General features: G+C 43.6%; 1 protein-coding gene, 1 long non-coding RNA gene and 1 pseudogene across 3 annotated transcripts; 2 read left to right on the forward strand and 1 right to left on the reverse strand.

The window, feature by feature from the left end:
* Window positions 1-5,086: 5,086 nt before the first annotated feature.
* LOC115144100 (guanine nucleotide-binding protein subunit alpha-13-like) lies at window positions 5,087-17,327 on the reverse strand. The gene is made up of 6 exons (XM_029684817.2): window positions 16,900-17,327; window positions 16,087-16,313; window positions 8,036-8,086; window positions 7,731-7,931; window positions 7,474-7,608; window positions 5,087-7,251 (listed from the first exon to the last, which is right to left on the reverse strand). Exons 1-6 carry the CDS (start codon window positions 17,180-17,182, stop codon window positions 7,015-7,017), a joined length of 1,134 nt encoding a protein of 377 aa, XP_029540677.1. The 5' UTR covers window positions 17,183-17,327; the 3' UTR covers window positions 5,087-7,014.
* Window positions 17,328-17,960: 633 nt separating this feature from the next.
* LOC115144101 (regulator of G-protein signaling 9-like) lies at window positions 17,961-50,889 on the forward strand (annotated as a pseudogene).
* Window positions 44,190-46,231, forward strand: LOC135561218 (uncharacterized). 2 transcript variants are annotated; one of them, XR_010459316.1, is made up of 6 exons: window positions 44,190-44,312; window positions 44,381-44,550; window positions 44,630-44,665; window positions 44,764-45,318; window positions 45,598-45,709; window positions 45,804-46,231. It is a non-coding gene; the product is annotated as an uncharacterized LOC135561218 (long non-coding RNA). The 2 variants fall into 2 exon arrangements; XR_010459315.1 differs by having other exon boundaries at window positions 44,190-44,550.
* Window positions 50,890-72,089: the final 21,200 nt, after the last annotated feature.

Below are 72,089 nucleotides of genomic sequence, written 5' to 3' on the forward strand. Positions count from 1 at the left end.
TAGCTTTTAGCCGTACCCTTATCCTACTCCTCCTCTTTTCCTCTGGTGATGTAGAGGTGAATCCAGGCCCTGCAGTGCCTAGCTCCACTCCTATTCCCCAGGCGCTCTTTTGATGACTTCTGTAACCGTAATAGCCTTGGTTTCATGCATGTTAACATTAGAAGCCTCCTCCCTAAGTTTGTTTTATTCACTGCTTTAGCACACTCTGCCAACCCGGATGTTCTAGCCGTGGCAATCTGGTTTCAGAGCTGCTGATGGGTGCACCTCAGCCACGCTCAAGGTCCTAAACGATATCTTAACCTCCATCGATAAGAAACAATACTGTGCAGCCATATTCATTGACCTGGTCAAGGCTTTCGACTCTGTCAATCACCACATCCTCATCGGCAGACTCGATAGCCTTGGTTTCTCAAATGATTGCCTCGCCTGGTTCACCAACTACTTCTCTGATAGAGTTCAGTGTGTCAAATCGGAGGGCCTGTTGTCCGGGCCTCTGGCCGTCTCTATGGGGGTGTCTCATGGTTCAAGTCTTGGACAGACTCTCTTCTCTGTATACATCAATGATGTCGCTCTTGCTGCTAGTGAGTCTCTGATCCACCTCTACGCAGACGACTCCATTCGGTATACTTCTGGCCCTTCTTTGGACACTGTGTTAACAACCCTCCAGACGAGCTTCAATGCCATACAGCTCTCTTTTCGTGGCCTCCAATTGCTCTTAAATACAAGTAAAACTAAATGCATGCATTCAACCGATCGCTGCCTGCACCTACCCGCCCGTCCAACATCACTACTCTGGATGGTTCTGACTTAGAATATGTGGACAACTACAAATACCTAGGTGTGTGGTTAGACTGTAAACTCTCCTTCCAGACTCACGTCAAACATCTCCAATCCAAAGTTAAATCTAGAATTGGCTTCCTATTTCACAACAAAGCATCCTTCACTCATGCTGCCAAACATACGGGTGCACCTCAGCCACACTCAAGGTACTAAACGATATCATAACCGCCATCGATAAAAGACAGTACTGTGCAGCCGTCTTCATCGACCTCGCCAAGGCTTTCGACTCTGTCAATCACCATATTCTTATCGGCAGACTCAATAGCCTCGGTTTCTCGGATGACTGCCTTGCCTGGTTCACCAATTACTTTGCAGACAGAGTTCAGTGTGTCAAATCGGAGGGCATGCTGTCCGGTCCTCTGGCAGTCTCTATGGGGGTGCCACAGGGTTCAATTCTCGGGCCGACTCTTTTCTCTGTATATATCAATGATGTTGCTCTTGCTGCGGGCGATTCCCTGATCCACCTCTACGCAGACGACACCATTCTATATACTTTCGGCCCGTCATTGGACACTGTGCTATCTAACCTCCAAACGAGCTTCAATGCCATACAGCACTCCTTCCGTGGCCTCCAACTGCTCTTAAACGCGAGTAAAACCAAATGCATGCTTTTCAACCGATCGCTGCCTGCACCCGCATGCCCGACTAGCATCACCACCCTGGATGGTTCCGACCTTGAATATGTGGACATCTATAAGTACCTAGGTGTCTGGCTAGACTGCAAACTCTCCTTCCAGACTCACATCAAACATCTCCAATCGAAAATCAAATCAAGAGTCGGCTTTCTATTCCGCAACAAAGCCTCCTTCACCCACGCCGCCAAGCTTACCCTAGTAAAACTGACTATCCTACCGATCCTCGACTTCGGCGATGTCATCTACAAAATGGCTTCCAACACTCTACTCAGCAAACTGGATGCAGACTATCACAGTGCCATCCGTTTTGTCACCAAAGCACCTTATACCACCCACCACTGCGACTTGTATGCTCTAGTCGGCTGGCCCTCGCTACATATTCGTCGCCAGACCCACTGGCTCCAGGTCATCTACAAGTCCATGCTAGGTAAAGCTCCGCCTTATCTCAGTTCACTGGTCACGATGGCAACACCCATCTGTAGCACGCGCTCCAGCAGGTGTATCTCACTGATCATCCCTAAAGCCAACACCTCATTTGGCCGCCTTTCGTTCCAGTACTCTGCTGCCTGTGACTGGAACGAACTGCAAAAATCGCTGAAGTTGGAGACTTTTATCTCCCTCACCAACTTCAAACATCAGCTATCCGAGCAGCTAACCGATCGCTGCAGCTGTACATAGTCTATTGGTAAATAGCCCACCCATTTTCACCTACCTCATTCCCATACTGTTTTTATACTGTTTTTTTCTTATTTTTTTATTTACTTTTCTGCTCTTTTGCACACCAATATCTCTACCTGATCATTTATCACTCCAGTGTTAATCTGCAAAATTGTATTATTTGCCTACCTCCTCATGCCTTTTGCACACATTGTATATAGACTGCCCATTTTTTTTCTACTGTGTTATTGACTTGTTAATTGTTTACTCCATGTGTAACTCTGTGTTGTCTGTTCACACTGCTATGCTTTATCTTGGCCAGGTCGCAGTTGCAAATGAGAACTTGTTCTAAACTAGCCTACCTGGTTAAATAAAGGTGAAATAAAAAAAATAAAAAAAATAAAAATACCCTTGTAAAACTGACCATCCTACCGATCCTCGACTTCGGCGATGTCATTTACAATATAGCCTTCAATACCCTACTCAATAAATTTGATGCAGTCTATCACAGTGCCATCCGTTTTGTCACCAAGGCCCCATATACTACCCACCACTGCGACCTGTACGCTCGGGTTGGCTGGCCCTTGCTTCGTACTTGTCGCCAAATCCACTGGCTCCAGGTCATCTACAAGACCCTGCTAGGTAAAGTCCCCCCTTATCTCAGCTCGCTGGTCACCATAGCAGCACCCACCTGTAGCATGCGCTACAGCAGGTAAATCTCTCTGGTCACCCCCAAAACCAATTGTTCCTTTGGCCGCCTCTCCTTCCAGTTCTCTGCTGCCAATGACTGGAACGAACTACAAAAATCTCTGAAACTGGAAACACTTATCTCCCTCACTAGCTTTAAGCACAAGCTGTCAGAGCAGCTCGCAGATCACTGCACCTGTACTTAGCCCATCTATAATTTAGCCCAAACAACTACCTCTACACCCTACTGTATTTATCTCCTTTGCACCCCATTATTTCTATCTCTACCTTGCACATTCTTCCGCTGCAAATCTACCATTCCAGGGTTTTACTTGCTATATTGTATTTATTTCGACACCATGGCCTTTTTTTCCTTTACCTCCCTTATCTCACCTCATTTGCTCACATTGTATATAGACTTGCTTTTTTACTGTATTATTGACTGTATGTTTGTTTTACTCCATGTGTAACTCTTTGTTGTGTCGAACTGCTTTGCTTTATATCGCAATTGTAAATGAGAACTTGTTCTCAACTTGCCTACCTGGTTAAATAAAGGTGAAATAAAAATAAATAAATAAAAGATTGAACTCTTTGGCCTGAATGCCAAGCGTTACGTCTGGAGGAAACCTGGCACCTTCCCTACGGTGAAGCATGGTGGTGGCAGCATCATGCGGTGTGCATGTTTTTCAGCAATCTTGTTTCTCATGGTGTGCGAGTCTTTAGGTGCCTTGTACTGAGGAGTAGCTTCCATCTGGCCACTACGATAAAGGCCTGTTTGGTGGAGTGCTGCAGAGATGGTTGTCCTTCTGGAAGTTTCTCCCATCTCCACAGAGGAACTCTAAAGCTCCGTCAGTGACCATCAGGTTTTTGGTCACCTCCCTGACCAAGGCCCTTCTCCCCCGATTGCTAAGTTTGGCCGAGCAGTCAGCTCTAGTTAGTCTTGGTGGTTCCAAAGTTCTTCCATTTAAGAATGATGGAGGCCACTGTGTGTTTGGGGACCATCAATGGCTCATGGCTTGGCTTTTGCTCTGACATACACTGCCAACAATGGGACCTTATATAGACAGGTGTGTGCCTTTCCAAATCATGTCCAATCATTTGAATTTACCACTGGTGGACTCCCAAGTTGTAGAAACATCTCAAGGATGATCAATGGAAACAGGATGCACCTGACCTCAATTTCATGTCTCATAGCAAAGGGCCTGAATACTTATGTAATTAAGTATTCAAAAATTGCTTTGTCATTATGGGGTATTGTGTGTAGATTGCTGAGGATTTGTATTTATTTAATCTATTTTTGAATAAGGCTGTAATGTAACACAAGGTGGAAAAAGTAAAGGGATCTGAATACTTGCCGAAGGCACAGTACATTCAACCTCTTGTGAAGGAAATTTATGAAAGACAGAAAAACAAAAAATATATTTGTTCCTTTTTGGGGAAGCCTGGCTTCCCATGGCATCCATGAATACACGCCAATGCCTCTGTATTTAAGTATAGTGGGGGCAGCATCATGTCATGGGTATGCTTGTCACTGGCAGATACTCAAGCTTGTCAGGATCAAAAGAAATATGACAGGAACTAAGCCAAGGTAAAAAGTTAGAGGAAAACATGCCTCAGTCTTCTGAATAACTAATCCTGGGATAGTTTTATTTTTCAGCTGGACAATTACACAAATCGTAATGCCAAAGACACACCAGAATGGCTTTCTAAGAGGTGTTGAGTGTTCCTGAGGGGTCTAGTCTCAGTCCTGACATAAATCTGCTTAAAAAAATTTGAAAAGATTTGAATATTGCTGTCCTTCAGTGACTTCCAGCCAAATTTACTGAGCTTTAGCAATTTTGACAAAAACAATGGATATGTTGCTCTAAGAGTTGTGCAGAGTAGGTAGAATCTTATTTAAAATTATTTACAGCTGTAATTCCTATCAAAGGTGCTTCCACCAAGCATTTACTCTGGGGTGTGAAGACAAAAATGAAGATCTCATCATATATTCATTTAGAAACACTTCTATACTTCATTCAGATTGGAAATGTGGAGCAGGTTGTGTAGAGCAGTAGGAAAACAATCAAACGTAATGCCTTTTTAGATGTAATTTTAAGGCAGCCTGGTCAGAGGATGAAACTCTTCAGTTCAACTGAACTTGAGAAACCTTAGTCTAATCAGGCCTTGGGGAGTTGAAGCATGCACACGGCAGAGGCTTCTGGTCCAGAACAAGACAACCCCTACTTTATAGTCCATGGTGTGAACGAATGACAAGTCACACTTCGTTAAAGAAATATGGTTTTATTTTAACGGTTTAAGTGGCATTAAACAAGGAAGAACGCTGATTGTTAGAAAAAGGAAACATGTCCATACTCTGTTCAATGACAAGGCAAAGTGTGAAACAGCAATCAGCGAATAATCATCTGCCCATTTTTTAAACAACAATTTACACATGAAAGTAAACCAAGTGTTTTATATTACAACTAAGGCATCAGATGTCAGTATGTACAAGGCCAGAGCCAGAGAGGGACAGTGGAAAGACAGACACGTCATCTCTGTAGCTAGAGGAAAACTATCACAGTTGATCCTTGTACACATACGGTGAAGGCACAGTGTGATTTAGCAGGAGAGAAACGTTACAACGCTGATCTGGAGTTAGCCTCAAGCTGTCATTCAGCACTATAAAGGTGGCAGATTTTACAGTGTCAGCATACCTATACACATTAGGACAGTATACACACACACACACTATGGTCATCAACAACACAGGTTACAGTATAGACAGGAAAGAAACAAAAACATTTCAACTAGAATATAAATTGGAGTCAGTCTGTACAACTATAAACATCAAACAGATTGCCAGAGAGGCTGTCTAACGCAACACACATCCCTTTACAAGGGAACCAATGGGAGGGGAGGAGAGGGAGGCGTTACAGAACGTTCATATAGGAATTAACACTATAGGAATTAACACGCATGTATGACTCTACCTGAAGGTTATATAACATTTGCTCCCCAAATGAATGCAGCCCAGGGTCTGAGACACAGCCCTCTGCTCTTCTGGGTTGTATTCATTAGGGCACACTGTGGCAAAACATTTCAAAACATTGTGCCATGAAAAAAAAGAAAACAGCCGTTTCTTATTGGACAAGTTCAGATAGTACCTCCCCGTTGCAGCCCGTTTCTTCCAATTCGTGCCTAAAGAATACGTCCAAGAACAGGTTCGCACAGAAGACATTTAACTAAGAATCTAAAGCTTTAACCTGGAGTATCCAATATAGACATGGGTTATTCAAATATTACCCTACGAGGTATGGAGTACTGCTGGTTCTGTTCTACCTGATAATTAATTGCACCCACCTGATGTCCCAGGTCTAAACCAGTCCCTGATTAGAAGGGGAAAATTGAAAAAAGCGATGAAGGGCCAGATTTGAATTTGAGGGGTCTCGACAATAGACTACAGACACAATAATGACATTTATACAATGGTCTCCATACAACCCTGAGATAACAATATTAGCTACCCGTTACGCCTGCCTGCTGCAAGTGTGTGTGTCCTTACAGCAGAATTACAAGTTAACCATCAGGGAATAGGAAGGCAGACATTTAACTGTATACACACACACACACACACATTGGAATGTAGGTGATCAAGGACATGATTGATTAAATGATAGTTTACGCAAATACCTAAGGCTAGACAGGTATACACAAATAGCTCAGTACAGATTAACACATGCACGCACACACTGTGATTAAGGGTTATTAAGATGTTGTATGAAGGTGTTATGGTTTCTCCATCAGTTAGTCACACAGATCAGTGGACAGGAGAGGGGCTATGACAGCACGGTAGGCATCAGGGTAGACATCAAACTGACCCAGGGACAGAGCTTAGTATCCAGCATTCAATCATGTCCCTAGCCAAACTGACTTCAGAGCAGTCTATAGACCATCCACTCACCACAGGGCAGTAAAAACCAAATAAAAACATCTAAACAGAAGTGGAACGTCAAGGTCCTCCCCAAGGCATGGGTGTCCTCAACCAAGTCCTCTTAAAGTCTGGTTTATTGCAGGTCCTCTTTTAAAAGGCGAGAGGTCCTCTTTTAAAAGGCGAGAGGTCCTCAATCAGGTCCTCTTTTAGGCAGGAGAATAAGTCCTCTCTGGGGTCCTCTCGGAGGCTGGTTTTGCTCAGGTTCTCTCTGGAGGTCATAGTTCACTGGAGCATCAGCTGTTTGAGGTTGTCATGAAGGATAGTATCCTTGACATCTCGGAACACCAGGCGGATGTTCTCTGTGTTAATGGCCGTGGTGAAGTGGTGGTAGAGGGGCTTCTGTGTCAAGTCTCTTCTCTTCTCCCGGAAACAGTCCACTAGGAACTTCTGGACGTCCGGCAGGCTGTGGTCCGGCCCCGTGTACTCTGGGAAGTATTTACTTAGCGAAACATTCAAGACCTGCCGAGAACAAGGATCAGCCGAACATAACATGGAACGTCAGTACAATCAGAAGGTTGGTTTGGACTCAATCACAATACTTGACATCAATATATTTCTCTCTGAAAAGCTAAGAGCCCATTTTCTTCAGTGAGGACTCATGCGAGCAGGGTCCAATCTACTCAAGGCATCACTATCTTAGGTAAACGAGTTTGTGATTACGGGGAATGTGACTGTACAGACCTTCTCCTCCAGCAGGTCAGTCTTGTTGAGGAAGAGGATGATGGAGACTGAGAGGAAGACTCGGTTGTTGACAATCGTCTCAAAGATGTTCAACGACTCTCTCAGTCGGTTGGTCTGCCTGTCCTCCATCAAGACCTAGAACACACAGGGGATAGAAAAATGAAATAAATAAATTAGGTAGTGTGTCAGTGCGAGAGAAACAGAGGGCGTGTGTGGTGAGCGTGTTCAGTGTGCGTGCATGTCCACTGTGTGTGTACCTGGTCATACTCTGAAGAAGACACTAGGAACAGTATGGAGGTGACAGAGTCAAAACACTCAAACCACCGACGTCTTTCCGAGCGCTGTCCTCCCACGTCCACCATCTTGAAGGGAATACTCTTGATCTCAAAGTCATACTCATGAATGCCCTTAGTGGGCTTACGGGCTAGCAGGACGTCATGCTGGGAAGGGATGTAGCTCTGGAGGAGAGAGAGGGATGAGTAGAAGACAGGAGACGAGGATGGGGATGTTAAGGAGGCAGAGTGATTTATGGAGGGAAAGAGGGCGAGGGAGAGAAACTTACCGGCTCCCCGAGCTTCTCCACATTGTCCAAGAAATACTTAACCGACTCACCCTGAGAGAGGAGAGAAGAGAAATGTGTTTTAGCGTCATTGTCAATCCTTCTAATACTCAGATTATGTACACACATCAGCCTAAAACTGCTGCATGTGAGTGAGTGAGTGTAGGGCAACTAGATTCAGCCGCGGGCCGATTTGTGTCGGAGCGAATGGTCGGAACTCAATTATAATAATAATTGGAAAAACCACATTGACCACAACAAAGTCTAAATATTGATTATGTTTGAAAATAACAATAATGTCATACTTTGATTTCATTGAGCACGTTTACATGCATACTAATAATTAGATATTAAGCTGATTATGGAAGTAGGCAGATTATGCAATAGTCACATAAAACACCTTACTCTGCTTAATCTTGAATTGGCAAAAGGTTAAAAAAAAATCGAAGTAAACCTACGCCAATTAAAACATGGTTTTCTGAGCAATCTTTCAAATTATTAGGGCATGTAAACACCCTAAAACGGCGTTCCAGAAGTATATTTGATCTGCGCGTGCGCTAGCACCAGCAGAGTGAGCCTCCCTCTTCAGCTCAAGTGTGTTCGGAACAACTGAATGTATGAGTCTTAGAAGTAGTTTTCACATACAAACTTTATACAGTGCATTGGGAAAGTATTCAGACCCTTTCACTTTTTCCACATTGTCACGTTACAGCCGTATTCTAAAATGGATTAAATCCCCCCGCCCCCAATGTACACACTATACCCCATAACTACAAAGCAAAAACAGGTCAAGAAATTTTAGCAAATTTATAAACATTAAAACTGAAATCTCACATTTACATAAGTATTCAGACCCTTTACGCAGTACTTTGTTGAAGCACCTTTGGCAGCGATTACAGCCTCGAGTCTTCTTGGGTATGACGCTACAAGCGTGGCACACCTGTATTTGGGGAGATTCTCCCATTCTTCTCTGCAGATTTTCTCAAGCTGTGTCAGGTTGGATGGGGAGCGTCGCTGCACATAAATGTTCAGATCTCTCCAGAAATGTTAGATCAGGTTCAAGTCCAGGCTCTGGACCACTCAAGGACTTGTCCCAAAACCACTCCTGCATTGTCTTGGCTGTGTGCTTAGGGTCATTGTCCTGTTGGAAGGTGAACCTTTACCCCTGTCTGAGGTCCTGAACGCTCTGGAGCAGGTTGTCATCAGGGATCTCTCTGTATTTTGAACCATTCATCTTTCCTCTGATCCTGACACGGAAAACATCCCCGTAGCATGACGCTGCCACCACCATGCTTTATCGTAGGGATGGCGCAAGGTTTCCTCCAGATGTAACGCTTGGCATTCAGGCCAAAGAGTTCAATCTTGGTTTCATCAGACCAGAGAATCTTGTTTCTCATGGTCTGAGTCTTTAGGTGCCTTTTGGCAAACTCCAAGCGGCCTTTCATGTGCCATTTACTGAAGAGTGGCTTCCGTCTGGCCACTCTATCATAAAGGCCTGATTGGTGGAGTGCTGCAGAGAAGGTTGGCTTCTGGAAGGTTCTCCCATCTCCACAGAGGAACTCTAGAGCTTTGTCAGAGTGACCATCGGGTTCTTGGTCACCCCCGATTGCGCAGTTTGGCCAGACGGCCAGCTCTAGGAAGAGTCTTGGTGGTTCCAAACTTCTTTCATTTAAGAATGATGTTGGCCACTGTCTTCTTGAGGACCTTCTATGCTGCAGACATTTTTTGGTGCCCTTTCCCAGATCTGTGCCTCGACACAATCCTGTCTTAGAGCTCTACGGACAATTCCTTCAACCTCATGGCTTGGTTTTTGCTCTGACATGCACTGTCAACTGTGGGACCCTATATAGACAGTTCTGTGCCTTTCTAAATCATGTCCAATCAATTGAATTTCCGCAGGTGGACTCCAATCAAGTTGTAGAAACATCAAGAATGATGTAAACAGGACACAACTTAGCTCAATTTCGAGTCTCATAGCAAAGGATCTGAATACTTATGTAAATAAGGTATTGGGTTTTATGTTTTATACATTTGCACAAACTTCTAAAAACCTGTTTTCACTTTGTCATTATGGGGTAGTGTGTGTGTAGATTGATGAGATTTTTTTAACGTTTTATTTATTTATTTTAGAATAAGGCTACAAAATGTGGAAAATGTCAAGGGGTCTGAATACACTGTATGTACAAACTCAGAATCAAATATGCTCACATTAGGTCTATTTTTATTTGTGGAAAACTTGGGAATAGATTTCCTCAATTAAACAAATCGGTAGCTGAATTCCCTGTAATTTTACAGTGTTTTTGGACCAAACCCCCCCCCCAAAAACCAGGTTGGCCACATGATACCAACCCCTTGTAGTGGAATGGCCTCAAGTTGCCAACCCCTGTAGTGCATCCATGTGAAGTGAGCATTCGTGTGCCTGTATGTGTGTGTGATGTGTAACGGAGTGTGGGTGTGTTTTCCACCCTGTCCTCCTGGTCTGGTGTTGTTTCTCAGTAAGTGGGGCGCGCCCAAACACGAGCCTGCACAGCCAAGACTGGCTCACATTCCAGTCTGAGTGTGTGTGTTAGAGCATGTACTCACTCTACCCCTGAAAGCTACAGAAATGTACATTTAAAAAAACTATCTATTCTTGTGTCTTTGTGATGATTAGATCACAACTGTGTGTGTGTGTGTTTTACTGTACACATTCGATAATAACACTAAAGGCCTTTTATCTTTACAACTCACCTGGCCTGAAAAACCTGTCTGTGTCTGTCTGTGTGCGGTAGGCTAAGATTACAGAATATGTAGAGTTGATCAAACCAGAGCTCAAGTGTCTGTCCATACAGGCAGAATACTTTATTTTTTAAATTAAACTAGGCAAGTCAGTTGAGAACAAATTCTTATTTACAATGACGGCACTACACACACATACTGATAAACATACACACAGGCCCTGTGCTACTGGAACCAGTATATCATTATAGACAGATGGCCTCGGCTACAACCCAAAAGTGAAACCTAGGCACACAACTTGTTTTTTTCTGTAACAGATCCTGCCTCCCTTCTTACTGTAAACACACACACCAGAATTCCCGTTAGGAAAATGTGGTGCCAAACATTTGATCGGCAGCATTTTAATTTAATGGACATTTGAGAAATTTACCGGACCCATATGCATTGGGTGCGTAACCTGATTAGGGCACCCACCCACAGTGCTCAGGGTGACAGAAATCACATTTAGATTATGGCTAGACCTATTCATCTTAACAGAACATGCAAGTCGAGGATGCAATGGTGTGTGTCCTTACCGAATTCCGATGCGCACTTTGAAGATGTTAGAAGTTATTTACTTTTCCTGTGCCAAGACAAGTAACAAACAGCAAAATCACTAGTCACTATGTCAATCTATTGCCCATAGCAGAAAAGTTGACCTATTCTATTGGTCAGCTTGTCGTACTGTGCGAGAAAGAAATAGCCAATTCCAAACAGACTCTGGGACAGTTGTGGGACGATAGGTTGCATGAATTATGCAATGAATCTGATGTAATAGACCAGAAAGTTTTGCTTAAAATGTTGATAAACTATTATTTCTCCACATAAAGCGCAGCAATGTGCACAAGGCAGCGCACCCTAGGCAAGGCACCCTAGGCAAGAAGCCCTAGGCAAGGCGCCCTAGGCAAGGCGGCCTAGGCAAGGCGCCCTAGGCAAGGCGCAACGTGCGAATGTTGGTTCCATAATGCAATTAGCAGGAAAACACTTGTCAAAAGCGCATTATACATGTCAGCTGTTTCCAAGGACAGTGATGAAAATCAGTTAGAGGTGAGATCTAAAGATGCAGAAATAAGCATGGATTGCGGCTTTGGCTACTGGACAACGAAAGAAAGTTTATTTGAAAACAAATGAGAGAAATAGGCTACTGGTTTCAATGGCGTATGGAAGTCTTTATAAAATAATTGCCTCCATATTTCTATGGTCGGGTTTGACTTTGAAGCAAGGTAAGACATGCCTCATAATATGACGTAAAACATTCAGGCTTCAAACAATTAAGTATACTGTATGTTTCCAAAATACATACTGCCTCCAGCTCATTGCAAAGTGGTGTGATGCACTGAAGCCTGCATACATCCACTTGAATGGTGAATGGGAAGCAGGCTTTAATTACCAGTTGAAATGTTTTGTTGTTTTTAGTAGAATTGTTACACAATGATTGGGCTTATAAAAATCACGTTTCACTCCAGCAGCCAACGAATGAGCTGTTTGAGAAGCTGTAGCAACAGCAGCTCTCACGCTGTCCTGACAGATTTCCGCTCATAACCTCTATATGCAGTGAACTACAAAAATTAACCTATAGACCGATAAGCATATGACCAGTCAAAACCATTTCCATCGACTGGTATTTCAATCAATGAATAGGTTAAAAAACATTATTTAGCAAAGGGATTTTTTTTCTTTCTCGGACAATTGGCTGGCGGCAGTTTTATTGATCAGATTTTCATTTCTTTAAAAAAAAATGGCCAAAAGCCTGCTATTACCGGCTGACGTTAACCCTGACACACACCCACACACAGAGAGTTATAAACACAAATTGTTACATCTCAGACTGACTTCCCGGCTGACGATGCCCCCTTGTGTGATCGTAATGCCCCATCATTTTTTTTATCCATCAGAACATTTAGCTTAAAATGTTAAAATATTAGGCTATTTCTTCACATTATGAGCGCAGGAATGCGCAAAACGGCAGTAGGCTATAAGCGTGAATGTTCCAAAATGCTATTAGCGGGAAAACACTACTCTCCAAATCTCCAAAGCGCACCGCAATTGCGAGATGAAAATATCCTTTAGAAATGTAGAAAAGGTCTAAAAATGCAACAACTAGCATGGGTTTTTAATACGACTAGGATTGTGTCTGTGGCTGTCATTGTGTCTGACAAATGAGGAAGTTTTTAGAAAAGAATCCCCTTACACTCCTATGGTCGGAACACAGTAAGACATGCCTCATTGTCATAAAGTGTATCTATTGTCGTGATGTGTGTTTTGTCCTTTTGGTAGGCCGTCATTGTAAATAAGAATTTGTTCTTAACCGACTTGCCTATTTAAATAAAAAGGTTAAATTTAAAAAAAGTATTGACAGCTGTGCCATATAGCAATAGAGTTGGGAAGAGATTTTCGATGTACCGATTCCATGGCACATGGTTTATGAACTGATACACAAAACGACACTGTATTCAAAACTTGAGTTTTTAACTTTAAAATTATTATACAAAATTCTTGCAACGAATGTAGCTTGTTTTTGGTCACAGGTTCAGGAATGGCTGAAGAATTGCAACATTTAAGCCAACTCTGCAAATAGCACTGCTGGGCGATTTAAAAAGTTAGTCAAATTGATCAATAATATAATAACTCTTTGCAAAAATGTTTCTTTAAATTTACAATCTTTAGAAACTATGAGAATAGAAAGGTTCAGAATACATTGATGGCCATGACTTAGTGGACCAGGTACCACTGAGATTATACTATGTGGTTTGAATAGACCTTTTGTGAAACATCACAGCACAGTTGAAATATATATATGGCAAACAAATCAAAACTGGATGATGTTCAGAAATAGATGGGAGGGGTTGAAAGTAGCTGGATGGGACTAAAATCAAATCAAAAATAACTATTGTAAAATTGATATAGTATGAATAAGATGGAAGTAGAAGCCTAAGTGTTGTTTACTCCAATTGGGGGAGGGGTGGCCCTTAGCAAGATGGCGCCGACAGATAGGGAAGCTCTGCTTCTAGCTCCTAAGCAACCTTACAAGCATTTCGCCAACACCCGCAATAACATCTGGTAAACGTGAATGTGACCAATAAAATTTGGTAGGGTTAGGGGAAAACAATATATAACCAGTCAAAAGTTGACACACCTACAAATTCAAAGGCTTTTCTTTATTTTTACTATTATTCTACAATGTAGAATAATAGTGAAGACATCAAAAATATGAAATTACACATGGATTCTTCAAAGTAGCCACCCTTTGCATTGATGACAGCTTGGCACACTTGGCATTCTCTCAATCAGCTTCATGAGGTAGTCACCTGGAATGCATTTCAATTAACCGGTCTGCCTTGTTAAATGTGGAATTTCTTTCCTTCTTAACGCGTTTGAACCAATCCGTTGTGCCGTGATAAGGTATGGGTGGTATACAGAAAATAGCCCTATTTGGTAAAATACCAAGTCCATATTATGGCAAGAAGAGCTCAAATAAGCAAAGAGAAATGACAGTCCATCATTACTTTAAGACATGAAGGCCAGTCAATGAGGACAATTTCAAGAACTTTGAAAGTTTCTTCAAGTGCAGTCGCAAAAACCATCAAGCGCTATGATGAAACTGACTCATGAGGACCGTCACAGGAAAGGAAGACCCAGACTTATGGCGGCAGGTAGCTTAGTGGTTAGAGCATTGGGCCAGTAACCAAAATATTGCTAGATTGAATCCCCGAGCTGACAAGGTAAACATCAGTCGTTCTGCCCCTGAACAAGGCAGTTAACCCACTGTTCCCCGGTAGATCATCATTGTACATAAGAATTGGTTCTTAACTGACTTGCCTAGTTAAACAAAGGTTAAAAAAAGTTCTCTGCTGCAGAGGATTAGTTATTTAGAGTTAACTGCACCTCAGAAGCTGCCCAAATAAAAGCATCAGAGTTCAAGAAACAGACAGAACAGAACTGTTCAGAGGAGACTTCATGGTCAAATTGCTGCAAAGAAACCACTACTAAAGGACACCAATAATAATAAGAAACTTGCTTGGCCCAAGAAACACGAGCAATGGACATTAATGAGTCCAAATATGAGATTTTTGGTTCCAACCGCAGTGTCTTTGTGAGACACAGATTAGGTGAAAGGATGATCTCCGCATGTGTGGTTCCCACCATGAAGCATGGAGGAGGTGGTGTGATGGTGCTTTGCTGGTAACACTGTCAGTGATTTATTTAGAATTCAGCAAGGCTACCACAGCATTCTGCAGCAATATGCCATCCCACCTGGTTTGCCCTTAGTGGGACTATCATTTGTTTTTCAACAAAACAATGACCCAAAACACACCTCCAGGCTGTGTAAGGGCTATTTGACCAAGGAGAGTGTTGATGGCCTTGCCCCTAAAAATCAAGAAATTTCAGGCCTGACACTGACTTATATAGCTCATTGGCATCCTGTAAATCTGGCTGTCACTGCTGTATTGCTGCTATGTCACTTTTATGTCAGTGTTAGTGTTGAATGCAGCCGGTACAGGGCTTTGAGTGAGTGTGTGTTCTACCTGTAAGCAGATCAGCATTCCAGCACAAATCATACTCCAGCTCACCAACAAACAGCTCACCAATACTCAAGTATTTTTCTATCTATAGCTTGTTCTCCATGTTATGGTGAGCCAACCTGTGCTATTTGGGATGCTAATTCGATTCGTTCCGACATTTATTAATTTCTTTCTTTTTACTTTTTGGATTATGTGTGCATTGCTTGTATTGCTAGGTATTACTGCACTGTTGGAGCTAGAAACACAAGCATTTCACAGCACCTGCGATAACGTCTGCAAATCTGTGTACGCAAACTTTGACTGAATGTTATCAGCATTTATTTCCATGACCCCAAAAATTCTCATGGCTCTTCCTTGTTCCTCTGCAGCAGACAGAGTGAGCATTACATCGAACACAATAAAAAATTACAGTACCGATTCGCAATACACAGAATCATGATAAAACCTCAATACATATCGCAGCAGTACCTAAGTATCTTGATAATATTGTATCGTGAGGTCCCTAGCAATTCCCAGCCCTAGTGTGTGTGTTAGGAAAGACCAGGTGTCAATAGAGGAGAGCTGAGGTCGGCACAGCTAACAGACTGACGCACGTGCAACTTGAGCATCCGACACACACACCAACCTCACACACATGCAGAGAAAGCCATTGAGAGACAAGGGAGGAAGCAGCCGCAAGTCTCTGGTCTCTACTCAGTTTCACTTTCACTTCAGCCAGTCTGCAGAGGCCTGATGAGTCTGTGTGCATCTGTGCATGCGTGTGTGTGTACTGACCAGCTGGAACTCCCTGCGTCTGTCGTAGGCGTGTTGTATGGCAACGTCAGCCCACAGGGCCTGGATGGAGGGCAGGTACTTGAGGAACACGCTCGTCTCCACCTGGCCGTGCACCATCATCGAAGATCGTGTGTCAAATGACATCACATTGTCTCCGTGCACCTGGTTGTCAGAGGAACCCCAGGGGATCTGAAGCTTCTCCCGTGCATCCACCAACACACGCACACCTGAAGGGGAGAGATAGGGTTTAGAGTTAAACACAACACAGGGGTCTGTGGCCCACAACCCTATCTGACAAGTATCAGAAGGCAACAAGGCTGATTTAAAATAAGTCTTTATGTTCGAGGATATAAACCACAGTTAGATAGTTTGGACACTCATGTTACACCACTGTTCAAACGAAACTGAAAAAACCCCTCAAAGAATAACGTTAGAGGAGTTGAATTTTAGAGCTGGCAGCAGGAAGTCATATTTTCTCAAGTATATCTGATTTAGTTAGCCAGTTATAAGAAAAATTGCCATTTTTACATTAGAAACGGCGATACTCACACACTAGTCGATAGTCACCAACACGGGCGTTCCTCCACTAAACGGGGAATTTGTATTTCTGAAGCTAAACCCCATACAGTAACAGTTAGCTAGCTAATCTGTTGCTAACTTCGGATAGCAGCTCCACTTATAAACATAATGGAAACTTTGCCAAAAAGTTTTCACCACTCAAGTTTTACAGTCGGGCCCGAAAGACGAACGTTAAGAATGTTAATGTAGCTTTTTTTTTTTAGATATAGTCCCGTAGACTTTCTCCCTAGTTACCTTTGATAACATTGCTGTAAATTATTGCCCGGAACTCTTCTCGAGCTTGCTGGTCGAAGTCCTGCCCGTGGATAATCCTCATCTGTTTGAGGAAAGTGGACTTGCCGCTCTCGCCCGCGCCCAGTAAAAGTATCTTCACTAGTCGTTTCACGTAGGTTTTGTCCCGGGAAATACTTTTGTCAATCGCCTTAGATTTCCTCAGCTGTTCAACCTCGGTGCTGGTAAGCAGGCAAGCGGGGAAGTAGTGATTTAGTACGGATCGGGTCGGCAGGAAGTCCGCCATGTTTCAACCAGCTTCATCGATACACGGGAGAGAGTTTGCGCGTTCATGTGAGGAGCGCGGAAACGCTACGGTCTACTCTACATCATAGAAATATAATGATTTATATGTAAGTACGCACTGGCTGCGTTTACACAAGCAGCTCAATTCTGATCTTTTACCCAATTGTTGTAGAAAGAGCTGATCTGATTGAACAAAATACCAATACGTGGAAAAATATCAGGGGTGTATTTATTACGTAGATTCTGTTGCAAAACGTTTAGTAACGGAAGCAAACGGAACGAAATGGGGAGGGACCTACTTGAAATGATTGAAAATGTTTGGATTAATGATTACACCGCTGTATTGGGCTGCCTGTGTTAATGTTCACACACACACACACACACACACGCACACACACACACAGGACCAAGCCTTTGGGCAAGCCCCTATCTTTTATATAACCAAAAAGTGTGCTTTGGATGACAGTACAGTCTACAAATCTAGCATATAATGCCTTTCTTGCAAAGCAAAATTAATACATTAATTTCATCCCTTAACCATGTGATTATTCTTTTCATTTTGCCCTGAAAAAACTTTTTTACATCCTCATTTAGACCACTTTTTTTTATACCAAAGTTGACCAAATTAAACAAAATAGCTGTTCCTAAAATTATAACATTGAAATAACTTATTATTCACACCACATCAAAGCCCTAATTTAACATTTAACAGAACAATTCAACACTGTCAAATTACAATCATGACTTGATCATGAATCATTTAGGCTCTGAGGTGTATGATCCAATGTCCCCACCTGGTGGTCACACCACACAGTTGCATAAATGCAGAGCATATCGGTTACCTTACTTCATATAGCAGGCTATGGCAGACAGACAGGTGGTTCACTGGTGGGAATATAGAACCGTGCCCCGATTGGCTAATATGATCTCCCTCTCCATCCCTATCGATGCATTCTGGTCATTGTATTGATAACCTACTCGCGTATTCCTTCGCATCTAGCGTCTTCCCTTTGGCTGGAGAAATATTAGGCTACATTCATTCAGAGTGTAGCCGTTATCATAGTGAATAATAGGGGAGGAAGGCAGACAACATGACCATCAGAAACGTACGGGATCATGGACAGAGGTTCCGACCGAGGATGGCATGTCTCAAAAAGGTTGGTAGGTTAGCCCAATCAGAGATCGTTATGCTACAGGGTAGATGCAGACATCTAGGCTACAGTGTGTTGCTATATTTAGTCATCAAAATATATATCGACTATTCGTTCTGATGTTTTGTATTATTATCCGGGTTGTCGACCCAGTGCACCTATATGATAATAATACATAATGATAAAAAAAAAAAAATCATAACATGCCATATTCTCCTCCAGCCATTTTTTAAACTCAGCTGTTATGGATTTGTTGCCACATATCATAAAACATAATTCCCAGGAAAGCCTGTCTATATTTACAGTTAACCAGCTAGTCATGTTTAGTTGTTTGACAGGTGTCAATAAGAGTGTGAGAGAGCTAGCCTATGCCGTAAAATGAGACCACCTATCCTCAATGTGCAAAGTGTAAGTACATTACTTCCGTGAACAGCATTTCACAAACTTGTACTGTAGCGTTGGCTTTGACTGACACTGTGTTCTCTCTACCATTGTATTGCTACTCAGTGATGAGGTCACCGAGTGTGTGATCAGTATTATCTAATCTACCATTGTGTGATTAGTATTAGCACCTCCAGCAGCCAGCAGATAATCCAACCCATTTGTACTAACCGTACTGGACAGGACAAACTCTTGATGCATTCCCAGCCGGGACCATGCTTGTTGTGCCAGCTTCTGTTACCAACAGGCTACTAAAACTGGGTTCTCTGTGTAACTTAAAGGGGAACTGCACCCGCTGATTTGGCCTCGTTTTCTGGCTTGCTCCTCAAGAAATGCTGGCGGCCATGACATAAACCAAACATGAGTTGACTTGGGGATGTGGTATGATGTGGGTGTTTCTTGGGTGTGTCCTTGCAACCAGCAAATACAATAAAATTGTATTAGACACATACACATATTTAGTAGATGTTTTATTGCGGGTTTAGCTAAATGCTTGTGTTCCTAGCAGTGGAGTAATATCTAACAATACACAACAATACATAGAAATGTAAAAGTAAAATAATGGAATTAAGAAATATAGATACAGTTGAAGTCGGAAGTTTACATACACTTAGGTTGGAGTCATTAAAACTCTGGTTCATCCTTGGGAGCAATTTCCAAACTCCTGAAGGTACCACGTTCATCTGTACAAACAATAGTACTCAAGTATAAACACCATGGGACTATTAGGGACTATTAAACACCATGGGACTATTAGGGACTATTAAACACCATGGGACTATTAGGGACTATTAAACACCATGGGACTATTAGGGACTATTAGGGACTATTAAACACCATGGGACTATTAGGGACTATTAAACACCATGGGACTATTAGGGACTATTAGGGACTATTAAACACCATGGGACTATTAGGGACTATTAAACACCATGGGACTATTAGGGACTATTAAACACCATGGGACTATTAGGGACTATTAAACACCATGGGACTATTAGGGACTATTAGGGACTATTAAACACCATGGGACTATTAGGGACTATTAAACACCATGGGACTATTAGGGACTATTAAACACCATGGGACTATTAGGGACTATTAAACACCATGGGACTATTAGGGACTATTAAACACCATGGGACTATTAGGGACTATTAAACACCATGGGACTATTATTCTGACATTTCACATTCTTAAAATAAAGTGATGATCCTAACCGACCTAAGACTGGGGATTTTTACTAGAATTAAATGTCAGGAATTGTGAAAAACTGAGTTTAAATGTATTTGGCTAAGGTGTATGTTAACCTCCGACTTCAACTGTATATTAGGTTGAGCAGTGTCGGAGTCCGGAGTACAATTAAGTGATAATTCCCGAGAAGCCGGTGTTTGGAGGATATATTGGCATGGGTGTTTGACCCGAGACGAAGTTGAAGGCCGTCAAAACTTTTTTGGTTACTACCTGATTCCATATGTGTTATTTCATAGTTTTGATGTCTTCACTACTTTTTTACAATGTAGAAAATAGTAAAATAAAGAAAAACCCTTGAATGAGTAGGTGTGTCCAAACTTTTGACTGATACTGAATATATGTATGTATGTATGTATGTGTGTGTGTGTGTGTGTGTGTGTGTGTGTGTGTGTGTGTGTGTGTGTGTGTGTGTGTGTATGTATGTATGTATGTATGCATATATGTGATGGGATATACAGCCATTATGGACAGTATGTGGATAGAATATATTGTATATCTGAAGAATACTTAGGATATAATAGTATATGTGCAGCAATAGTTGAATAGGATGGCCTTGACTAGAATACAGTATACATATGAACTGGGTAAAACAATATGTTAACTATATTGAAGTGACCAGTGTTCCATATCTATGTACATAGGGCAGCAGCCTCTAAGGTGAAGGGTTGAATAGCTGGGTGTTAGCCGGCTAGTAACAGTGAATAAGTTCAGGGCAGGGTACTGGGGGTAGGCTGGCTAGTGATGGCTATTTAATAGTCTGATGGCCTTGTGAGAGAAGCTGTTTTTCTGTCTTGGTCCCAGCTTTGATGCACCTGTACTGACCTCGCCTTCTAGATGATAGCGGGGTGAACAGGCCGTGGCTCGGGTGGCTGAGGTCCTTAATGATCTTCTTGGCCTTCCTGTGACACCGGGTGCTGTAGATGTCCTGGAGGGCAGGCAGTGTGCCCCAGGTGATGTGTTGGGCAGACCGTACCACCCTATGGAGAGCCCTGCGGTGCAGTTGCCGTACCAGGTCGGTGATACAGCCCGACAGGATGCTCCAAATGGTGCATCTGTACAAGTTTGTAAGGATTTTTATTTCTTCACCCTCCTGAGGTTGAAGAGGCACTGATGGGGGCGTGCTCCCTCTGCTGTCAACTGAGGTCCATGATCAGCTCCTTCGTTTTGTTGACGTTGAGGTAGAGGTTATTTTCCTGGCACTACTCCACCAGGGCCCTCACCTCTGTCTTGTCGTTGTTGGTAATCTGGCCTACCATTGTTGTATCGTCTGCAAACCTGATGATTGAGTTGGAGGTGTGTGTGGCCACATGGTCATGGGTGAACAGGGAGTACATGAGGGGGCTGAGCACGCACCCTTGTGGGGTCCCTGTGTTGAGGATTACCGTAGTGGAGGTGTTGTTGCCTACCTTGACCACCTGGGGTGACCCATCAGGAAGTCCAGGACCCAGTTACACAGGGCGGGGTTCAGACCCAGGGCCCCAAGCTTAATGATGATTTTGGAGGGTACTATGGCGTGGAAGGCTGAGCTGTAGTCAATGAACAGCATTCTTACATAGATATTCCTCTTGTCCAGATGGGATAGGGCAGTGTACAATGCAATGGCGATCTGTGGATCTATTGTGGCTGTATGCAAGCTCCACTTTGTCTCTGTACTGACATTTTGCCTGCCTTATGGAGTGAATAACTGGATTGTTTGTATTCGACCATATTCCAAGTCACCATGCCATGGTAAAATGCAGTGGTTCACTCTTTCAGTTTTGCGTGAATCCTGCCATCTATCCACGGTTTTTGGTTTGGATAGGTTTTAATCGTCACAGTGGGAACAACATCCCCTATACACTTCCTGATGAACTCAGTCACCGTGTCAGTGTATAAGTCAATCTTATTCTCTGAAGCTACCCAGAACATATCCCAGTCCGCGTGATCAAAACAATCTTGACGCATGGATTCCGATTGGTCAGCCCAGCGTTGAATAGACCTTAGCATGGGTACATCCTGGTTGAGTTTCTGCCTATGGGAAGGGAGGAGCAGAATGGAGTCATGATCTGATTTGCCAAAGGGAGGGCCTTGTAGCCAGGATATGCGGTTTCCAGTTTGCACAAGGTCCAGTGTAGTTTTAAGAGACATGCCCATCTGTCAGAACCTTTCCCACAACTGTTTCCCTACTCAATCACTACAAACAAACCCCCTGATTAATACAATTAGTGGGGTGGTTAAACTGTGTATTGTTCTGTATTTTGATGTAAGTGGTACAGAATCTGATTCCGCCGACATGTGCTCCCTCCATCAATATACCGGAAGCCGTCATAAGGTGTATCATCCAGTGCGTGAAGCCCTGACCTGCCTTCCTTTTGGGCAATTATGTGTGAAACACATCTCACTGTCCTAGAAATGCCCCAGACATGATGAAAACGAGACGGGATTCCCCCAGGGTGAAATGTCCCTTTAATAGTAATAGTTCTATTTAAAAGTAATAGGATTTTATAGATGTAATTCTATGCATATGGATCTGACCTGTCTCATTATCATAGTATCCTGTTGACTTCCTGTCCCATTGTCATGGTAACCTGTTTTCTTGACAACCCATTGTCTCAGTGACCAGCCTCTGTAGTGGTGAATGTCTGTTGTCTTTATGACCTGTTTTCCTGCTGTCTGCAAGGTGGAGTCTGTGATGCTGGAGATGCAGGATCCAAAGACTGGAGTCAAGTCACAACCCCAGAGACTGGTTATCACTACTATACCTCACGCTATCACAGGTAAACACACACAAAGAAGCAAACAGAAAAAGACTCTCAGATAGTGGCTGCCATAGGTTAGGTAACTCCTACAGACCCCGGGACCTTTTTTCCCCAAGTCTTGAGCTCAAGATTATATCGCCTTGACAACCTCTGGTCGAGAAGGAGAGAGGGGAGGGGGGGGACATAGGGAGACAGGGAGGTAGTGAGAGTACCAGGAAGAGCAGTAAGGAGAGAAAGATGAGAGAGAGATGGCTAAAGAACCTACTGTATACCTACTGAGTTCTAATGATACAACTTCAGCTTTGTCCGTTTCTGATAAAATCATCCTTGATTAGACACTGTAACAGCATGTCGTCTGGGATTGGTAAAACATAGAATAGCGTAGCATAGATTATACAATGGGTGGGCCGGGACTATCTCTTGGAAGAATGAAAATAATGTTTTTCATGAAAATGCTGTATGTCAATCATTATTTGAATATGTTGGTAACCTGTTGTATAAAAATGATAATGGCCACACAGCCGGTGTTTGAAGGATATATTGGCACAGTTTGCCAGTGCTCGACTTCGTCTTGGGCCTAACACGCATGCCAATATATCCTCCAAAAAGTGGCTTCGAGGGCATTCTCACTTTAATAAATAGCTTACTGGAATAATTTCCAGTATCCCTATAGAGAAATTTAGTTGGCAAAATAATAGCTGTCTCCTCCTCTCCTCTCATATTGACTGTCACAGCAGTTGTTTCTCTGAGGCAGGCGTCTGGCATTTATATATCACCCCTCTCTACTGCCTCTTTTGATTTCAGAGTTACTGTAACGATGTGCGCTGAGTGTCCGGAAGCAAGTTCAGGGAGGGAATACATTTAATAAATGAAACAAACACGTAACACCGACAGCGCACTGACCTGAAACAAATACAGACACAATGACAACTGGGGAAGCAGACTGGTGACCTGGAGGCCGGAGAGGGAGCACACGTGACAGTTAAATCAACGAGTCTTGATGTCATACATGTGATGTTATATCTCTACAATAGCTGTTTGTTGTCACCTTCTCCAGGTGAGGACATTGTGGCATGGCTGACCAACTGCTACAGTAGAGAGGCAGAAGGTAAAAGAGCTTTATTCTCAGACACACACAGAGCTGTCTAGTATTATGGTTCCTGCACACCCACCCCTTTTCTCTATTTCTCTTCTTCTTCCCTCTCTCTGTCTGTGTAGAGGCGGGGGCTCTGGGCACCATGTTGGTGGCATTTGGGTACATCTACCCCCTCCAGGATTGTTAAGAATCCCTTTTGGCCCGACAGTCTAGGGGGGATGGTAATGAGACCCGTAACATAACTCATGCAAATTATTATTGTGACAAAGTAGAAGTGTGCACGAAATAACCACGACAACAGAAATCTACCGTCAAACTCTAGGTTTATTTATAAACACACGGTAATGGGGGGAGCAGGAAAAGGGGCTGAGCTGGACCCAAGGAAAGAAACAATAAATATTCAAAAACACCCCTAAGCTAGACTAGCCTACTTTAACAACAGCTAACTAACTAACCAAAAATACAGTGGGTGGTCCGCCCAGTTCTAACTAGTGTATTTAACAAAGTTCACCTACGGGTAGTGTATGCCCATGGGCGACTTGTCTTGGTTTCCCCCTTTTCCCACCAGCAACAAACAAACACCATAACCAAAAACAATACTCACAGGTGATGACAAAGTGCTATGGAGGTGCTTTAAACAAAAGAGAGGTTAAGACACAAAGCGAGAGTGAACCACAGAGACCTACAGACATGGCATTTACAGAGAGATTGCGCTAGAGATTGAGCTTCAGAACAAACAAATGATGGGGTTTTTAAACCATGGGGAAGGAACTGTGATAGGGTAGGAAATAGGAGGAGGTGTGTCTTCTGATTGATGATTGATTGTTGACTGATTGGGGAGTGATGATTTTCACCTGTGAGGGGAGAAGGAGAGAAAAGAAACACACACACAGGATACACACACACACACAGGATAACTGTATCCGTAACAAGGATCATAAGCGACTAGTCATCAAACCAGACGCGTCTCTCTACCGCTTTCAGGTAACAATGACAAGACCTCATGAATCTTAAGCTTAACCATCCCCCTTACGCCTAACTCTATGCCAAACCTCTGTGCTTTTTGTCTTTTCTCAGACACCATACTTCTGGCCAGCCCAGCAGTGGCCTGTAGAGGACACAGACTATGGTGAGATGCACACAGAACAAGACAAAACAGAGTTAAAGTTTTCTTTATTGTTAGGTCATCTACATTGCGGACAAATAAGTTTAAGTCCAAAAAATTACAAAATAAAATGAAAATCATGTTTATTTCACAGCAATATACCTGGCTAAGAGAAACATCCGCAAGAAAGGAATACTGGCGCTGTATGAACAGGTGAGAGACATTCACACGTGCACGCAGGCACACACATCTATCTAATGTGGAAGTGGTAACACACTACTCTGTTGTCTTCAGGTGCAGTATAACAGTCTTCACAAGTGGATGAATCATAAGTGGGACTTCATTGTGATGCAGGCTAAAGAACAGTACAGGTTAGTCTGGCAGAAATAGACTACACTGTCATACATTCATCCACAGACGGACTGTGTACTTGGAAAATTTGACTGTTTTGTGTGCGTATGTGTGCAGGGCGGGGAAGGAGAGGAAAAAGCCGGATCGCGTGGTGTTTGACTGCCAGGAGAGAGCCTACTGGGTGGTACACAGACCTCCGGTGAGACACACACACTAGTGATGTGTGTGTTGACCCATAACCCAATGCCTCCGCGTTTATAACTGCAGGTTTAGGGTCATGAAATATTGTGTGGATTAAGTGCGGGAGGGTGGCGGGCAGGTTGAATAAAGAGAAAACGCTGCTTTAAAATGTAATAAATATATCATTCTTTTGCAATTAATATCTATAGGCTACATTGAGGTTTTTCTTTAATGATTTTTTTTATCTGACTTTAGTGTGTAAGCCTAAGTTTTAAGTCTTATCTGTTGTGCAACAAATACACGCCAGAGTTTAATTCAATAAGAAAAGTGCTTTGAAATGGAGAGCTGAAAATAAAGAGAAGGGAGGGCCCTTCAATATGTTATGTGTGACGATTGTGAGGTGCTGTACAAATTTGACAGTCACAAGATGGGGCACGTCAAGGGAAATGTGGTGTTCAGATGGGTTAAATGGAATAGTAACTGAAATCTGGACGCTGACTGTAGTTCTATAACCTCTAATGTAATATTAACTACTGCAGAATTATGCATTTCTTGCAGTAAAATGATACACCAAATGTAAATTTTGACTCGGGAACAGGAGTGGAGAAATAGGATTTATTTCTTTCAGCATCTTGAGAGAATGTAAGTGCGCGATAGGGACCGTCTGTAAAGGCGCTATCTTTATCAGCGTCATAAAGGTATTTCAACCGCATAAAATATGCATCCAAGCGAAGTCGTTTTAATTCCCTTAAAACCATGATGTTGTTTGGTCCCAAAAAAATGGTTGAGTTATTGCATTTTCTCCTGGGTCCCTTAACGTCTTTGCTATGCAAGAGAAGCAGAGATGAAAGAGAGAACTTTAAAGATCGATTTGAAGTATTAACTCTATCGATGTAGGACATTTTCTGATGAGCAAGGGAATATTTAGTCTTCTAGGGCAACAAGTAATGACAGAAGAAAAGCTGCATGTGTTTAATTACACGCAAGGTCACTATGGGGCGATAACTTGAACCTGCGTTCCATGTAGACAGATATATTATCAGAAACACTATTCCTGTACTGTGACTGCTGACAGGTGAATATATCTCCAGGTGAGATGATGTGTTTCTCTGCAGGGAGGAGCTCTGGCCTTTCACGACTGGACAGACAGGCTACTAACGAAGCATCATGGGTAGTCTCGGGGGGGGGTTGGGTCTACAGTGGTGACCCTATAGACCTTCAGTGTGTGACAGGTTAGTACAGTGGTGAACCTATAGGTCTTCAGTGTGTGACAGGTTAGTACAGTGGTGAACCTATAGGACCTTCAGTGTGTGAACCTATAGGACCTTCAGTGTGTGACAGGTTAGTACAGTGGTGAACCTATAGGTCTTCAGTGTGTGACAGGTTAGTACAGTGGTGAACCTATAGGACCTTCAGTGTGTGAACCTATAGGACCTTCAGTGTGTGACAGGTTAGTACAGTGGTGAACCTATAGGTCTTCAGTGTGTGACAGGTTAGTACAGTGGTGAACCTATAGGACCTTCAGTGTGTGAACCTATAGGACCTTCAGTGTGTGACAGGTTAGTACAGTGGTGAACCTATAGGTCTTCAGTGTGACAGGTTAGTACAGTGGTGAACCTATAGGTCTTCAGTGTGTGACAGGTTAGTACAGTGGTGAACCTATAGGTCTTCAGTGTGTGACAGGTTAGTACAGTGGTGAACCTATAGGACCTTCAGTGTGTGAACCTATAGGACCTTCAGTGTGTGACAGGTTAGTACAGTGGTGAACCTATAGGTCTTCAGTCTTACAGTGGTGAACCCATAGTGTGACAGGGTACAGTGGTGAACCTATAGGCCTTCAGTGTGTGACAGGTTAGTACAGTGGTGAACCTATAGGTCTTCAGTGTGTGACAGGTTAGTACAGTGGTGAACCTATAGGACCTTCAGTGTGTGAACCTATAGGACCTTCAGTGTGTGACAGGTTAGTACAGTGGTGAACCTATAGGACCTTCAGTGTACAGTGGTGAACCTATAGGCCTTCAGTGTGTGACAGGTTAGTACAGTGGTGAACCTATAGGCCTTCAGTGTGTGACAGGTTAGTACAGTGGTGAACCTATAGGACCTTCAGTGTGTGACAGAACCTATAGGTCTATAGTGGTGAACCTATAGACCTTCAGTGTTTGACACGTTAGTACAGCGGTGAACCTATAGGACCTTCAGTGTGTGAACCTATAGGTCTTCAGTGTGTGACAGGTTAGTACAGTGGTGAACCTATAGGACCTTCAGTGTGTGACAGGTTAGTACAGTGGTGAACCTATAGGTCTTCAGTGTGTGACAGGTTAGTACAGTGGTGAATCTATAGGTCTTCAGTGTGTGACAGGTTAGTACAGTGGTGAACCTATAGGCCTTCAGTGTGTGACAGGTTAGTACAGTGGTGAACCTATAGGACCTTCAGTGTGTGACAGGTTAGTACAGTGGTGAACCTATAGGACCTTCAGTGTGTGACAGGTTAGTACAGTGGTGAACCTATAGGCCTTCAGTGTGTGACAGGTTAGTACAGTGGTGAACCTATAGGCCTTCAGTGTGTGACAGGTTAGTACAGTGGTGAACCTATGGGTCTTCAGTGTGACAGGTTAGTACAGTGGTGAACCTATAGGCCTTCAGTGTGTGACAGGTTAGTACAGTGGTGAACCTATGGGTCTTCAGTGTGACAGGTTAGCACAGTGGTGAACCTATAGGACCTTCAGTGTGTGACAGGTTAGTACAGTGGTGAACCTATGGGTCTTCAGTGTGACAGGTTAGCACAGTGGTGAACCTATAGGACCTTCAGTGTGTGAACCTATAGGTCTTCAGTGTGTGACAGGTTAGTACAGTGGTGAACCTATAGGCCTTCAGTGTGTGAACCTATAGGTCTTCAGTGTGTGACAGGTTAGTACAGTGGTGAACCTATAGGACCTTCAGTGTGTGACAGGTTAGTACAGTGGTGAACCTATAGGACCTTCAGTGTGTGACAGGTTAGTACAGTGGTGAACCTATAGGTCTTCAGTGTGTGACAGGTTAGTACAGTGGTGAACCTATAGGACCTTCAGTGTGTGAACCTATAGGACCTTCAGTGTGTGACAGGTTAGTACAGTGGTGAACCTATAGGTCTTCAGTGTGTGACAGGTTAGTACAGTGGTGAACCTATAGGACCTTCAGTGTGTGAACCTATAGGACCTTCAGTGTGTGACAGGTTAGTACAGTGGTGAACCTATAGGTCTTCAGTGTGACAGGTTAGTACAGTGGTGAACCTATAGGTCTTCAGTGTGTGACAGGTTAGTACAGTGGTGAACCTATAGGTCTTCAGTGTGTGACAGGTTAGTACAGTGGTGAACCTATAGGACCTTCAGTGTGTGAACCTATAGGACCTTCAGTGTGTGACAGGTTAGTACAGTGGTGAACCTATAGGTCTTCAGTGTGACAGGTTAGTACAGTGGTGAACCTATAGGCCTTCAGTGTGTGACAGGTTAGTACAGTGGTGAACCTATAGGTCTTCAGTGTGTGACAGGTTAGTACAGTGGTGAACCTATAGGACCTTCAGTGTGTGAACCTATAGGACCTTCAGTGTGTGACAGGTTAGTACAGTGGTGAACCTATAGGTCTTCAGTGTGACAGGTTAGTACAGTGGTGAACCTATAGGCCTTCAGTGTGTGACAGGTTAGTACAGTGGTGAACCTATAGGACCTTCAGTGTGTGACAGGTCTATAGTGGTGAACCTATAGACCTTCAGTGTTTGACACGTTAGTACAGCGGTGAACCTATAGGACCTTCAGTGTGTGAACCTATAGGTCTTCAGTGTGTGACAGGTTAGTACAGTGGTGAACCTATAGGACCTTCAGTGTGTGACAGGTTAGTACAGTGGTGAACCTATAGGTCTTCAGTGTGTGACAGGTTAGTACAGTGGTGAATCTATAGGTCTTCAGTGTGTGACAGGTTAGTACAGTGGTGAACCTATAGGCCTTCAGTGTGTGACAGGTTAGTACAGTGGTGAACCTATAGGACCTTCAGTGTGTGACAGGTTAGTACAGTGGTGAACCTATAGGACCTTCAGTGTGTGACAGGTTAGTACAGTGGTGAACCTATAGGCCTTCAGTGTGTGACAGGTTAGTACAGTGGTGAACCTATAGACCTTCAGTGTGTGACAGGTTAGTACAGTGGTGAACCTATGGGTCTTCAGTGTGTGACAGGTTAGTACAGTGGTGAACCTATAGGCCTTCAGTGTGTGACAGGTTAGTACAGTGGTGAACCTATGGGTCTTCAGTGTGACAGGTTAGCACAGTGGTGAACCTATAGGACCTTCAGTGTGTGACAGGTTAGTACAGTGGTGAACCTATGGGTCTTCAGTGTGACAGGTTAGCACAGTGGTGAACCTATAGGACCTTCAGTGTGTGAACCTATAGGTCTTCAGTGTGTGACAGGTTAGTACAGTGGTGAACCTATAGGCCTTCAGTGTGTGAACCTATAGGTCTTCAGTGTGTGACAGGTTAGTACAGTGGTGAACCTATAGGACCTTCAGTGTGTGACAGGTTAGTACAGTGGTGAACCTATAGGACCTTCAGTGTGTGACAGGTTAGTACAGTGGTGAACCTATAGGACCTTCAGTGTGTGACAGGTTAGTACAGTGGTGAACCTATAGACCTTCAGTGTGTGACAGGTTAGTACAGCGGTGAACCTATAGGACCTTCAGTGTGTGAACCTATAGGTCTTCAGTGTGTGACAGGTTAGTACAGTGGTGAACCTATAGGTCTTCAGTGTGTGACAGGTTAGTACAGTGGTGAATCTATAGGTCTTCAGTGTGTGACAGGTTAGTACAGTGGTGAACCTATAGGCCTTCAGTGTGTGAACCTATAGGTCTTCAGTGTGTGACAGGTTAGTACAGTGGTGAACCTATAGGACCTTCAGTGTGTGACAGGTTAGTACAGTGGTGAACCTATAGGACCTTCAGTGTGTGACAGGTTAGTACAGTGGTGAACCTATAGGACCTTCAGTGTGTGACAGGTTAGTACAGTGGTGAACCTATAGGATTTCAGTGTGTGACAGGTTAGTACAGTGGTGAACCTATAGGCCTTCAGTGTGTGACAGGTTAGTACAGTGGTGAACCTATAGGTCTTCAGTGTGTGACAGGTTAGTACAGTGGTGAACCTATAGGCCTTCAGTGTGTGACAGGTTAGTACAGTGGTGAACCTATAGGTCTTCAGTGTGTGACAGGTTAGTACAGTGGTGAACCTATAGGACCTTCAGTGTGTGAACCTATAGACCTTCAGTGTGTGACAGGTTAGTACAGTGGTGAACCTATAGATCTTCAGTGTGTGACAGGTTAGTACAGTGGTGAACCTATGGGTCTTCAGTGTGTGACAGGTTAGTACAGTGGTGAACCTATAGGCCTTCAGTGTGTGACAGGTTAGTACAGTGGTGAACCTATGGGTCTTCAGTGTGACAGGTTAGCACAGTGGTGAACCTATAGGACCTTCAGTGTGTGACAGGTTAGTACAGTGGTGAACCTATGGGTCTTCAGTGTGACAGGTTAGCACAGTGGTGAACCTATAGGACCTTCAGTGTGTGAACCTATAGGTCTTCAGTGTGTGACAGGTTAGTACAGTGGTGAACCTATAGGCCTTCAGTGTGTGAACCTATAGGTCTTCAGTGTGTGACAGGTTAGTACAGTGGTGAACCTATAGGACCTTCAGTGTGTGACAGGTTAGTACAGTGGTGAACCTATAGGACCTTCAGTGTGTGACAGGTTAGTACAGTGGTGAACCTATAGGACCTTCAGTGTGTGACAGGTTAGTACAGTGGTGAACCTATAGGTCTTCAGTGTGACAGGTTAGTACAGTGGTGAACCTATAGGCCTTCAGTGTGTGACAGGTTAGTACAGTGGTGAACCTATAGGACCTTCAGTGTGTGACAGGTTAGTACAGTGGTGAACCTATAGACCTTCAGTGTGTGACAGGTTAGTACAGCGGTGAACCTATAGGACCTTCAGTGTGTGAACCTATAGGTCTTCAGTGTGTGACAGGTTAGTACAGTGGTGAACCTATAGGACCTTCAGTGTGTGACAGGTTAGTACAGTGGTGAACCTATAGGTCTTCAGTGTGTGACAGGTTAGTACAGTGGTGAATCTATAGGTCTTCAGTGTGTGACAGGTTAGTACAGTGGTGAACCTATAGGCCTTCAGTGTGTGAACCTATAGGTCTTCAGTGTGTGACAGGTTAGTACAGTGGTGAACCTATAGGACCTTCAGTGTGTGACAGGTTAGTACAGTGGTGAACCTATAGGCCTTCAGTGTGTGAACCTATAGGTCTTCAGTGTGTGACAGGTTAGTACAGTGGTGAACCTATAGGACCTTCAGTGTGTGAACCTATAGGACCTTCAGTGTGTGACAGGTTAGTACAGTGGTGAACCTATAGGTCTTCAGTGTGTGACAGGTTAGTACAGTGGTGAACCTATAGGACCTTCAGTGTGTGAACCTATAGGACCTTCAGTGTGTGACAGGTTAGTACAGTGGTGAACCTATAGGTCTTCAGTGTGACAGGTTAGTACAGTGGTGAACCTATAGGTCTTCAGTGTGTGACAGGTTAGTACAGTGGTGAACCTATAGGTCTTCAGTGTGTGACAGGTTAGTACAGTGGTGAACCTATAGGACCTTCAGTGTGTGAACCTATAGGACCTTCAGTGTGTGACAGGTTAGTACAGTGGTGAACCTATAGGTCTTCAGTGTGACAGGTTAGTACAGTGGTGAACCTATAGGCCTTCAGTGTGTGACAGGTTAGTACAGTGGTGAACCTATAGGTCTTCAGTGTGTGACAGGTTAGTACAGTGGTGAACCTATAGGACCTTCAGTGTGTGAACCTATAGGACCTTCAGTGTGTGACAGGTTAGTACAGTGGTGAACCTATAGGCCTTCAGTGTGACAGGTTAGTACAGTGGTGAACCTATAGGCCTTCAGTGTGTGACAGGTTAGTACAGTGGTGAACCTATAGGACCTTCAGTGTGTGACAGGTCTATAGTGGTGAACCTATAGACCTTCAGTGTTTGACACGTTAGTACAGCGGTGAACCTATAGGACCTTCAGTGTGTGAACCTATAGGTCTTCAGTGTGTGACAGGTTAGTACAGTGGTGAACCTATAGGACCTTCAGTGTGTGACAGGTTAGTACAGTGGTGAACCTATAGGTCTTCAGTGTGTGACAGGTTAGTACAGTGGTGAATCTATAGGTCTTCAGTGTGTGACAGGTTAGTACAGTGGTGAACCTATAGGCCTTCAGTGTGTGACAGGTTAGTACAGTGGTGAACCTATAGGACCTTCAGTGTGTGACAGGTTAGTACAGTGGTGAACCTATAGGACCTTCAGTGTGTGACAGGTTAGTACAGTGGTGAACCTATAGGCCTTCAGTGTGTGACAGGTTAGTACAGTGGTGAACCTATAGACCTTCAGTGTGTGACAGGTTAGTACAGTGGTGAACCTATGGGTCTTCAGTGTGTGACAGGTTAGTACAGTGGTGAACCTATAGGCCTTCAGTGTGTGACAGGTTAGTACAGTGGTGAACCTATGGGTCTTCAGTGTGACAGGTTAGCACAGTGGTGAACCTATAGGACCTTCAGTGTGTGACAGGTTAGTACAGTGGTGAACCTATGGGTCTTCAGTGTGACAGGTTAGCACAGTGGTGAACCTATAGGACCTTCAGTGTGTGAACCTATAGGTCTTCAGTGTGTGACAGGTTAGTACAGTGGTGAACCTATAGGCCTTCAGTGTGTGAACCTATAGGTCTTCAGTGTGTGACAGGTTAGTACAGTGGTGAACCTATAGGACCTTCAGTGTGTGACAGGTTAGTACAGTGGTGAACCTATAGGACCTTCAGTGTGTGACAGGTTAGTACAGTGGTGAACCTATAGGTCTTCAGTGTGTGACAGGTTAGTACAGTGGTGAACCTATAGGACCTTCAGTGTGTGAACCTATAGGACCTTCAGTGTGTGACAGGTTAGTACAGTGGTGAACCTATAGGTCTTCAGTGTGTGACAGGTTAGTACAGTGGTGAACCTATAGGACCTTCAGTGTGTGAACCTATAGGACCTTCAGTGTGTGACAGGTTAGTACAGTGGTGAACCTATAGGTCTTCAGTGTGTGACAGGTTAGTACAGTGGTGAACCTATAGGTCTTCAGTGTGACAGGTTAGTACAGTGGTGAACCTATAGGTCTTCAGTGTGTGACAGGTTAGTACAGTGGTGAACCTATAGGTCTTCAGTGTGTGACAGGTTAGTACAGTGGTGAACCTATAGGACCTTCAGTGTGTGAACCTATAGGACCTTCAGTGTGTGACAGGTTAGTACAGTGGTGAACCTATAGGTCTTCAGTGTGACAGGTTAGTACAGTGGTGAACCTATAGGCCTTCAGTGTGTGACAGGTTAGTACAGTGGTGAACCTATAGGTCTTCAGTGTGTGACAGGTTAGTACAGTGGTGAACCTATAGGACCTTCAGTGTGTGAACCTATAGGACCTTCAGTGTGTGACAGGTTAGTACAGTGGTGAACCTATAGGTCTTCAGTGTGACAGGTTAGTACAGTGGTGAACCTATAGGCCTTCAGTGTGTGACAGGTTAGTACAGTGGTGAACCTATAGGACCTTCAGTGTGTGACAGGTCTATAGTGGTGAACCTATAGACCTTCAGTGTTTGACACGTTAGTACAGCGGTGAACCTATAGGACCTTCAGTGTGTGAACCTATAGGTCTTCAGTGTGTGACAGGTTAGTACAGTGGTGAACCTATAGGACCTTCAGTGTGTGACAGGTTAGTACAGTGGTGAACCTATAGGTCTTCAGTGTGTGACAGGTTAGTACAGTGGTGAATCTATAGGTCTTCAGTGTGTGACAGGTTAGTACAGTGGTGAACCTATAGGCCTTCAGTGTGTGACAGGTTAGTACAGTGGTGAACCTATAGGACCTTCAGTGTGTGACAGGTTAGTACAGTGGTGAACCTATAGGACCTTCAGTGTGTGACAGGTTAGTACAGTGGTGAACCTATAGGCCTTCAGTGTGTGACAGGTTAGTACAGTGGTGAACCTATAGACCTTCAGTGTGTGACAGGTTAGTACAGTGGTGAACCTATGGGTCTTCAGTGTGTGACAGGTTAGTACAGTGGTGAACCTATAGGCCTTCAGTGTGTGACAGGTTAGTACAGTGGTGAACCTATGGGTCTTCAGTGTGACAGGTTAGCACAGTGGTGAACCTATAGGACCTTCAGTGTGTGACAGGTTAGTACAGTGGTGAACCTATGGGTCTTCAGTGTGACAGGTTAGCACAGTGGTGAACCTATAGGACCTTCAGTGTGTGAACCTATAGGTCTTCAGTGTGTGACAGGTTAGTACAGTGGTGAACCTATAGGCCTTCAGTGTGTGAACCTATAGGTCTTCAGTGTGTGACAGGTTAGTACAGTGGTGAACCTATAGGACCTTCAGTGTGTGACAGGTTAGTACAGTGGTGAACCTATAGGACCTTCAGTGTGTGACAGGTTAGTACAGTGGTGAACCTATAGGACCTTCAGTGTGTGACAGGTTAGTACAGTGGTGAACCTATAGACCTTCAGTGTGTGACAGGTTAGTACAGCGGTGAACCTATAGGACCTTCAGTGTGTGAACCTATAGGTCTTCAGTGTGTGACAGGTTAGTACAGTGGTGAACCTATAGGTCTTCAGTGTGTGACAGGTTAGTACAGTGGTGAATCTATAGGTCTTCAGTGTGTGACAGGTTAGTACAGTGGTGAACCTATAGGCCTTCAGTGTGTGAACCTATAGGTCTTCAGTGTGTGACAGGTTAGTACAGTGGTGAACCTATAGGACCTTCAGTGTGTGACAGGTTAGTACAGTGGTGAACCTATGGGTCTTCAGTGTGACAGGTTAGCACAGTGGTGAACCTATAGGACCTTCAGTGTGTGACAGGTTAGTACAGTGGTGAACCTATGGGTCTTCAGTGTGACAGGTTAGCACAGTGGTGAACCTAGGACCTTCAGTGTGTGAACCTTAGGTCTTCAGTGTGACAGGTTAGTACAGTGGTGAACCTATAGGCCTTCAGTGTGTGAACCAGGTCTTCAGTGTGTGACAGGTTAGTACAGTGGTGAACCTATAGGACCTTCAGTGTGTGACAGGTTAGTACAGTGGTGAACCTATAGGACCTTCAGTGTGACAGGTTAGTACAGTGGTGAACCTATAGGTCTTCAGTGTGTGACAGGTTAGTACAGTGGTGAACCTATAGGACCTTCAGTGGTGAACCTATAGGACCTTCAGTGTGTGACAGGTTAGTACAGTGGTGAACCTATAGGTCTTCAGTGTGTGACAGGTTAGTACAGTGGTGAACCTATAGGACCTTCAGTGTGTGAACCTATAGGACCTTCAGTGTGTGACAGGTTAGTACAGTGGTGAACCTATAGGTCTTCAGTGTGTGACAGGTTAGTACAGTGGTGAACCTATAGGTCTTCAGTGTGACAGGTTAGTACAGTGGTGAACCTATAGGTCTTCAGTGTGTGACAGGTTAGTACAGTGGTGAACCTATAGGTCTTCAGTGTGTGACAGGTTAGTACAGTGGTGAACCTATAGGACCTTCAGTGCGTGAACCTATAGGACCTTCAGTGTGTGACAGGTTAGTACAGTGGTGAACCTATAGGTCTTCAGTGTGTGACAGGTTAGTACAGTGGTGAACCTATAGGTCTTCAGTGTGTGACAGGTTAGTACAGTGGTGAACCTATAGGTCTTCAGTGTGTGACAGGTTTAGTACCTTCAGTGGTGAACCTATAGGACCTTCAGTGTGTGACAGGTTAGTACAGTGGTGAACCTATAGGTCTTCAGTGTGACAGGTTAGTACAGTGGTGAACCTATAGGACCTTCAGTGTGTGACAGGTTAGTACAGTGGTGAACCTATAGGACCTTCTTGACAGTGGTGAACCTATGACCTTCAGTGTTTGAACCAGGTCTTCAGTGTGTGACAGGTTAGTACAGTGGTGAACCTATAGGACCTTCAGTGTGTGACAGGTTAGTACAGTGGTGAACCTATAGGACCTTCAGTGTGTGACAGGTTAGTACAGTGGTGAACCTATAGGACTTCAGTGTGTGACAGGTTAGTACAGTGGTGAACCTATAGGTCTTCAGTGTGTGACAGGTTAGTACAGTGGTGAACCTATAGGACCTTCAGTGTGTGACAGGTTAGTACAGTGGTGAACCTATAGGACCTTCAGTGTGTGACAGGTTAGTACAGTGGTGAACCTATAGGACCTTCAGTGTGTGACAGGTTAGTACAGTGGTGAACCTATAGGACCTACAGTGGTCATAGTGTGTGACAGGTTAGTACAGTGGTGAACCTATGGGTCTTCAGTGTGTGACAGGTTAGTACAGTGGTGAACCTATAGGCCTTCAGTGTGTGACAGGTTAGTACAGTGGTGAACCTATGGGTCTTCAGTGTGACAGGTTAGCACAGTGGTGAACCTATAGGACCTTCAGTGTGACAGTGTGGTGAACCTATAGGTCTTCAGTGTGTTAGCACAGTGGTGAACCTATAGGACCTTCAGTGTGAACCTATAGGTCTTCAGTGTGTGACAGGTTAGTACAGTGGTGAACCTATAGGCCTTCAGTGTGTGAACCTATAGGTCTTCAGTGTGTGACAGGTTAGTACAGTGGTGAACCTATAGGACCTTCAGTGTGTGACAGGTTAGTACAGTGGTGAACCTATAGGACCTTCAGTGTGTGACAGGTTAGTACAGTGGTGAACAGGTTCAGTGTGTGACAGTGGTGAACCTATAGGTCTTCAGTGTGTGACAGGTTAGTACAGTGGTGAACCTATAGGACCTTCAGTGTGTGAACCTATAGGTCTTCAGTGTGTGACAGGTTAGTACAGTGGTGAACCTATAGGTCTTCAGTGTGTGACAGGTTAGTACAGTGGTGAATCTATAGGTCTTCAGTGTGTGACAGGTTAGTACAGTGGTGAACCTATAGGCCTTCAGTGTGTAGGTCTTCAGTGTGTGACAGGTTAGTACAGTGGTGAACCTATAGGACCTTCAGTGTATAGGCCTTCAGTGTGTGACAGGTTAGTACAGTGGTGAACCTATAGGTCTTCAGTGTGACAGGTTAGTACAGTGGTGAACCTATAGGACCTTCAGTGTGTGAACCTATAGACCTTCAGTGTGTGACAGGTTAGTACAGTGGTGAACCTATAGATCTTCAGTGTGTGACACCTACAGTGGTGAACCTATGGGTCTTCAGTGTGTGACAGGTTAGTACAGTGGTGAACCTATAGGACCTTCAGTACAGTGTGAACCAGGTTCAGTGTGACAGGTTAGCACAGTGGTGAACCTATAGGACCTTCAGTGTGTGACAGGTTAGTACAGTGGTGAACCTATAGGTCTTCAGTGTGTGACAGTGGTGTTAGGACCTTCAGTGGTGAACCTATAGGTCTTCAGTGTGTGACAGGTTAGTACAGTGGTGAACCTATAGGCCTTCTTCAGTGTGTGACAGGTTAGTACAGTGGTGAACCTATAGGACCTTCAGTGTGTGACAGGTTAGTACAGTGGTGAACCTATAGGACCTTCAGTGTGTGACAGGTTAGTACAGTGGTGAACCTATAGGACCTTCAGTGTGTGACAGGTTAGTACAGTGGTGAACCTATAGGTCTTCAGTGTGACAGGTTAGTACAGTGGTGAACCTATAGGCCTTCAGTGTGTGACAGGTTAGTACAGTGGTGAACCTATAGACCTTCAGTGTGTGACAGGTTAGTACAGAGGTGAACCAATAGACCTTCAGTGTGTGACAGGTTAGTACAGTGGTGAACCTATAGGACCTTCAGTGTGTGAACCTATAGGCCTTCAGTGTGTGACAGGTTAGTACAGTGGTGAACCTATAGGACCTTCAGTGTGTGACAGGTTAGTACAGTGGTGAACCTATAGGTCTTCAGTGTGTGACAGGTTAGTACAGTGGTGAACCTATAGGTCTTCAGTGTGTGACAGGTTAGTACAGTGGTGAACCTATAGGCCTTCAGTGTGTGAACCTATAGGTCTTCAGTGTGTGACAGGTTAGTACAGTGGTGAACCTATAGGACCTTCAGTGTGTGACAGGTTAGTACAGTGGTGAACCTATAGGACCTTCAGTGTGTGACAGGTTAGTACAGTGGTGAACCTATAGGACCTTCAGTGTGTGACAGGTTAGTACAGTGGTGAACCTATAGGATTTCAGTGTGTGACAGGTTAGTACAGTGGTGAACCTATAGGCCTTCAGTGTGTGACAGGTTAGTACAGTGGTGAACCTATAGGTCTTCAGTGTGTGACAGGTTAGTACAGTGGTGAACCTATAGGCCTTCAGTGTGTGACAGGTTAGTACAGTGGTGAACCTATAGGTCTTCAGTGTGTGACAGGTTAGTACAGTGGTGAACCTATAGGCCTTCAGTGTGTGAACCTATAGGTCTTCAGTGTGTGACAGGTTAGTACAGTGGTGAACCTATAGATCTTCAGTGTGTGACAGGTTAGTACAGTGGTGAACCTATAGGACCTTCAGTGTGTGACAGGTGACAGGTTAGTACATTGGTGAACCTATAGGACCTTCAGTGTGTGACAGGTTAGTACAGTGGTGAACCTATAGGTCTTCAGTGTGTGACAGGTTAGTACAGTGGTGAACCTATAGGTCTTCAGTGTGTGACAGGTTAGTACAGTGGTGAACCTATAGGTCTTCAGTGTGTGACAGGTTAGTACAGTGGTGAACCTATAGGCCTTCAGTGTGACAGGTTAGTACAGTGGTGAACCTATAGGTCTTCAGTGTGTGACAGGTTAGTACAGTGGTGAACCTATAGGACCTTCAGTGTGTGACAGGTTAGTACAGTGGTGAACCTATAGGCCTTCAGTGTGTGACAGGTTAGTACAGTGGTGAACCTATAGACCTTCAGTGTGTGACAGGTTAGTACAGTGGTGAACCTATGGGTCTTCAGTGTGTGACAGGTTAGTACAGTGGTGAACCTATAGGCCTTCAGTGTGTGACAGGTTAGTACAGTGGTGAACCTATGGGTCTTCAGTGTGACAGGTTAGCACAGTGGTGAACCTATAGGACCTTCAGTGTGTGACAGGTTAGTACAGTGGTGAACCTATGGGTCTTCAGTGTGACAGGTTAGCACAGTGGTGAACCTATAGGACCTTCAGTGTGTGAACCTATAGGTCTTCAGTGTGTGACAGGTTAGTACAGTGGTGATAGGCCTTCAGTGTGTGAACCTATAGGTCTTCAGTGTGTGACAGGTTAGTACAGTGGTGAACCTATAGGACCTTCAGTGTGTGACAGGTTAGTACAGTGGTGAACCTATAGGACCTTCAGTGTGTGACAGGTTAGTACAGTGGTGAACCTATAGGACCTTCAGTGTGTGACAGGTTAGTACAGTGGTGAACCTATAGACCTTCAGTGTGTGACAGGTTAGTACAGTGTGAACCTATAGGACCTTCAGTGTAGGAACCTCTAGGTCTTCAGTGTGTGACAGGTTAGTACAGTGGTGAACCTATAGGTCTTCAGTGTGTGACAGGTTAGTACAGTGGTGAATCTATAGGTCTTCAGTGTGTGACAGGTTAGTACAGTGGTGAACCTATAGGCCTTCAGTGAGGTCTTCAGTGTGTGACAGGTTAGTACAGTGGTGAACCTATAGGACCTTCAGTGTGTGACAGGTTAGTACAGTGGTGAACCTATAGGACCTTCAGTGTGTGACAGGTTAGTACAGTGGTGAACCTATAGGACCTTCAGTGTGTGACAGGTTAGTACAGTGGTGAACCTATAGGATTTCAGTGTGTGACAGGTTAGTACAGTGGTGAACCTAGGCCTTCAGTGTGTGACAGGTTAGTACAGTGGTGAACCTATAGGTCTTCAGTGTGTGACAGGTTAGTACAGTGGTGAACCAGGTTATAGTGGGAACCTTCAGTGTGTGACAGGTTAGTACAGTGGTGAACCTATAGGACCTTCAGTGTGTGAAGGTTATACAGTGGTGAACCTATAGGACCTTCAGGTTAGTGTGTGAACCTATAGACCTTCAGTGTGTGACAGGTTAGTACAGTGGTGAACCTATAGGATCTTCAGTGTGTGACAGGTTAGTACAGTGGTGAACCTATGGGTCTTCAGTGTGTGACAGGTTTCAGTGGTGAACCTATAGGCCTTCAGTGTGTGACAGGTTAGTACAGTGGTGAACCTATGGGTCTTCAGTGTGACAGGTTAGCACAGTGGTGATAGGACCTTCAGTGTGTGACAGGTTAGTACAGTGGTGAACCTATGGGTCTTCAGTGTGACAGGTTAGCACAGTGGTGAACCTATAGGACCTTCAGTGTGTGAACCTATAGGTCTTCAGTGTGTGACAGGTTAGTACAGTGGTGAACCTATAGGCCTTCAGTACAGTGTGAACCTATAGGCCTTCAGTGTGTGACAGGTTAGTACAGTGGTGAACCTATAGGACCTTCAGTGTGTGACAGGTTAGTACAGTGGTGAACCTATAGGATATAAGCCTTCAGTGTGTGACAGGTTAGTACAGTGGTGAACCTATAGGACCTTCAGTGTGTGACAGGTTAGTACAGTGGTGAACCTATAGGTCTTCAGTGTGACAGGTTAGTACAGTGGTGAACCTATAGGCCTTCAGTGTGTGACAGGTTAGTACAGTGGTGAACCTATAGGACCTTCAGTGTGTGACAGGTTAGTACAGTGGTGAACCTATAGACCTTCAGTGTGTGACAGGTTAGTACAGCGGTGAACCTATAGGACCTTCAGTGTGTGAACCTATAGGTCTTCAGTGTGTGACAGGTTAGTACAGTGGTGAACCTATAGGACCTTCAGTGTGTGACAGGTTAGTACAGTGGTGTAGGTCTTCAGTGTGTGACAGGTTAGTACAGTGGTGAATCTATAGGTCTTCAGTGTGTGACAGGTTAGTACAGTGGTGAACCTATAGGCCTCAGTGTGTGAACCTATAGGTCTTCAGTGTGTGACAGGTTAGTACAGTGGTGAACCTATAGGACCTTCAGTGTGTGACAGGTTAGTACAGTGGTGAACCTATAGGACCTTCAGTGTGTGACAGGTTAGTACAGTGGTGAACCTATAGGACCTTCAGTGTGTGACAGGTTAGTACAGTGGTGAACCTATAGGATTTCAGTGTGTGACAGGTTAGTACAGTGGTGAACCTATAGGCCTTCAGTGTGTGACAGGTTAGTACAGTGGTGAACCTATAGGTCTTCAGTGTGTGACAGGTTAGTACAGTGGTGAACCTATAGGACCTTCAGTGTGTGAACCTATAGACCTTCAGTGTGTGACAGGTTAGTACAGTGGTGAACCTATAGATCTTCAGTGTGTGACAGGTTAGTACAGTGGTGAACCTATAGGACCTTCAGTGTGTGAACTTATAGACCTTTAGTGTGTGACAGGTTAGTACATTGGTGAACCTATAGGCCTTCAGTGTGTGACAGGTTAGTACAGTGGTGAACCTATAGGTCTTCAGTGTGTGACAGGTTAGTACAGTGGTGAACCTATAGGTCTTCAGTGTGTGACAGGTTAGTACAGTGGTGAACCTATAGGACCTTCAGTGTGTGACAGGTTAGTACAGTGGTGAACCTATAGGCCTTCAGTGCCTTCAGTGTCTGAAAGGACAGCAACCGTAATACCAACACACACACATTAACCATGTCTCTGGTTAGGACTTTCCTGACGCGTGGCGCCCCCTGGTGGATCAACATTGATGGGAAAGACCATGGAGGTGACAGTTAAAGGGTTGAAACACCCTCACAGATACGTACTGGATGCAGCTCAGACACACATCTTCATGCTGATGATGAAGGTCAGTTTCACCACACTAATACTACAGGCCCTCTGTCTGCTGTAACTGGAAAATCATACACAAAATGGCTACCATGATGTGACTTATTTTGGAGTAAAACTTTTAATACTTGTACAGGAGGTATCTAAGTGTGTGTGTTATAGGATTCTTTCGGGCGGTACCTGAAGTCTCCAGTGTTTAAGGACACTCAGAAGAGGGTCATTTGTCCTGACCAACACATGTTCAGGTCAGTGCTATGTGTGTGTGAGAGAGTGTGATCAGTACAGTGGAACATATTGTCTGCACTGGTGTGACTACTGTAAAACTTCATTAGCCGCCTGTTTTGAGAGTCTCAAATAGCCGCCTGTTTCAAATAAACGCTGGGTCTAAATGAATTGTTTGAGGATTCCATTAATTACCATGAATTGTTTATGAAGCTTAATGTTTCATTTGTTACATTAAATAATTCAGTAATGACAATTTTGTAAACATCTGTTTTTATTGCCAGTAAGAAAATACTAGCCATTGGCTGCTAACAGCTGAGATCTGGGGCCTGTTGCACAAAAGTAGAATTAAGACATCCGGGATAAATGACTCAGCTGAGCTCAATGAAGCCAAAACATGTGCGTCCAGGCTTAATTGGTTGCACAAAGACCAAGCCAGGATGAGCAGACACGGATTCATTAAGCCAGGTGAAACCAATCCTGGATAGGTGCGCGCTCACGGCTCACTCAAATAGACCCTGCCACAGATCACAGATTAACTGATTTACCATGGCAACTAGAGCCGCGTACTTTTCCCCGTCGGAAGCACAAATCCTCATGGAGGCATACGAGGAGGTAAAAGATATAATTAAGAAGAAAGGCAACACCGCCATAGTGATAAAGCAAAGAGAAAAAGCGTGGCAAAGTATTGCAGACCGCCTGAATGCGTAAGTAGTGCACAATTACACACTCACCGCTCCGCTGAAACATCACAATTACAATTCAAATATTTAATTCACATCTCCAAAAATGCAGTTGTACTGTAATTATGAAACGGTTAAATTTTTAATTGAAATGCACTGCAGATATGAGTGAAATTGTGTAAAGTAACTCCATCACACTGTATAAAGCTATGATACATTTTTTGATATTTTTACTGAAAACAAGACAAAAATACCAAGTAATTTTTGCAGTGTGACTCCATTAAATGTGTGTGTGTGTGTGTGTGTGTGTGTGTAGATTAAACATGAACGGGCCAAAACGGACATGGCAGCAGGTCAAAATCAAATACAAGAACATTCTGCAGAATGGTATGGTCCCTGACTAATATTTAACAAAGCACAAGCATATATTGTACCCAGAAGGTGCCTGCTCACACATTGTCTGTACTGTTTTAGCAGTGAAAAAGAATACCCACAGACAAGGCACGGGTGGTGGGTCACCAAAGGCTGACCTTACCCCAGCAGAGGACATGGCCTTGGAGCTAAATAAAGGCAGGCCCGTCTTAGAGGGGATCCCTGGGGGGAAAGAGACGAGCATAGGTTCCTCCCAAGATGCCACCCGCTTCATTCAAGGTATGTCATTCCATCTCTACATGGGATACAACCACATTCATATTGAATCAATTTGGACTGTCTGACTTTGGTTTACCTATTGCCTTGCAGTGCCTGGCAGCACTGTGTTCCTGTTAGAGCCACCAGCACAAGCACCAGACGATGCTGATCCAGTGAGTACTCCATCAAAGGCATACTGTAGGCCTGGCATGTCTTGTCTACTAGCTTCAATATGAATCCGATTAAATGTGATAGGGTGAAGGCCCCAGTGCAGCAGCAACAGCACATGATGGAGACGATGATGAGGAGGAGACCATCTCTCTGGATTCCAGAAGGCATGAGGTATCATGTTAAGACTGTGAAAGTACTATTTACTCTACAATGGTGAGGAGTCCTCATCAAAATCAAAAAATCTAATTTCTTTTACAGGACCCAGATGCTATACAGTGGGAAAACCAGCCTGGCAACATAGTGCGTATTAATAAAAGGACACCACATCCTGCCAAATTCCAGCTGCGCTAATTGTATTGTGTTCACAGAGCTCACAAGCTATCAGAAAGTTGTATGGCAACCACCTCCGGCGCCAAATAGAACTGGCAGACATAGACATTCAGTACAAGAAGAAAAAGATGGAAAATCTTGCACTGGAGTCCGAAATAAGAGGACAATTAGGAAACTGGACCTTGAAATAAAAAAACTTGAGAGGGAGGTGAGATATGCCTTCAATGTACACTGTATGCTAACTGTAACACAAATGTATTAATCATTATTTTTCTTTCCTCCCCCAGCTCCAAGAAGATGACACAGCTCAAAATAAAAATTAGGTATATTCTCGTAAAGTCAAGTGAGCCATGACATATGAGCTCTTATTGTGAGCACACAGGACGGTGGCATCTTTCTAAGGTTTTTTTTATTTTCCCAGCAATCAGTACAACCAAGTCATCGTTATAAGGCATCGCCCTCTTTTGCCCACCCCCCCAGCACCAGGTGTGGCCACTAGCCTATATGAAGGCCCAAAATTGTGTGTTCCTTTCTGCTCTGACAATGGCATGCCCATTCGTGCGAGATGTGGTGGATGAAGAAGCACTTGTGCTGAGGAGAGCCTTCAGGCGAGAAAGGGTCTTCAGGGACCGGTTGGACCCACTGGCCTTCCCTGATGACCATCTATATGAAAGATACAGGTTTTCTGCAGATGGCATCAGGTATCTATGCAGACTACTGGGTCCCAGGATTAAGCACCGCACTGCACGGAGCCATGCACTGAGTGTGGAGCAAATGGTTTGTGTGGCCTTGCGCTTTTTTGCTAGTGGAGCCTTCCTGTACTCAGTGGGGGATGCAGAACAGCTGAACAAGGCCACAATTTGCCGCACAATAAGGAGTGTGTGTCTGGCTATCAAAGCATTAGCAGATGTCTTCATCTCCTTCCCTGGCCACAGAAGACTCTGTGACATCAAAGAGGAGTTCTATAGGATTGCAGGTAAGAGGATCTACAAATTACAGGACAACTGTTAACACATAGTAGGATACTCATTACTTTGTGTGACAGGTTTCCCCAATGTCATTGGTGCAGTGGACTGCACACACATAAGGATAAAAGCCCCTCAGGTGCCCATGAGGCCGATTTTGTGAATAGGAAATCCTTTCACAGCATTAATGTTCAGGTGAACATAACTTTTGATATTGTCCATTGACGAACACTCTGCATTGCCAGTGATGTGCATTGATTGGTGTAATATTCCTCATCTTATGATTTCAGATGGTCTGCAATGCTGACTGTGTGATCAGCAATGTTGTGGCAAAATGGCCTGGCTCAGTCCATGACTCCAGAATCTTTCGGGCCTCTGAAATCTATCAGTGCCTATCACAAGGTAAGCCACACAACCCCTATTTATAACCATCATGGCTGTGTCAAGAATATCACTGTGTTTATGAGGTAGTAATGATGAGATTTTGTGTTGACAGGTGAATTCTCTGGTGTGTTGCTGGGAGACAGGGGTATGGCTGCCAGCCTTTTCTCCTGACACCTTTCACAGACCCCCAGGAAGCACAGCAGGCCTACAACCATGCCCATGCCAGGACCAGAGTTGAAATGACCTTTGGCCTCCTGAAGGCACGCTTTCACTGCCTTCACAAATTAAGGGTCAGCCCTGTTAGGGCATGTGATATTACTGTGGCTTGTGCTGTCCTCCACAATGTGGCCTGCCTGAGGAAGGAGAGGGCCCCCAGAGTGCCACCAGCCATGGACTGGGACAATCCGGCAATCTTCCTGATGACGACAGTGGTCGGCTGCTGAGGGACCAATATGTGTTGAATTATTTTAGTTAGTATGTGTGCTTTCAATTTTGGTTAAATATGTCCTGCGGTGGCAGAGGAATTTGGGTTTTTTGGGTTCGTTTTTGACGAATTTGGCCTCTTATGATGTTTGTGCGGTATACTGTGTGTAATACAAGGCTGCAGGGAGGCTACTGCATCCATTCATTTGTCTGTTCAGTTGATGTGTATGGATTTGTCCTGCATTTATTTTAGTGTGCAGACATGCAGGGTGTGTTATATACAGACCTTTGAATGTGTATGTATCATTTTGTATAATATGCTTGGATTCTGTGCTTTCCATCTTGTAGAGTCACTGTGACTTCAGTTTCGAAAGGAGCTGATGGTTTACCTGCTTTGTTTTGTCCTTATTCAATAAAGGAACATAATGTTACACATTGTGTTTTTATATTCATATGGAATGTGTATTTGTTTATATGACAGAGTACTAGGGCCACACTGAAGAAAAAGGATAAAGTCATAAATTTATGAGGCTGGTTCTTTCTGCAGAAAAGATACATATTGTTTTTACAGTTTTGATACTTATGACAATGTGATACTTAATATTCTGGCACATCAGCATGTCTTTGTTTATGAAACCATACTGAAGTACAATTTCACGAAATGCCCCACATCTGTCATTTTAACAACTGTCCTCCTTTAAAACAACTGGTTACAATATTATGACTTGTGTTTTTTTCCCCTCTGTGGCCCTAATATTCTATCATTTTATATATAGCCTTATAGTCTATGGGAAACTGTAAATTATCTAATGATAGCAACATCATCTAAAAATCATTTTTTATCCAAAATCATTGAAATTAATGATCACAAACGTTTAAATAATAACAGTGGGTCTAGTTATATGTGATAACAATGTATAGTGAGCAGTGAAATAACTATTGGTTTCCATTTGTGGTGACTGCTGACTGACATTAGGGATGAGATTAAATAGATCCTGGAATTTAGCCTGGTCTGGAGCAGGCTAGCTCCACAGAATAAATCTCCATGGTAATTTATACCATAACATATCCTCCTGCCCCCTATCCATCTTTAGTGCAACTGGATTACGGATCAATTGAGCCAGGATCACCAAGATATCCTGGCTTAATCCCTTATCCTAGTTTTGTGCAACAGGCCCCTGCTTGCTAACTGGAAAGCACAAAAACAGTCAACAACTTCTGGATTCCTTACCCCAGAAATTGGCTGATCACCCTCTAGTGGTGAAAAGTAATAACTGTCGAAAATGCGCAGTCAAAGATGAGAATAATTATTCTGTCAAGGAAAAGTTATTATTTTTTATTTGAGGCATACTAATACAAACGAAATGTGACACAGTGTGTAAATGATAATACATTAGTGCAGGAAATGAAGAAATTGATTGAAATGCTGAAATTAAACAATTAAATATGCAAATGAGCAAAAACTGTGTGCATTAAGGAAATAGATGCCTGGCTCAAATTGAAGCCTGCCTCGAGGCACGTGTTACAAATAAACTCACAGGCTATTAACTAAAGTTTTACGGTATCTCCCTCAACACCTCTTTCCCCTCTCTCTCTAAGAGATAATTGGTGTGTAATTGTAAGGACATGTACAACTCTCTCTCCCCCTCCTCAACTCTCTCCCTCCCCCATCCCTTTTCCAGTGTGCCCCAGTTGGAGGCCAATGCGAGGAAGCGTCGACCCAGCATCAGTCCCATCATCGTCCGCCAGCTGGAGCAGGAGGAGAGAGCCAGGATGGCCACCAGTGGCCCTGTGGACATCACACAGGTCATGAGCAAACTCAGCAACAAGGGCAAGGAGGTGCCCCCGTCCAAGAAATAGACCATAGACACACTCACATGCATAGACATGAATACACACACTTCTATAAGCACAAACACAAGCACACACACACACACACACACACACACACACACACACACACACACACACACACACACACACACACACACACACACACACACACACACACACACACACACACACACACACACACACACACACACACAATACACAGAATACACACCAGCTGAAAGCTAAGCAATGTAGTTGCTACCTTTTACATATAGTTTGGAGTACAGCAAAGTTGACAAATAGTGAGCATTTGAAATAAAATGTACTATTTTGAATTTATATCAACTGTATGCTGCCATGGCCAGTGTAGCATACATACATCAGACAAAACAGCTGGAAGAGCAGTTATGTCTATCAGTCTGACTGTCATTAGAACGCAATACTACCACAGACACAAAGGTTTAAAACCATTGAATGTTTCAAGTTATTAAGTGTTTTAGTCTTGATGGTATGCCTCACTCACTGAGCAGTATCACCTGTCTCACCTGTATCTCATTTTCTCTCACCTGTCATCAGCATGTTCTACCTATAGGGACACATCTGTGTCGTTCCACCAATAGAGTGCCTTTTATGTCCCTCATACATTATGTGTGTACATTTTGATAAAACATTCCATTTAACAGTTGGATCACATACATCTATGTTCTAACTTACACGACATGACCTAAAGTGGCCTGAATCGCAGTCTGCGTTCCAATTCATCCCAAAGGTGTTCGATGGGGTTGAGGTCAGGGCTCTGTGCAGGCCAGTCAAGTTCTTCCACACCGATCTCAACAAACCATTTCTGCTTGGACCTCACTTTGTGCACTGGGGCATTGTCATGCTGAAACAGGAAAGGGCCTTCCCCAAACTGTTGCCACAAAGTTGGAAGCACAGAATCATCTAGAATGTCATTGTATGCTGTAGCATTACGATTTATCTTCACTGCAACTATGTGGCCTAGCCTGAACCATGAAAGATAGCCCCAGACCATTATTCCTCATCCACCAAACTGTACAGTTTGCACTATGCATTGGCGCAGATAGTGTTCTCCTGGCATCCGCCAAACCCAAATTAATTCGTCGGACTACCAGATGGTGAAGTGTGATTCATCACTCCAGAGAAGGCGGTTCCACTGCTCCAGAGTCCAATGGCGGGGAGCTTTACTCCACTCCAGCCGACGCTTGGCATTGCGCATGGTGATCTTAGGCTTGTGTGCGGCTGCTCGGCCATAAACCCATTTCCAGACAAACAGTTGCTGACGTCGCTTCCAGAGGCAGTTTGGAACTCGATAGTGAGTGATTATTTTTACGCGCCACGTACCTCAGCACTCGGCAGTCCCGTTCTATGAGCTTGTGTGACCTACCACTTTGCAGGCTTAGCCATTGTTGCTCCTAGATGTTTCCACGTCACAATAACAGCACTTACAGTTGACCTAGGCAGCTCAAGCAGGGCAGAAATTTGACGAATTGACTTGTTGGAAAGGTGGCATCCTATGATGGTGCCACTTTGAAAGTCACTGAGTTCTTCAGTAAGGCCATTCTACTGCCAAAGTTTGTCTATGGAGATTGCATGGCTGTGTGCTCGGTTTTGTACACTTGTCACCAACGGCTGTGGCTGAAATAGCCGAATACACAAATTTGAAGAGCTGTCCATACTTTTGTAAATATAGCAGTGTTGTGTTCGAGACCACTTAAAGCGAGAACGATTCAAGACCAAGACTGGATGGGCGGCGAGTCCAATTCAAGACCATGATTGTAATTTTGTCAAATCACCACCATAATAAGAGTTGAGTTAAAAATGGCTGCATAGGACCTTTAAGCTTGTATTTAATTGCTCCTCACCACAACAAACTTCTGATTACTTTCAGTTACACACTGTCACAAGTGGAGCTATGGATGATTTAATATGAAATCGACAAACCTGTCACGGTCAACCTTGTCAATTTTCACTTTTCTAGTCATTTTTCTTCATTTGACCTCTTGAGATGGGGAAACAATTACACTACCCTAAAGGTGCCCTATTTGTGGAATGACACATACTGTATGTTGTATGTCATTATTGTAACTTACATTTCTGCACCATCCATCCAATAAAGAGTCTATGTCCAGCACATGTCTGTCTGTCATCTCATCTTCACTGTGTCATCCAGTCACTGTGCCCATCTCTGTCAATTAGTCCATAATGCCATAACAGAACTTACAGATAACTCACAGTATTTTCTGTCCGAGGGCCAGACCAGTCCATGCTGCCTTCATTTATACCAGTGTTCAGTGTGTGGTGTATTAGTATGACCTCTCAGTGATCTTTCCCCCTTGACCTTATGTCTGAACTCTGACCTTTAACCCCTACATCTGTGTCACTTCACGGCACCCATACCCCACCTGGCGGTCTATTCTGGCCCCCCTTCTTCCTCCACCTCACCCCCTTTCCCTCTCTGCCTCCCCAACACCCCCACCTGCTCTTCACCCATCAGCGTAACCATAGATAGCACCCCCGCCTCAGAACGTAGGTGGGAGGGAAGGGGGGGAGGTGGGGTGGAGGGGGGAGAGGCCGACATTGAGAGCCGGGGGACTGCTGTCTCTTCTCATTCACGAATGGCTCTCTCATTGGGCCGTCTGTTGAGAGGGGTCTGTACTCCCTCCACAGTATTCCCCAGCATTATGCCAAAATGTCCTGCCCCCGCCGGGACAAGCAGCCGCGTTCAGCCTATCAACATGGAGCAGCCCAGCCAAGCCCCGCCCAGGCGCATTGCCAAGTGAGTCACAGAAGAGTAAGCTCCCACACACCTTTATAGATCCTCATCCCTTCAGTCCCTCATCCCTCTTTCCTCTCCACTTTCCTTCAGTTTTTTCCAGATCAAGGTGGACATCCCTCCAGAGTGTCGTATCTACCCCCGTTGACTCCGAGGATGAGGTGGAGAGAAGGGGGCATTGAGAGGGGGAGGGCAGGTGAAGGAGATCATCTGTCCCTGGGAAAGTCTAACACCTTATGATGGGGCCGGGTAACGCACACACACACACATTAACGTGCATGCGCACACACACACACGCATTAACGTGCATGCGCACACACACACACACACACACACACATTAACGTGCAAGCGCACACACACACATTAACGTGCATGCGCACACACACACACACACACACACACACATTAACGTGCATGCGCACACACACACACACACACATTAACGTGCATGCGCACACACACACATTAACGTGCATGCGCACACACACACATTAATGCCGACATTTCCAAAGTATAATCCGTTACAGTTACTAGTTACCTGTCCAAAATCAGTAACGTAGGATTTGGATTACTCAAACTCAGTAATGTAATCTGATTACGTAGTTATTTTGGGAATACTTTCTACTTCAGAAGCGTTAGAAGACGTGTGTCATCATAGTGGTCTCTGACTTGTCGGACTCGCTCAGGTGGAACAATCTGAAAGTAGAAAAGTTGTTCAATGCTGAATAGAATATCACTGAGAAAACAGAAAGGTGTCAGAATGTCTTTTCATTTAAAAAGTAATCCAACAAGTAATCATCTAGTTTTTCAAAAGTATCTGTAATCTGATTACAATATTTTAGCTGGAAACATAACTGATTAAAGTTTTTTTTTTTGTAAACAGGTTACTCCCCAACCCTGTTAATGTACACAGATACAGACACACACACTCTCTCTCTCTCACACACACACACACACACACACATACATACATACATACATACATACATACATACATACTGTGGCGTACAGCAGGTCAGCCACCAGGGGAGACTCGTCGAGGCCTGGTAACAGATGGAGTATACATCACGAGGCGGGGGCTCCATCTGCTGGACGTGCCAGGTCTCGACGGACTCTCCGGACAGGACTAATTGGGGCTGATTGGGAGCTGGTGAGTAATCAAGGGCGGATTGCTCACCAGCTGTGCGAGGCCCATAAAGCTGCCAGAAGGGCAGCACACATGGAGAGGACGAGGGGAAGTGAGGTGACTTCCATGTGGTTGGATACGGTTACCCGAGGAAGTTGAGTTTGTGTGCCCGACAGGATGACTCGGAGCCCAGGAGAAGGTATCCCGCAGAGGGTCTCATGAGGGAGATCTGTTATTTTCTTTTTTGATTTATTATTTAATAAACACCCTTGAAACCGAGCTAATCATACTCTGTCTGTGTCTGATCTATGTAAACAACCCCCTGGTCTGTCACAATACATACATACATACACGGACACACCTGAATCCTTACCATTAATCCTTACTTTAACCAAACTGATCACTCTCTCGCACCTCTGCGATGAGTCATTCAATTCATACATCAAGAGTGGCTCAGCTCTGGACATTCATACAGTGCCTCCAGAAACTATTCAGACCCCTTGACTTATTCCACATTTGGTTGTGTCACAGCCTGAATTCAATATGGATGAAATATGTTTTTTTCCCTCATCCATCTACACACAATAACCTACAATGACAAAAGTGAAAACATGTTTTTAGAAATGTTTGCAAATGTATTTAAAGTGAAATACAGAAATATCACATTTACATAAGTATTCCACACCTCTGAGTCAATACTTTGTAGAAGCACCTTTGGCAGCGATTACAGCTGTGCGTCTTTCTGAGTACGTTTCTAAGTGCTTTCCACACTTGAATTGTGCAAGACTTGCCCATTTTAAAGATCTTCAAGCTCTGTCAAATTAGTTGTTGATCATTGCTAGACAATAATTTTCAGGTCTTGCCACAGATTTTCAAGTAGGAAAAAAACGAACTCGGCCGCTCAGGAACATTCAATGTATTCTTGGTAAGCAAATCCAATGTAGATTAGCAGTGCTTCATTTGAGACAGATCAATCCGGAACATGATCCTGCACCTTGCCATTTTGGACTTTTATTCTAGAACCTATTTGGCCGGTTTTGTGCCGAAAATCTCCCCCCTGCCAGAACCCCCCCCCCCTTCTAATTTCCTTAATTTTGTGGCTAGAGTCAAATACTTTCTGTGGTACACATCAGTCAAATACTTTCTATAGAACAAACTTCACGTCAGGATAGGCAACTGAAATGAATAATTCATATATGGGTGTTATATTAAACATAGAGGAGGGAGTAAAATGTTGGCAAGCAATAAACATTTCAGAACAACTACGGCTGAATTATTATCCTTACACTTTAAAAAAAATACTAGTCGAATAAGACATGGGAGGGATGACTAATTTTGGCAAAGAGATTTATTTATAGACTAATACAAAATTCAGTAGCGGATTTAGGTACGGGCGACATCTCACCGGGTGCGGGCGGGCACGGCAATGAAGAACGTGAAGGGGGGGGGGGATTCTGGCAGGGGGGAGATTTTCGGCAAAAGAACGGATCCGGTACCTCTGGTGGCATGAACAATTATTTTTACTTTTTGCAATGTACACATTTTTACAAAAGCGATCAAAGTTCATTCAAGTTGCCTATTCGTTCATTCTCCTGCCCACACTAAACAACTATGTGAAAAAGTCGATTTTCAGCCTGGGCCTAATATTCTAAGAGTTGATTTGAGTTGGGCTGGCCAACACGTGGCCGTGGCTGTGTGAGAAGAGCCAGTAGCTATCGCTCACATAACTAGAATGAGATTCACTTTCTATGATCTCTCTCCCTCTCTGCTCTGATAGACATGACCCTGCAACTCTCACGGGCCTATTGATATAATAAATAATATTAACCAGGTAAGCTAGTTGAGAACAAGTTCTCATTTGCAACTGCGACCTGGCCAAGATAAAGCATAGCAGTTCAACACATACAAAAACACAGAGTTACACCTGGAATGAACAAAACATACAGTCAATAATACAGTAGGAAAAAAAAGGACAAAAAGTCTATATACAGTGAGTGCAAATTAGGTCAAATAAGGGAGTTAAGGCAATAAATAGGCCATGGTGGCGAAGTAATTACAATATGGCAATTAAACACTGGAATGGTAGATGTGCAAAATATGGATGTGCAAGTAGAGATACTGTGGTGCAAAAGGAGAAAAATAAATACATACAGTATGGGGATGAGGTAGATAGATGGGCTGTATACAGAACGTCTATGAACAGGAGCAGTGATCTGTGAGCTGCTCTGACAGCTGGTTCTTAAAGCTAGTGAGGGAGATGGGAATCTCCAGCTTCTGTGATTTTTGCAGTTTGTTCCAGTCAGTGGCAGCAGAGAACTGGAAGGAAAGGCGACCAAAGGAGGAATTGGCTTTGGGGGTGACCAGTGAGATATACCTGCTGGAGCGCGTGCTACGAGTGGGTGCTGCTATGGTGACGAGGGAGCTGAGATATGGCGGGGCTTTACCTAGCAGAGACTTGTAGATAACCTGTAGCCAGTGGGTTTGGCGACGAGTATGAAGCGAGGGCCAGCCAACGAGAACGTATAGGTCGCAGTGGTGAGTAGTATATGGGGCTTTGGTGGCAAAACGGATGGCACTGTGATAGACTACATCCAGTTTGCTGAGTAGAGTGTTGGAGGCTATTTTATAGATGACATCGCCGAAGTCAAGGATCGGTAGGATGGTCAGTTTTACGAGGGTATGTTTGGCAGCATGAGTGAAGGAAGCTTTGTTGCCAAATAGGAAGCCGATTCTAGATTTAATTTTTGATTGGAGATGCTTAATGTGAGTCTGGAAGGAGAGTTTACAGTCTAGCCAGACACCTAGGTATTTGAAGTTATCCACGTATTCTAAGTCAGAGCCGTAAGTAAGTCAGAGCCGTCCAGAGTAGTGATGCTGGATGGGCGGGCAGGTGCGGGCAATGATCGGTTGAATAGCATGCATTTCGTTTTATTTGCATTTAAGAGCAGTTGGAGGCCACGGAAGGAGAGTTGTAATGGCATTGAAGCTCGTCTGGAGGTTAGTTAACACAGTGTCCAAAGAAGGGCCAGAAGTATACAGAATGGTGTCGTCTGCATAGAGGTGAATCAGAGAATCACCAGCAGCAAGAGCGACATCATTGATGTATACAGAGAAGAGAGTCGGCCCGAGAATTGAACCCTGTGGCACCCCCATAGAGACTACCAGAGTTCCGGACAACAGGCCCTCCGATTTGACACACTGAGCTCTATCAGAGAAGTAGTTGGTGAACAAGGCGAGCCAGTGGTTCGGTGTGGTGCATACATTGGATTTATCGAACATATGCGTCAAACTGTATGAGTGCACGGCTTGACAGAAATGGTAGCAGAAGGTGAATGTTGAACTTTTGTTGAAAACATATCCATATGATGCTGCGTACTATTTTGCGCAATAACGTTGTCGGTGTGTTTAAAGCATTACTGAAAAAACAGCATGCAGACCAAACAGGGCTTTCGCAATATTTAAAATACAAATCGAGGGAAAACACAGTCTACCAAAATATTTGATCAACTTCCAAATATTGTTTTACAAAGTAAAACAAGAGAGACATAGGCTTTTGGCACGAGTGCATAGGCCATCACCAGCAAGTGAGCTGTGCATCATTGGGTGAGTCTGTGAAACTGGAAAGCATTTTTAGGACTATCATTTCCTCCTCATATTGTAGCCTACGATATGTCTCCATCAGTGGCAATTTTAGCATGTAATCTTGGTGGGGATATTTTTTTAAAGTGGGATGCATGCCAGCAAAGCCACTACACAACACTAAACAATACATTAATTGCACTATAATGGTGACAAACGGTGACCACAAATGACCTACATAAAGCTGGCCCAACAGCAGTCCCAACATCTTACCACTGCTACACCTGGCTGTCAGCGGAGCCTTATCTGGCAGCAAAACAGTTCATTCAGCCTCATTTACTGCATTTAAGGATGGACATGGTCAATATAACTATTTGTTTAGGACTTTTGAAATGTACAGCGACAGAATTCAGAACATGGGCCGTTCATACAGTGTTCTTCCTGTACACCAAGTCAGAACTGGTAGGATAAATAAAGGGGGCATATAAGCAAACAATGAAAGCTCTTGCATGGCCAATGTTGAATGTTTATCATTTTAAATTTGGAGAAGAGCCCCTTAATCCCAGATTTGGGACTACACAGCCACTCCACTGAATAGCAGGATAGTGATTGCTTTGCAATGCTTTCAGTTAGCCACTGTACCTGAATCCTTCCAAACCACTCATTGTTGAATTTGTGATTTCCAACTTGTTGTGTAATGTTTATGTCCAGTGGCCGATGAGCACCGATATATTTTATCTATAATTTCTCTTCATTATTTCTCATCATATGACACGGGTTAAACATGATTTTCTAGCTCTACCCTTAGACTTGGCGGTGACGTAGTGTCCCCATGAGTGACAGAACATTAAGCCAATCACGGCGCAACGCTCCGTATTTTCTGCTGGCTTGCCACACCACCACAGAAAGCACTGAGCTAGGCTGAAACACCTGCCTTGCTCAAGGAAACAAAAATGAGACCATGTTTGTATGCGGCTTTATTAACTCAATTATATATAAAACAAATTATACATTGTTTGCAAACTTATATGTGACACGTATTAATGGCAAAACAACATGCAAAACATTTTATTTTAGCTAAAAATGTGGGGCTCAAAACTGCCCTGAATGATGGGTCGTCACTGGTCTCCACACAATTAGGCCTACGCTGTTGATGGATTCAAGACAAGGTCGTTTTTTATTGATCTCAGATTCTTAGTTTGTCAGTGTCAAAGTAGCCTGCCATTTCGATCATTTGTGCGGTATTAAAAAAAGATTCTGCCAAAGTCTCCAGTCATGTAAAATGATGTAGAATGGCATGAAATGCATTTATAAAAGGCCAAATGTTTCCCAGATCCTAGGCTACATGTGTGCAACTTCTGTAAGTGACTCTACTCTGGTGCTCTATGCCATTACGCAAATGTGATGACATGCGTGCAATGCTTTGTTATAAAGGTGATTTTTTTCTTTCATGCGTTCCGGTACCCCAGAACTCCCTAGATCACCCCCCTCTCTCTTTTTGTTCCAGAACCTCCCGATTTAAATCAAATCAAATCAAATCAAATGTATTTATATAGCCCTTCCTACATCAGCTGATATCTCAAAGTGGTGTACAGAAACCCAGCCAAAAACCCCAAACAGCAAGCAATGCAGGTGTAGAAGCACGATGGCTAGGAAAAACTCCCTAGAAAGGCCAAAACCTAGGAAGAAACCTAGAGAGGAACCAGGCTATGTGGGGTGGCCAGTCCTCTTCTGGCTGTGCCGGGTGGAGATTATAACAGAACATGGCCAAGATGTTCAAATGTTCTGAATAATAATAAGGCAGAACAGTTGAAACTGGAGCGGCAGCACGGTCAGGTGGACTGGGGACAGCAAGGAGTCATCATGTCAGGTAGTCCTGGGGCATGGTCCTAGGGCTCAGGTCCTCCGAGAGAGAGAAAGAAAGAGAGAATTAGAGAGAGCATATGTGGGGTGGCCAGTCCTCTTCTGGCTGTGCCGGGTGGAGATTATAACAGAACATGGCCAAGATGTTCAAATGTTCATAAATGACCAGCATGGTTGAATAATAATAAGGCAGAACAGTTGAAACTGGAGCAGCAGCACGGCCAGGTGGACTGGGGACAGCAAGGAGTCATCATGTCAGGTAGTCCTGGGGCATGGTCCTAGGGCTCAGGTCCTCCGAGAGAGAGAAAGAAAGAGAGAAGGAGAGAATTAGAGAACGCACACTTAGATTCACACAGGACACCGAATAGGACAGGAGAAGTACTCCAGATATAACAAACTGACCCTAGCCCCCCGTCACATAAACTACTGCAGCATAAATACTGGAGGCTGAGACAGGAGGGGTCAGGAGACACTGTGGCCCCATCCGAGGACACCCCCGGACAGGGCCAAACAGGAAGGATATAACCCCACCCACTTTGCCAAAGCACAGCCCCTTCACCACTAGAGGGATATCTTCAACCACCATCCTACCATCCTGAGACAAGGCGGAGTATAGCCCACAAAGATCTCCGCCATGGCACAACCCAAGGGGGGGCGCCAACCCAGACACGATGACCACATCAGTGAATCAACCCACTCAGGTGACGCACCCCTTCCAGGGACGGCATGAGAGAGCCCCAGTAGGCCAGTGACTCAGCCCCTGTAATAGGGTTAGAGACAGCAAGGACGGTTCGTTGCTGCAGAGCCTTTCCGTTCACCTTCCCACTCCTGGGCCAGACTACACTCAATCATATGACCCACTGAAGAGATGAGTCTTCAGTAAAGACTTAAAGGTTGAGACCGAGTTTGCGTCTCTGACATGGGTAGGCAGACCGTTCCATAAAAATGGAGCTCTATAGGAGAAAGCCCTGCCTCCAGCTGTTTGCTTAGAAATTCTAGGGACAATTAGGAGGCCTGCGTCTTGTGACCGTAGCGTACGTGTAGGTATGTACGGCAGGACCAAATCAGAGAGATAGGTAGATAGATAGATAGATTTACAAATGAAGCACTGGATTTGGCCTTGTGTTTTAGGTTATTGTCCTGCTGAAAGGTGAATTAATCTCCCAGGAAAGCAAAACTCTCCAGTCCTTAATGATTACAAGCATACCCAAGCATGATGCAGCCACCACTATGCTTGAAAATATGGAGAGTGGTACTCAGTAATGTGTTGTGTTGGATTTGCCCCAAACATAAGACTTTGTATTCAGGACAAAAAGTTAGTTGGTTTGCCACATTTGTTGCAGTATTACTTTAGTGCCTTGTTGCAAACAGGATGCATGTTTTGGAAGAATTGTTTTTCCTCTACAGGGTTCCTTCTGTTCACTCTGTTAATTCTGTTAATTAGATTAATATTGTGGAGTAACTACAATGTTGTTGATCCATGCTTAGTTTTTTCCTGTTATAGCCATTAAACTCAAACTGTTTTCTGTGCGGATTCCTTCCTCTCCGGCAACTGAGTTAGTTAGGACGCCTGTATCTTTGTGGTGACTGGGTGTATTGATACACCATCCAAAGTGCAATTAATAACTTCACCATGCTCAAAGGAATATTCAGTATCTGCTTTTAATTTTATTTTTACCCACCAATAGGCATAGACACAGGAAGTAGGGGTGCTGAGGGTGCTGCCACAACCCTCTCACAAAAGTAGTGCACTGATAAATGTTACATATTGGATCAATAAAAAATAACTTCTACATTACTGTGTAGTTTACCAATCAAATGGTCTGATGGTGAAGTGGACATACTCTGTATTAATATCCCTAAAGAAAGAAATGATCTCACTACAATAAATGTTCATAGAGAGTTATCAAAAATAGATAAGATGTCTATTTGTGGAAAAATCTACCTGATTAACTCTTTAGTCATATCCCAGTTTACCTATTTGCTTATGGCCTTGCCTACACCTAGCGACTTGTTTTTTTTTTGTTTTTTTTTGAAAAAAATATGACATTTTATTTGGAACGGTAAGCCAGACAAAATTAAACGGGCCTATTTATATAATAAATATGAATTCAGAAGGCAGAAATGATTAAATATTAAAGCATTAAACCTCTAAACAAATGCTTCAATCATACAAAAGTTATACTTAAATCCAAACTGGTTCTCCAGCAGATTAGTAAATATGTCTCACCCCATGTTCAAGAATGGCCTTTTTCACTTTACTCAGATTACAACCTCTCACTTTCGGTTATTTGAAAACAGCAGATTAGTAAGTATGTCTCACCACATGTTCAGGAATTGCCTTTTTCACTTTATTCAGATCACATACTTTCACGTTCGGTTATTTGAAAATGAAATAATCACCAAAATGTCTCTATTTTTAAAACAAGCCATAGAAAAATGGTTGCAATTTCAGTTTAATCCACCAGAAAAGGCAGAACAAATATTACAACATATTATGGTTAAACTCAATTATACAAATTGATAAACAAACACTATTTGTGGCAAAAAAAGGTATACGCTTTGTAATATATATCATAAATAGGACTGGTGGAGTTATGTCACACATTCAGCTAACAAAAATAGATGGAAATATATGTTACCCAAAATTACAACCATCTAATTGCAGCATTACCGCAAAAATGGAAGAGGCAATTGTGTTGGGTAGAAAGTAAGGAACTTGTCTGTTGGACCTGCATTAAGCACCAAAACCGGTTAAAGAAAATTGTGATAAATAAAAAAGTATATCAGTTTAATTTCAGGACCAAAGAATTGACAGCTGTGTCATATTGATTGCAAAATAGTTGGGAAGAGATTTTCGATGTACCGATTTCATGGCACATGGTTTAAGTTTTTACATTTAAATTACTATACAAAATTCTTGCAACCAATAGAATATTATATATAAACTCAGCAAAAAAAGAAGCGTCCTCTCACTGTCAACTGTGTTTATTTTCAGCAAACTTAACATGTGTAAATATTTGTATGAACATACGATTCAACAACTGAAACATAAACTGAACAAGTTCCATAGACATGTGACTAACATAATTGGAATAATGTGTCCCTGAATAAACGGGGGGTCAAAATCAAAAGTAACAGTCAGTATCTGGTGTTGCCACCAGCTGCATTAAGTACTGCAGTGCATCTCCTCCTCATGGACTGCACCAGATTTGCCCGTTCTTGCTGTGAGATGTTACCCCACTCTTCCACCAAGGCACCTGCAAGTTCACAGACATTTCTGTGGGGAATGGCCTTAGTCCTCACCCTCCAATCCAACAGGTCCCAGACGTGCTCAAGGGGATTGAGATCCGGGCTCTTCGATGGCCATGGCAGAACATTGACATTCCTGTCTTGCAGGAAATCACACACAGAATGAGCAGCATGGCTGGTGGCATTGTCATGCTGAAGGATCATGTCAGGATGAGCCTGCAGGAAGGTACCACATGAGGGAGGAGGATGTCTTCCCTGTAACACACAGCGTTGTCATGCTGGAGGATCATGTCAGGATGAGCCTGCAGGAAGGGTACCACATGAGGGAGGAGGATGTCTTCCCTGTAATGCACAGCATTGAGATTGCCTGCAATGACAACAAGCTCAGTCCGATGATGCTGTGACACACCGCCCCAGACCATGACGGACCCCCCACCTCCAAATTGATCCAGCTGCAGAGTACAGGCCTCGGTGTAATGCTCATTCCTTCAACGATAAACGCGAATCCGACCAACACCTACTCATTCAAGGGTTTTTATTTTTTTGTTGCTATTTTCTACATTGTAGAATAATAGTAAAGACATCAAAACTATGAAATAACACATATGGAATCATGTAGTAACTAAAAAAGTGTTAACCAAATCAATATATATTTTATATTGGAGATTATTCACAGTAGCCACCCTTTGCCTTGATGACAGCTTTGGACACTCTTGGCATTCTCTCAACCAGCTTCACCTGGAATCCTTTTCCAACAGTCTTGAAAGAGTTCCCACATATGCTGAGCACTTGTTGGCTGATTTTCCTTCACTCTGCGGTCCATCTCATCCCAAACCATCTCAATTGGGACATCTGATGTATTGTGTTTAGGCCAGTGACAAAATATCCCAATTTTATCCATTTGAAATTCAGGCTGTAACACAACAAAATGTGGGAAAAGTAAAGGGGTGTGAATACTTTCTGAAAGCACTGTATGTAGCAGAAGCTGCTATTAGCTAAGCATTGCCCATTGACATCAACAAAGCTCTCTTTATTATACGTCCCACATCCTTATTTTCTGTAAGTTTACACAACATCTCTTAAAATAAACAGTACATATACATACATATTATTTATATTATTTATATACAGTATATATATATATATATATATATATATATATATATATATATATATATATATATATACTGTATACACCTGCTCTTTCCATGACAGACTGACCAGGTGAAAGCTATGATCCCTTCTTGATGTCACTTGTTAAATCCACTTCAATCAGTGTAGATGAATGGGAGGAGACAGGTTAAAGAGGGATATTTATGCCTTGAGACAATTGAGACATGGATTGTGTATGTGTGCCATTCAGAGGGTGAGTGGGCAATGCAAAAGATTTAAGTGCCTTTGAACGTAGTATGGTAGTAGGTGCCAGGCCCACCGGTTTGTGACAAGAACTGCAACACTGCTGGGTTTTTTCATGCTCAACAGTTTCCTGTGTGTATCATGAATGGTCCACCATCCAAAGGACGTCCAGCCACCTTGAAGCATTTGAATCATTACGGGTCAGCATCCCTGTAGAACGCTTTTGAAACATATAATCCATGCCCCAACGAATTGAGGCTATTCTGAGGGCAAAAAGGGGTTATTCCGAATGCTTGGTATACTCATTGTATAGTCTAGTGAGTTAAACTCTTAGTTTTCTGACATAAGAAGGTCTACAGTGTGTCTCCGCAATGCTGCTGCTCTGTAGAGTTTGGCATTCGGCTTCTCTGCTGTTGTATACAGTGTTGTAGTACTCAAGTCCAGGACTCAAGTTTTCATGACTCTCGACTTGACTCGGACTCGACCAGCAGTGACTTGTTGTGGCTTTGTTGTCAGAAAGTCTTTCTCTACATAATTCAACATACTAGCTAGAACAGAGCATGTTAGATAGCTGTAGTGTCTAGTTAGCCTTACACATGTACAACGCTAGAATAATGAAATGTAGCTTAAAAATGGTTGGACGGCAACTTTTAGCACTATCAAGAGATCCGTGCCTCGAGGATAAAGGACTCGAAATTGGACACACTTGGACGCTAGGGATTTGTGACTCGACTCGGACCCGAGGTTTAGAGACCTGTCTACATCACTGGTTCAGACAGAATCCTGTTGGGTAGCCTTTGTCTTCATCTTTAGGGTTAAGTTAAGTTTTTCCGCTGTGTCATTCCTAAGCGACAGTGCAGATAAATGTCAGAATGTATTTTACCCTGTACCTTTTTCTATGTTTACAGATACCAGAATGTGATACATTTGAACTGTAATGTATGATTTATACATGCCATGGCTTGTGTAAGTGCCTCAATAAATGACTAAACATGACCATAACAGGGTGAAGAATGAATTTATCTCTGCGTGTAACTAGACTGACAGACAAAAGTTTTCCATCCAATTGGCAACAGATATTCTAAAATCGTAGTGCACATAAAATAACTTGAGTGATTTTAGTCCCATGTACCGACTAAAAAAATACAATTTAAATGAGTTTCCATTGAATTTGAAACTCTACTGATGGTTTTCTCACAAAAATTGTTATGTAGAAAGTGTGCCCACGCTGGTCTTGGCATGTGTGCTCGAGCCAACAGCTTGCAGATACAGATGTAGGATCTTAATTTGATCACTCCTTTGGTGCTGAGAATTTTCCTGCACAGCAGGAAATGCAAATTTGTATTGTATTCAAGGTTTGAAAGGGCTCTTAAAGTTTGCAATTCCCACTTTAACATTTAAAACTTGATTTGCCCTAACAAAAAGTGTATCAACCCCTACAAAAAATGTGCATGAATTATAATACATATGATAATTCACATTTCCTGTTGCTGCATGACTGGCTCAAATTAAGAGTCTAAATCTATACAGTGCTGGTAAATTTACTACATAATGGGATTATTATGGATAAGAGGGAGAATATTTATTTGTCAAATGGCAGCCAAGCATCGATCATCATGTCACCAGAAAAATACCCTCGATATTTATTGGGAAGGAGCATCAATCTCTTAACCGTGCACTTTCTCCACCCTGTGAAGTTCACTTTAATTGATTTAAACTGCAGCCTAATAAACTGCATGCTTTCACGACTCGTAGTGGGAGGACCACACAACATATCGTCGGTGACTCCCAAGTTTACTTCGATATGATTTGTTATTGTATCAATATTTGTGCATAAAGGCATTTACAACTTCATTTCTCACATCATTTATTTAACAGACAAAAAAAGATCCCACCATATCTAACAAACACATTGTCTGTGGACATTAATACAATTGTACTGCCATTTCCTGTTTTCATCAGTGCGGTCTAGACTTTTTCATGGTTCAGGTAATTCATCCGCATGAAATTGTAACCTGGTTAATGTATGGCATTATACTGTATCTGTCTTCTGGGCAGTGATTATGCTCAACCACCACTGGGTGGAGTTCTCCGCACCTTTCATGGCTGAAGACAAGCTAATACTATAGGTCCCATTGAATGGCTATGTTTTTTTGTGGACATATTTTCACTAATGTATTTCCCACAAGTGGCAGCCCATGTCTAAACCCCCACTGGTGACTTTATGAGAATAATGTTGAAGGTGAACAACCAAGCAAAATAGCAAAGTGGACAGTGCAGTCAGACAGCGCAGCAGAAAAACTAAAGTTGGACACCTTGAGAGGAACCAGTCTCACACCTTCCCCTGTAACACGCGCTACTCCACAGGAGAACCTGTATTCAAACACCCACAGAAAAAAAGAGGGATCCACACTCACGCACACTCAAAGACTTTATACACACACAAGCTACTCCACAACGGGAGCTACATCCACCAATCATCCAGTCATTAATTTAATCAACATGACTTGTTTAGGCTAGATGAGATGTTTGTATCTCGTCAGATGATGCATAGTGTATATTATAATACATGACATTAGTATTTGATGCAAAGTCTTTTGTTTTCTTGTCTGCTGTGAAAAAAGGGTTTATGGTTTACGGTTTATAAATATATTTTTTCCATCAATCTATACATAAATACCCCATAATGACAAAGCAGAAACAGGTTTTTAGATTTTTTGCAAATGTTTTCAAAATTGAAATATCATATTTACATAATTATTCAGACACTTTACTCAGTACTTTCGATTACAGCCTCGAGTCTTCTTGAGTACGACGCTACAAGCTTGGCACATCTGTATTTGGGGAGTTCCTGGCCTTTCTAGGGAGTTTTTCCTAGCCACTGTGCTTCTACACCTGCATTGCTTGCTGTTTGGGTTTTAGGCTGGGTTTCTGTACAGCACTTTGAGATATCAGCTGATGTAAGAAGGGCTTTATAAATACATTTGATTTGATTTTCTTCCATTCTTATCTGCAGATCCTCTCAAGCTCTGCCAGGTTCGGATGGGGAGCGTCGCTGCACAGCTATTTTCAGGTCTCTACAGAGATGTTTGATCAGGTTCAAGTCCGGGCCACTCAAGGACATTCAGAGACTTTTCTCCAAGACACTGCTGTATTGTCTTGGCTTTGTGCTTAGGGTCGTTGTCCTGTTGGAAGGTGAACCTTTACCCAGTCTGAGGTCCAGATTTTCATCAAGGATCTCTCAATACTTTGCTCCATTCATCTTTCCCTCGATCCTGACTAGTCTCCCAGTCTCTGCCGCTGAAAAACATCCCCACAGCATCATGCTTCGCTTTAGGGATGGAGCCAGGTTTCCTCCAGATGTGACACTAGAGCTCTAGGAAGAGTCTTGGTGGTTCCAAACTTCTTCCATTTAAGAATGGCCATTGTATTCTTGGGGACCTTCAATGCTGCAAACATTTTTTAGTACCTTCCCAAGATCTGTGCCTCGACACAATCCTGTCTTGGAGCTCTACGGACAATTCCTTCGACCTCATGGCTTGATTTTTGCTCTGACATGCACTGTGAACTGTGGAGCCTTATTTAGACAGGCGTGTGCCTTCTCAAATCATGTCCAATCAATTGAATTTACCACAGGTGGGCTCCAAGTTATAGAAATGTCTCAAGGATGATCAATTGAAATAGGATGCACCTGAGTTCAATTTCAAATTTCATAGCAAAGGGTCTGAATACTTAAGTAAATAAGCTATTTTTGTTTTTATTTTTAATACATTTGCAAACATTTCGAAAAAACTGTTTTTCGCTTAGTCATTATGGGGTATTGTGTGTAGATTGATGAGAATTAATATGAATACATTTTAGAATAAGGCTGTAACGTAAGAAAATGTGGAAAAAGTAAAGGTGTCTGAATACTTTCCGAATGCCCTGTATATGTATGTGTGTGTGCAGGTGTGTGTGTCAAGATCCTAATCCCAGTCTCTAGGGGCGACAGGGACATATAATCATTGATTTACAAGATGAAACAGGGAGAAGAGGAGGGAGCTAGAAACCACTGGAGTACGTGCCTGTTATTTCGTCATAGTAACAGAGACTATGACCTTGACATGGGTTGGCAGGTATCCTAGTGGTTAGAGCATTGGGCCAGTAACCGACAGGTTGTTAGATCGAATCCCCAAGCTGGCAAGGTAACGATCTGTCGTTCTGCCACTGAAAAAGGCAGTTAACCAGCTGTTCCTAGGCTCTCATTATAAATAAGAAATCCATTCCATTCGTTTGACCTTTCTTTCCTCTGTCACGTACGGGTCGCTTGCATTAGGCGATCATATTAGGCTAACGTTGTGGAATCATTTGGGACGTGTAGCCTATTTGTATCATTGTGGAATTCAGGCCACTGGAGTCTGGCGCACGGTTCACGATGACTGGACCGTTGTCATACAGTTCCATGATTAGTGAGAATTACGGTAGATTAATAGGACTACTGTATATTTCATGGATTTCACTTGAATATGAAAATGTTCAGGATGAATCAAACCACTGTATTTTTTATTCCTCAATATATTTACTGCGTAAATGCTTTTTAATGATTCATAATACTTTCCTAACCCTAAAATCTTCCTAAATAATCTACAAGATTACACTTTTTTTTAAATCTACCAGTTGGTGCTGAAACGGAGATGCATAGATGCCATTCTTTCATTGATCCCTATTTTCTGAAACCGTTCTCTCAATGTAGTCTAGTCTGTTGACAAAATTAACCGTACACACGGTATGAAAACTCCAGAGAAAATCTGTTAGCCAGGAAGTAGGAGGTTTTCAGCGGTTTAATTATATTTATTCAGTGCGTGCAGGGGAACCACACCAGCAAAGCCCGTTGTGCAACTTTATAAGGTAAGTATGAATATCAACTACTGAGTAGTGCGTAGGAAAGGAGTGCGTAAAAAGGGTCATTTTTGGAATGGGTCCTAAGAAAGAGGTAAAAAGTCGGAATCGGCCCTGTGAGAGAATTTAGCTGAGAAAATGGGTTGATGCACACTATTTAGGCTCGGAATGACATCAGGCTCATTGTTTACCTTGTTACATGGCAACAACCCCAATTGCGTTTAAAAGTGCTGTCGGTCAAGGTGAACTCATGAATATAAGCTCCTCGCCCACTCAGCCTGTTCTTTCAGGCTCCTGATAGTTTGAGATGAGAGAAAATATAAAATGTCTTTAATTCTGAGCATTTTAATAGTGTATAAATATTATGGGTGATGTTTTGGTCATTCAATGTCTCTTTTTACTTGGGAAATCGGATGAATGTGCGGGACCTTTAAGGTAAGGGTTAAGGTTTGGGATAGGGTTACAACAGAAATAACTCAACGGTTAAGTTTAAGCATTCGTTCTTAAAGGTTAAGGTAAAGGTTAAGGCTCGGGATATGATTAAAATGAAATAAAACAAGTGCCTAGCACTGGGATTGAACACGCAACTCTTGGAGCTGGATCTACGCAGGATCCACCATCCCTCTCCACAATGCCCTAAGCCTACTTGATGGTAATAGTGCTCAACGTTTCCCCTAGTGGCTGGTTTTGTCGAAGAATATATTAGAATAACTCTGTCAGCTGAGTTAAGCCACAGGGGTCAGTTACACACACACACACACATACACACACGCACGCACGCACGCACGCACACACACACACACACACACACACACACCAGAGAAGAGTTATATTTATAACTGGTGGGCTCTGTCAATCTCTTCCTGCTAAAGCACCGACCTGGTTATTTAAGTATCTGACGGCTGAATGTTTTTATCTTTTACCTTCTCGTTCTGATCTCAAGCAGTTTGTACCCTCAAAGTCGGTCAAAGGAATGAAAAGACAGACGGGTGGACAATCAAGCATGGACAGACAAGCAGACGGTCAAACAGACAGACAGACAGACAGCTATTTGCAGTTGGCGTAGTGAGCAGAGTGGTCTGAGTTACGTTATGCCTGCTAGTATGTTACATTATGGTAAAATGCCTGACAGTTTGACCGTCAACCAGCGCTGAGGATCTTAACCCCTACGCAACAGTGTTGCAACCTCCTCCTCCCTGCCTGAAACTCAAATACGTATTCTAGTTCCCCACAGCTATTATCTATTCTAGGCTTTAGCTCAGTGGGATAATTCTGCCTCTGTGTCCCTGCCCTGCTCTCCCTTTGTCTTCAATCACGTTTAGTACAGGGTGGTCAACAGTCTCTCTCTCTCTCTCTCCATCCCCACCATCATACACTCCACAACTGTTTACTCACCAAACAGCAGCCCTTTGACGCCTGTGTAGACAAACCAATAAACTAGCCACCACACACACACACACACACACACACACTCACACACACACACACACACACATACAACCGCTAACATTTTGCTAAGGCTCCTTCTGCCTCAATCAGGGTCACTGAAATGTTTTGGGGGGATTGACCACCAGGCATGGGGACATGGGGTTCCTTTAGCTCATCTGGCTAACACTGTCTCTTAATGTGGGTTGGCAGTTCATGGAGTAACACTGTAAGAGCTTCAACTCTATTACCATCAGCTGTTTCCTGTATCTATTACCATCAGCTGTTTCCTGTATCTATTACCATCAGCTGTTTCCTGTATCTATTACCATCAGCTGTTTCCTGTATCTATTACCATCAGCTGTTTCCTGTATCTATTACCATCAGCTGTTTCCTGTATCTATTACCATCAGCTGTTTCCTGTATCTATTACCATCAGCTGTTTCCTGTGTCTATTACCATCAGCTGTTTCCTGTATCTATTACCATCAGCTGTTTCCTGTATCTATTACCATCAGCTGTTTCCTGTATCTATTACCATCAGCTGTTTCCTGTGTCTATTACCATCAGCTGTTTCCTGTATCTATTGCCATCAGCTGTTTCCTGTATCTATTACCATCAGCTGTTTCCTGTATCTAGTAAAGGTGTCACACACACCTCTCTTTCTGGTCTATTTTAGCACCACACACACACACACACACACACACACACACACACACACACACACACACACACACACACACACACACACACACACACACACACACACACACACACACACACACACACACACACACACACACACACACACACACACACAGATCTATTTTAGAGTAGCGTTGTTGTATTTTTAGTGTTAAAAGGACCCTGACAAAGCGACTGAGAGGGAAACAGACATATTTTAGTACAGACAGTAACCTGGGAAGACAGGGAAGTTTAAAGTTGTGAAACGCCTGCCGGAATGAGTGAATGATGTAGAGAGAGGAGAAAGAGAGACGGGGAGGGTGTTTGGGTGTTGTTTTAGAGAGATGATATAAACGTTGGTAGTAGAAGTGACAAATGAGAGGTAATCTGAGGATATTGTATACACACACACACGTACACACACACACACACACACAATAATAATAACTATATTTGTATAGCGCTTTTCAATACAAGTAACAAAGTGATTCACATCATAAAACAATGAAAAAAAAGTACAAACAAATAAACAAAAACAAGAGGAGGGAGAAAAAAACATAGCTTATTAAAATCATTCATTAAAAGCATCTCTATAAATGTGTGTCTTCAGCAGGGATATAAAAAGAGGCACTGAATCTGCAAGCCTTGTGTAGTTTTAAACAAGCGAGTTGACTCATCTCAATGGTTATGTGTGTGTGTGTAATAATAATAATATAGCGACACACACATAAACAAACATTGAGATGAGTCGCACGCACGCACGCACGCACGCACACACACACACACACACACACACACACACACACACACACACACACACACACACACACACACACACACACACACACACACACACACACACACACACACACACACACACATTGAGACGCGTCAACCCGTTTGTTTAAAAATACACATCAGTCACTTCGGTGCCAATTGCAGAAGTGTAACAGAGTCTATGTGTACTCTTTAAAAGACACCCACAAACACACTTGTAATCACTGTTAAATATAGCTGTTAGTTACTGGAGGTTAACGTTAGCCAAATTATTCAGTACTTTGTCTGCGTGAGTCACAATGTTTCCCTGTAAATACCCATGGACGGATCTCTACGTCTTCGCTGTTAATTCAGATGTAGGATCTTCATTTAATCATTCTGTTGCAGGTGATTTTAACTTAAGGCTTTTGAGGTTTGTAATTTCCACTTTGAAATGTCCGACTTGATTTTCCCTTAAGAGAAACGTATCAACCCCTAATTATAGTCCATTAATTATCGTCCTTATTAATTCACATCTTCTGTTGTTGCAGGATTATTTTCCTGCTGTAGCAAACTGGCTCAAATTAAGATCCTACATCTTTATGCTGTCAAGGAAATAGTGGTGGGGTGTAATGGCGAGAAACAGAGAGGCGGGGGTGAGAGGGAGGGTGAGAGAGAGGGGGGGGTATGAGAGGGAGGGAGCGACAGGTAGAGAGGAGGGTGAGAGAGTGAGAGCTAGGAGTAAGAGAGAGAATGAGACAGAGAAAGAAAGAGATGGGGAACTGAAACGAATTCAATGGAGAGAGGGGGGGTTATAGGATCCTTCGGACCATAAATAGGACCATCTGGACCTATTGATGTTCATGGGGAATTAACCCCAACCTGAGAGAAGACAGACAGACAGACAGACAGACAGACAGACAGACAGACAGACAGACAGACAGACAGACAGACAGACAGACAGACAGACAGACAGACAGACAGACAGACAGACAGACAGACAGACAGACAGACAGACAGACAGAATGAGACATAGAGAGGAAAGGGGTTGGAGGTTCACTGGGTATAGAGAGAAAGAGAGCGGGGGGAATTGAGGTAAAAGGAAAGTGTGAATATTACAGAGAGCGAGGCTCCCAGCCTGTCCTGTGACGGGGAGAGAGTAAAAAAAAGAAAGAGAGAGATACAGCGAAAGAGAAAGAGAGAGAGAGAGTGAGAGAGAGAGAGAGAGAGGGAGGGGGGAGGGAGATATAGCGCGGGATAGAGAGAGGAAAGCAGGATTACACTCCGACAGTGTCGGCAGTCGAGCGGAGCCACACAGGAAACTCTTTGACTGTGTGAGTCAGAGCAACAGGAGTTTCAGATCCGACAAGCCAAACCACCATTAGTCCGTCTGTCCATCTGTCCGTCTTTCGGTCCCAGAGACATCTGGAGCTCTTCCATATGGGAGCTTCCTCTGGACTCTGCTGAACACATCAGACCTGAGGAACACAGACCGGAATACCAAGACACACATCGGAATACTCACCACGCTCCACAAAGAAACCACAAGGAATATTAAGATCAGGGAGATTTACACTTACTCCACACACTAGAACACACTACAAACACAGGAGACACAAACACATCGGAATACTAACCACTCTTTATAGAGAGGGGACAACAAGGAGAACACACTGGAATACTGACAACACTCCCCAGGGACTCGGGAATACAATAACAAACCAGGAGTGGAGGAATAATCCAGGAGGAAAGAGGACAGAAACTTTTCTCTTTTATCTGATGACCTGAATAACAGTCTATTCGCATGGGGAGGACCTGTACATTCCTGGAGAGAGAGAGGCAGAGGAGGAGGTAGAAAAAGAGAGTGAGAGAAATAGAGAGGTGTTATGACCAAGGTGGGGGGGTTCAGAACAATTTGTTCACTTTTTAAAACCTTTTCACACTGCTTTCTCTCCTCCGCTGAGCGGACTTCTCATCGCTCTGATCTCTCCTCACCAGACCAGCAGGGAGCGAGGGAGACAGGCAGACTGACAGAGAGCTAAAAAGCAGGTTCCCCACACACACACACACACACACACACACACACACACACACACACACACACACACACACACACCGGTTGCCTCTGTAGTCCCTCACACCTCTCCCCAGTGGATCGCTCCAGTCAGGAGGAAGAGTGTATAGACAGCTTCCCTCCTCTCTCTGTCATCCCCATCTTGCTTTCTCTCCACCCCCCTCTAATTTTCACTGTCCTCACCTCAGTCCCACTCATTAACACCAGCTATCGTCCGCCTTCACACATGAACACACACACACAGTAGCACACACACACACACTCACACGTCCATATGCTGGCACTCTCCCGTTGAGATGTGCTCTCTCCTTCACGAGAGCATGCCACCACCTCACACACTTTCATACACACACA

This window comes from Oncorhynchus nerka, linkage group LG16, assembly GCF_034236695.1.
Source record: "Oncorhynchus nerka isolate Pitt River linkage group LG16, Oner_Uvic_2.0, whole genome shotgun sequence".
NCBI classification, from domain to species: Eukaryota; Metazoa; Chordata; class Actinopteri; order Salmoniformes; family Salmonidae; genus Oncorhynchus; species Oncorhynchus nerka.

Bases quoted from the DNA above. Each gene is read 5' to 3' on its own strand.
- LOC115144100 (XM_029684817.2), bottom strand. From the start codon at position 17,182: ATGGCGGACTTCCTGCCGACCCGATCCGTACTAAATCACTACTTCCCC. The intron at 7,932-8,035 runs GTAAGTTTCTCT...TCTCTCCTCCAG, and splicing joins TGGAGAAGCTCGGGGAGCCG to AGCTACATCCCTTCCCAGCA. The intron at 7,252-7,473 runs GTCTGTACAGTC...TGTTCTCGGCAG, and splicing joins CTGACCTGCTGGAGGAGAAG to GTCTTGAATGTTTCGCTAAG.